The sequence below is a fragment of the Nothoprocta perdicaria genome, unplaced genomic scaffold, assembly GCF_003342845.1.
Source record: "Nothoprocta perdicaria isolate Ctin4 unplaced genomic scaffold, notPer1 scaffold_172, whole genome shotgun sequence".
Taxonomy (NCBI): domain Eukaryota; kingdom Metazoa; phylum Chordata; class Aves; order Tinamiformes; family Tinamidae; genus Nothoprocta; species Nothoprocta perdicaria.
Window position 1 is genome coordinate 1041494 of NW_020454894.1, and position 70519 is coordinate 1112012.

Genomic DNA, 70519 nt, shown 5'->3' on the forward strand with positions numbered 1-70519 from the left:
GCCGGCACACGCAGCTCAGCCCGCGCACCGCGGCCTCCCGCTCGCGGGCAGCCTCTCTGCCCTTCCAACCAGAGCGCTTGGCTTACTTTTAGGAAAAGGAATTTCTGCACAAAATATCTGTGCTCTGCATATTCCCCGTTGTGATCTCTGGTGGCTACAGCAGGTCTAATGAGCCCGCTGCATTCAGCAGTTTTAGAGCTTGTGTAGATATACACGTGCCAACTGCCTCCTTTTGCCTGGCTTGCTCTGTTAAAGGGTGGAAGGCATAAAGGAAAGAGGACACGCTAATTATTTGTTATATACCAGGAAAAAAATGCAAACTAAGGTGTCTAGGGAGGAAAATAAGCCAAGCTATTTTGTCTTATATCATGCCCTATTTGTTTCCCGGGGCCCATGGGAGGAGCTGCAGGCAGGCCGGCCTATGCCCGTGCTCCTCTGCTTGCCAGGCTTTTCTTAACGCAGAACCAAGGTGTGTTCGTGCAGTCCAGCGCGCTCGAGCTGGAGCACGCGCAGCCTCCAGCCCCGTTAGTGCCGTGTGTGCTGCCTGGGGCAGCGCCGCGGAGCAGAGCTCTGGGCCCTTCCAGGGTCACGCCACCCAAACCCCCCTGCTTCACACGAGACCCCTCGTGTCTTCCCACTTGAAAAGCTGCAGATTCCCCTGCTTTCTGCGGGAACTCAGCCCTGCCGCCTGAACATCCAAGCGGGAGAGCCACGATTAATCCAGAGCGATGAGGAAGCAGGAAGCTCCTCCTGCACCCTCCCGCAGCCGGCACGGCGCCCATGGCACGGGCGGGACGGGGCGAGCGCAACACGAGCAGCTCCCTCTTCCCGCAAATCTCAGGCCGATGCCCCGTAGCAGCTCATCAGCTGAGTCCAAGCCAGCTCGGGAAGCTCCGTATTTATTATGGAATTCATGATCTGGGATGGGTTCTTTCAGGGCAGCTCGTTTGCATCTCCTCTGTGCTCTTATTAAGCTGGAGGATTATTTTTCATGCTCTATGCCACTGACAGCACCTCTATCCCTCCTCGTAGTTACATCTACCAAATATTGATTTTTGTCTCCAAAAGAGTAAACAGTGATACTGAAGTGCTTTTGTAGAATGCAAAAGCATGAGGGGAAAACACGCTTCAATATGGCTTGATGGGGATAAATTGTGCAACTTGTGCCAGAGTACAGGGCTGCAAAAGGCACGGGCTTGGAAATGCAGCACCGGGGCACCTGCACCAAGCTGTGCAATTGCCAGGAGCGCATTGTGGGCACGGGCGACGCTCCAGGCCACTCTCTCTGCAGCACGAGAGCCTGCAAACGCTTGCTGAGGGCCCCCTCAGTGGGAGGAAGGATGCAGACCTCCATCCTCGCAGAGCCGTGCTGGCGGCAGGGCGCGTGGCGGCGCTGCCGGGCGGCTCCGGATGGGCTCTGTGCAGCCCGGCAAGGCCGCGCACAGCAGCAGCAGCTCCCCGCGCCGTCACAAGGCTGCGCCCCGCAGCGCTCCGCGGCCGCCCGCTCCTTCCTCCCCATCCCCTCGGCGGCTCCTGCCTGCCCGCGCAGCGGGGACCCTGTCACACCTTGCAGCGCTGCAGCCCCCGAGGAGGCGCCTGGCGCCAGGGCTGCCGTGCCGGGCTCTCGCAGTGTCACCACGTGCGAGGGGACGAGGGGACGCTTCGTGCTTGCTGCACCCTTCTCACGTTTGTCTCCAAGACCTCCCCGCCCGCAGAGGCCGGCGGCGTTGAGGCCGCTCCAAGGCGCCGTGCGCCCCGCAGCCGCGGCAGCGCCCGCTGCAGCCCCGTGCCCCGCGCGGCGGCCTCCTCACGCACAGCGACACGGGAGCCCCGCGGGCGCCGGCAGAGCGGGCAACGCGCCCGGGAAGCCTCCCGGGAAGCCTCCCAACGCAGCTCTCCATGCGCAACGCCAGCAACCCAACCATTCTAGCAAAACACCCAAGTGCAACGCGAGGAAATGTGCTCTGTAAATAAGGAAAGAATCTTTAATTACCGTTGAAATGGCAGATTGCTACATGGCGTGCAGGAACCTTTGATTGCTGAATATATCACTAAATTAACCGCAGTAGGTACAAGGTATTAAATTGCCGTACATGCTCCAACAGAAACCTCCCATTTATCTAGTTCTCCAAGACCAAGGAAATATCAGAACACCAGAACATAAAACAGAGCCGAAAACACCAGCCTCAAGTACTTATGTGAATGCACAAAGAGTGAAAATGCATGAAAAGTGCATGGCTGCCCTCATGCATCTTCACAAGGAGCAATAAACGGGGCAGATTTCGCCCTTTCTACCTGGCTGGTTCAGCAGCTGAAGCCAGAGCAGTGGCTGGAATGTGCCCTGTGTCCCCGCTCCCACCCTGGCCCGGCAGCTGCTCCCGCTCCCGAGGGGCTGACATTGTCCCCACCACCACGGATGTCCCCAAGAGGCAACCGCTGCTTTTCTGTAGGGTCAGCAGCACCTCTGCCGCAGAGCCCCGGGACTCTGTAGGGGCTGCTCACTTCACCAAAGACCCTGTGGCCGCACACTGAAACAAAAAAACTGCTGTGGCAGGAAACACCCCGACTGGAGAACATTGTATGAGGAAAAGAAAAAGCCCTCTGAAATCAAGTACGTATGCAGTGACGTGCAATAAATTACAGAACTGCAAAAGAATAAATCATTCTAGAGAGCCTCCGTTGACTCATCTGACAGCATCACAGAGTTGGAAGAGAAAAAGAGAAAAAATGTAGAGTTGTGTTACAGTAAAGTACTGGTTGGTACGTCTGCCTAAATCATGGCCACTAACTTACCTCAAAGGGCGTGGATATTTTTATCCTAGGCACTCTGGAGCCTGGAGAAGGGCAAAAAGAAAAGCAGGGACAAGGACAGGGAGGAATGTGCAGCTCGGGGCAGTACGGGGCTCAGTGTCCCAAGGGAGCGGACAGGGAGGTGCTGGCACCTCTCCCACGCCGGGGCTGTCCCGCCAGCGCCCGGCCCGCTCCCATCGCCCGCGCGCCCCGCGCTCGCGTCGCGCCCACCCACTGCCCTCCTCCCTCTGCTCCCTATTCTTTCCTAATTCCGCCCAAATCCCGGCCGAGCCCAGCGGGAAACCACCATGGCGAGGAGAGCTGCATTATCACGTGCTCTCTTACAGAGATGGGAGAGAAGAGCCTCCAGTTAACATGTTATCTAGAAGGAGAAAAACTGCTCTAAAAATCCCTATTAAAGCTTTTATCAAATTAATATTTCATTACAGATGCGTGGGGGAGACTAATCATTCCTTGACTGCTTTATTTGAAGTGCTAGAACCAGTTTATTTTTATTTTTTTTTCCTTTCCAAGCTGAAATAACTTTGTAAATTAGTAATTAGAAAAATAATGTAAAGATTTTTTTTTCCTCAACCAGACTGCTCATACTGCTGTTTGCAGCACAATGAGCAAACACTAAAAGCTGCTGCTGCTGCTGCCGAGTGCCACGGGGCCCGTTCGCAGGGGACGCACACAGAGCCGCAGGGGGACGGCTTGCGTTCCAATGCAGCGAGAGGCTGCAGAGGCTGCAGCCTTTGCACGACACCCCGATACGTGGAGGCTGTAGCCTTTGCACAAGACCCTCACATGTGGAGGTTGCAGCCTTTGCACGACACCTCGACACATGCAGGCTGCAGCCTTTCCACGAGACCCCGACACATGGAGGCTGCACACATGGGACCCCAACACATGAGACCTCAACACGCGGGACTCCTCCCGGCAGTGCTGGGCAGAGGGCCCGGGAAGCCAGGACGCGCGCTGAGAACGCAGGCACGTTGGCCCCGGCACGCGCTGGCCACACCGGCAAGGCGGCGGCGAGCGGGCAGATGAGAAGTCGCCGCTAACAGCGCCCCTGGAGCTGCCCTGCGAGCAGCCCGAGCCTGGGCCACGTCCCTGCCTCACTCCGCAGCGTGCTTGCAAAGTTCACTGCCCGTCCTCCAGTTTATTAAACGTGGGCAATTTACTGAATTCTCCCCTTTTTAGGTATAATTAGTCTGGGATTTGATCTTCCCCACAGTGAAAACAAATGGATGTCTCTCATTTAAAGCTGTTGCTAGGTCTAATTAACGGGCCTTGCAAAGTTCAGCTTGTTAGCAGCAGTGCTTGTCAATAGGTAAGCGGGTATTAGCTGACCAATTACAATAACAGTGTACTTGGATTTTTCAGAAATAGATAAAAAAAAAACACTTTGCCATTTTCACTTCATCCAATTTCAATATTTTGACCTTTGTAAAGCTCCTGTAAAGAATGTGGCTAATAAAGACCAAAAAATGCTGCTCATTGATCCGCCGATCCCTGCGTGTGCAGGTAGCTGCTATTTCCTGCGCTGGCTCCCGCTGAGCACGGGAACTCCTCCTGCCTGGAGCTAGGGCAGCTCGGAACGCGGACCCCGAGCGCTGGTGACCGTCACACGGGATAACCGCAGCATGCAGACCGCAAAACATCCCTGCCGCCGTGGAGGTCGCCAGGCGCAGGGCCCTGCGGCCGAGCCGGCGGCGCCGCTCGCAGCCCGCGCTGCAGCGGGGCCGCGAGTGCCACCCGGCGGCCCCGCAGCGCCCCGGCCCGCGGCGCCGAGCAGGGCGAGAGGCGCCGAGCGCCCGGGCCCCGTCCGCGCGGCTCCTGCACCGCACCTGGGCACCCTGCGTCTCAGCAACACGGCTGAGAAGACTGCAAAAGCCAAAGCCTGCCTGACCCCCCCTCGCACTCGGCCCTTTCCAGTTCTCCTCCAGTTAAGGGGCACTGAGCGTCAGGTACTTGAACTCTCCACTACGAGCGCCTTCGCCCTGCTCTTCAGCTGTAGGAGGGAGGAAAGAGTAACCCGCAGCCCAAGGGCAAGGCAAAGCACTGGCCTGCTCCAACCCCAGCCAAAGCACTCGCTGCTCCGCGCCCGGGGAGGCCGGTAGAGGCCAGGGATGGAGGCTGGAGAAGGCCAGGCACGGAGGCCGGTGGAGGCCACAGGATGGAGGCCAGGCACGGAGGCCGGTGGAGGCCACAGGATGGAGGCCAGGCACGGAGGCCGGTGGAGGCCACAGGATGGAGGCTGGCGGAGGCTGGTGACCGGTCGGCGGAGGCTGCAGGACGCAGCCCGGCTCCGCGCCCGCCTCAGAGAGCAGCCGGCTCTGCGCGGCTCAGCAGGCAGCGAGATCCAGCACTGCCAACTCTCGGGCTGCCCTGCTGCATTTTGGGGGGAAGATCTTCAACTTCCACAGGTTTAGAAATGAACAAGTTTAGAAATTAGAGACATCACCAGGATCAAACCACCGACCTGGAAGTGGCTCAGAACGATTCCAGGGCTATAGCGAAACCAAAGCCACCGCTCGTGTCCCTCTGGTTCTTCCACCAACAAACACCTTGAAATGAGTTAATAGCCATGGGACAGACTCATCTCTGCGAGGCCCTGGCAGCCTGGGACATGCCCCATGTGTCCCAGGCAGGACCTTGCTCCGGAGCCAGGTGCGAGGGAAGGACGTCACAGGCTCTGCAGCGACTTCCGTGCGCTGCTCCCCAGGGAACTGTCCTTCCTTGGGAAACGAGGCTCACCAAGCCGTAGCAGCCAGGCAGCCAGGCTCGCCCGAGGCTGCTGCACACAGGGAGGTGCTAGCTGCCCAGGAATGCATGCAGGGACGCCCAGCGCGCTTTCCGCCTGCCTGGAAAATGAAATCCACAGTCTTTCCAGTTAAAGCAGCTCATCACAAATGACCTTTTTATCCCATTGTTTAATGTGCAGCAGCTGGATTCGGCACAGTCCTCCAGCTCTTTAATCCCTCCAAACCTGGTTTCCTCAACAAATGCTAAAAGGAAAGAGCTGGGGGGCTGAGGAGCTCGGGGACACAGGGGGCTGTGCAGGTCAGGGTGCAGCAGGGCTGCTGGTGAGCGCAGTGACACGTGGCCAGGAGCTGCCCCTTTGTGGAGGGCTGTGCTCGCGGGGACGTCTCGTGCGGGGCTGCACTGCAGTGATGTTCTGTAATTCTAGAGACCTCTGCTCTTACTATCTCACCATTTGTTCTGTTGATTCCCGCTTCCCTGCTTCCATCCAAGCTACAGCAAGATCCTGATTCTGCATTTCAAGCACAGGTTCAGACCAGGGGAAGTTCTTTCATCTGAGCTTGCTCCTGCGAGGAGGCCCCAGGAAATGGGAGAGCTCTGTAATAAAAGTGCCCTGTGCCCCACGGGAGGTAACGGTGGAACCCGAGCACGTGGCCGGCTGTGCGTCTCCCGCGCTCCAGGGCGGATGGCGGCGCAGAGGAACCGTCTTCCCGCGCGAAGGCTGCCGGCCCTGGCCTGACTGCGGCTGCCGCCCACGCCGGGGAAACCTCCCGGTGCTGCCCCAGCCAGCGAAGAGCCCCCGACCAGCAGGCTGCTCCCTGGCCCCGGCCCTCGCCTCTCGTGCACCCAGGAACCCCACGGCTTCATTTACGGGTCTGACATGCCCCTGCTTTAAAATTACGTGTTTGCACACCCCGAGCAAACCTCGACGTCTAAGTAACAGGCCTCGCTTCCCCTCAGATTCCAGTCAGCACTGATGGGGCAGCTGGGCTGGTCCCGAGCTGCCGGGGATGGGGACGGGACCGGCACAGTCCCCACAAGCGCCTCCTTCCCGGGAAGGCACCGTCGTGGGACACAGGACCCCAAACTCACTGGCAGTCCCAGCTGCCACTCGCTAAATGGGCAAGGGACACAGGCTGCCGCAGCACGCCTAGCAGTTGAGCAGTTGCATCTGGAATTTTAACTTAAAAAAAAAAGAGAGACAAATTTTACTACTAATAAAGCAGCATTCTTAAATAGCTCGAATACCCCATTTCGACCAGCAATCCCCAGTCAGGACATGTTTGTAAATGTTTATATGTTTGTACTAAGAACACAGGGTTGTTAATAATTTAAACAAATATTTAGCTATAGTCTGCGTTCTTCTTCTTCTTCAGGCTTGTTTGCCTTGGCGCCTTCCCAGCGCAACCCAGTGTCCCCCAGCTCACAGCAGCTCTGCTGAGGACTCGGCCACAGCTTCCTCCAGCGCCGGCACGGGGACCTGTCCCCAGGCGAGCAGCTTGAGCAGAGACATCGGCCGGTGCAGGGGCACACGCCGGCACACACTGAGAGCTGGGAACACGACACCCCCCTGGTTTTCCTTCATATTACCTGCCATGTCACCTGTTCTCTCAGGTCAGCATTTACCTTCTGTCACACACTCAAGAATTTGGGCTGTTTTGAGGGTCGAGCATCATATACTTTTCATATTTCCTCTACGTAGGAAGAAGATTCCGAGTATGTCCATTTGGTAGTTCTGGGGCACTGAAATTATATTTTTTTTCCCCTCCAATTACTGAAATATTTGAAAATCTGGCCTTGAATATACCCACAATGTGTATATGTCTTGTCCATACGACATACCTAGGGCCACCTTTCCGTGGTGGGAACACTGGGCCCGATTACAGGCTTCTAAGTCTCTTTCCGGACAAGCTTTGGGGCTAAGCAACAACAAGCTGTAAGCGACAATATCTCTTACCCTTTTGGCTAAGCACTGGTGTGGAAGCACTGCGGGGCCCGCGGGCAGCAGCGTCGCCGGCAGGGGCACAGTGCAGACCCGCTGGGGCCTGCAGAGTGACTGTGCAGTTATCCCACGTGCCCTCAAGCTGAGCAGGCACTGACATGTACGTAGTCAGCTGCATCCCCAGCACGTCAAGCACCCGCACCGAGCGCTGCCATGCCTCACTGCTTCTTATTCAACACTGAATTTCCTCCACTATGACACTGTGATTTAAGCTTCCTTATGCTATTGCCAGCTTAGTTTTAATTCCTATTGAAAACTCAAACTGAGGTTCAAAGCACAATGAGCGTGTGACCAGCCCAACTCAGGCAGCACTCCGCTGGCCAGGACACCACTCTGGCTCCGACAGGATTCAGCCTTCTGTGCAGCCCCATCGCTCTCCCCAGACAAACTACTCCGGCAGCACTAACCCTGCCGTGGGGCGCTTGCAGGCTTCCCTGCTCCAGAGACACGATCTGCTCCTCGCAGAACGTACGGCCTCTCCCTCGTGCGTTCCCAAAGGAACACACTGCAGTCAGTATAGACAGAAAACAACAACAAAAACAGTCCTTTTCTTCATTCAAACTTCATTTACTTCTAAATAGGAAAGCTGCAGCAAAAGTAAATGCCGCTTCCTACGTTTTTGTATTATCAGCACAAATAAAGTATTTTAAATACTTCTCCTTGCAGCCTGCTCCAAGTGCTAAAATGTTTCTCTAATTTCAGTGTTGACAGCAGAATTCAAATACTTTCTTCAAAACGAGCGCTTTTTTGGCTGTTCATTCCTGCCCTAAAGCATCCACCTTAGATTTAATGATGAGCTGAACAAATGGTGTCGTGCTCCATCGCCACGCTGCCACGTTTCAGGCAATGACCAACTTTGCGCTGTTGCGGTCAACGCAGCGCAGTCGCTGCAGCCCCACCTAGCCGAGGAAGCGACTCAGAATTTGCCGGGACAGGTTTATGGCTCACAATTAAGCTCAGGGTGAGGCCGGGCAAAGCCCGGAGTGCCTGGAATGCAGAGGTTTGAATTGAATTAGTGCAGCAGCTGCAGCTGGGTAGGCATGAGACGCTGACATTTAGCAAGTGTCACAGAACTGAAGTCTTGCTGTCACAGATGTGACTAACTCACTTATGAGTTCGACATGCATCTTCTCAGGGTGGTGAAATCACGATAATTTCTACTTTAGTAGCACAGGAAAGAGCAAATCAAACCAAATAACAAAAGTTCCCTTCTAAGTTATCTTGAAAAGGAGTATTTTAGAAAGATGTTCTTGGTTTATCATCAGCTGCATTGGTCTTAAGAGAGCAAAAATGGCTATTTCCAGACGCAAGGCACATGGCAAATAAGTAAATAACACTCACTCCCCCCAAAACAAAAGTATACTCAGGTAACATGAGGGTGTTTAAGGAAGCTAGGTGCTACACCTCTAGCAGAAAAACAGAATCCAAAACACCACAAGTGACGAGAGATGCAGTTGTTCCAGGTTGCATTAGCAAGGTAACAAATGGAAGGTTTCTGCTTTGAACCTCAACAACACGTGGTCCATTTCAGTCTGTGCTCCGAGCGAGAAAGGGACGGATGGCACCTTTGCAGTGCGAAGGGCCCAGAACCGTGCTGGGAAAAAACCCGGAGCAGAGACAACCACGGGCAGGACAAAACACCACACCACCTACGTCACAGGAAATCACACTTCAGCGTCAAATGGCATTCAGTTTGAAACAAGACTTAATTCCTAGCCTTTATGCAAGTAAAGCACGCAGGGCCAAGAATGCTGAGTAACAAGCAGCTCTCTGTATATAAGGAGCATTTAAGAACAGCCTTTTAAGGACTCAGGGACTTTGGCAGGAGTAAGGGAGGAAATACATACACTGGCAACAGCATTTAGGTTTTGTGGCATTTTCCTACCTTGACTGAAGGAAATGGAAACGCAGAAACAGATTCAGTGTTCAGAGAACAGAGCAGCCGAACTCACGCAGAACTGAACGTTCGGGTGGCTGATGCAAGCGGTTGTGACTGCATCGCACTCAAACAGGGCAAGTCTGCAGCAGCACTTCATGTCCCATATGCTTTAATGTTATTTGTTATGAGTCAAATCAGACACAAGAAAAAATGCAAAACAAAATGAAAAGAAATACCTGGAGCTGCTGTACATGTGCAAAGAGGAAACGACCCAGCTTCAAGGTTGCTCTCCATTGCCATCAAGCGCATGTGGAAAGCGGCGCAGTGAGAGAGCACAGGAGCACAGAGCTGGAGTAAGGGTTTGGATGGAGGGAGGCGGGCGGGTGACCCCGAGGCCAGTGCTCTGCCAGGGCCCCTCGCTGCCCAGCGGGGCCGCGGGTGTGCAGGGAGGGCGGCTTCGCGCACCCGCGCTCAGCAGCCACCGCCAGCAGCCCTGGGAAGGCACAAGCCATTTCTGTGCTTCGGTTCAGAGGACAGAAACAGGCACACAGGAAACAAAGACCAGCCCCCGAAAGAGGTCACAAAGAAACAGGAGGGGTACCTGTGGGAACGGGAGCACGGAGCCCGCAAAGAACCGGGACCGGGACGGCAGGGAGGCGCGTCCGTGTTCGGTGCAGCGCGCGCAGCCAAGGGCGGACGGGCACGGCGTGCAGCGGCGCTGAACAGCACAGCATCGAATTGGACTAACAAGCTGGCCACCTCCAGGGGCCGCGAGGCAGCGCGGGCCGGCCCACGAGCCCACGGCACGGGCGGCACTGCCGCGTGGGCGCCGGGCCGCCCCGCCGCCGGCAAGGCGCTGGCACACGGCACCACAGAGCCACGGCTGCCTGGTTCGGCACGGAGCCGACGGGCTGGCCCCAACCTGCCCCAGCTGCTGCCAGCTGCACGGCTGGTAAGCACCAAAGCCAGGTGGGATCCCTGCCCTGGCACCCAGGAACACGCAGGATCCCACCCCTAGCCTCGCAGTTGGGTATCACGTGTAATCTCCCAACTGATACCACTCGGTGCCCCTCTAAGGCTGACAAAGACTTAACACCCTTGACGATTTATGATCAACTTTATAGAGACAGACTAGTAAAATAAGCTTGTTGAAAGTAGATGGGGAGGCAATGAAGGTAATTAAATCTTTGAGATGGGAAGAAGGCTACTTAACTGAATGCACAATGTTGAGAACCAGCACATATCGCCTCTTAGGAAGGCTTGGAGAAGGGCAGGCGCGAGCCAGCGGAGCTGCACAGCGCGCTGGAAAGGGACATCTTCACACACGAGAAGGTATCTTCTAGAAAGCTCAAGTAATGACCGAACTCTGGAAGATTAAATGTAAAATGTAATATTGAAGAAAAAAAAAAAAGGAAAAAGTGAAAAATGAAAAAGAGTGAGGAGGCAGGAGGAATCCAATTATAGCGTCCAATAATACAATAAGACCTAATAATCTTTTTTCAAACATGTTAAACATGATTATGCTTAGAGTTTCAGTTATGCAGATAACCTGCAATTACTAACAAAACTGTGAGGCACAGTTTATATTTACTGCAGGCAGCAGCAGATCAGTGCCAAAGGGAAGGTGGCACCTCTGTTACGCAGGAGGGGTTGCAGATCCGTGCCAGCGTAATCTGAAGTCTCCTCCCGCAGGCACACAAAGCATTCCCCACCTCCCGCCAGGGAGCAGCCTTTGGGACATTACCCAGGCAATACCATTGTATTAAAGTGTTCAGAGCGCTGAGAAGCAGCCCAAAGTTTCTGTTCACCAAAGGTTTTTCCCTTCAATGCCAGAAAGCAACTACCAGATTGCAGCAGAAAAACACAATGGTGCAGACATCTGCTGTCAGGAGGTGATTCAGCTATCAAAGGTTCTTTTTTTTCCATTTTAGGGGGAAAAAAAAAAAAAAACATTGCTTTTAATAGTCTAAAGCTAAGGCTTCTGAGGCTTCTTCCTGGCTGGCACCTGCAGCTAAGGTGTCTGCAGCTCGAGTCCTTTTTTCTCATGCCCTTCAGCTCCGAGGGCACCACAGTGAGCAGAGCAGCCGGCCCACATCCAGCGCCACTGTCCCCTCCGGGACATCACACTGGGGCTTTTGCGATACCGGCAATAAAGGACCCTTCGCTAATGAAAAACAGCCTAAAATATCCTATGCTGGAGATGCCTGGGTTTGTTGGGCCCCCGGCTTTCGCACAGCTCTCAGATGAGGTGCTCACGGAGCGAGGGCTGCAGGTGAGGAAGCCGAGGGCAGACAACTGCTCTAACTAAAGAAAGCTCCATGTAACGTTTAAGCACTACCAGCCTGAAGTTTGCAATACTTTTATGTGCCACGTTGATAAACACATTTTTAATATTAGGTAATAAGGCTGAATAGAAAGCTAATAAAACTAGTTCACTATCTCAACAAATTCTTTCTTTGAAATTTGGAAAGCAGACAAGATTTCTACAGGAAAACTTCGTGCTTTTGTAGCCTCAGGATAATGGCTGTTTTTATGTCAATCAGTATGTGATATGTGTCTGCTGGTGAGATGTGCTATCTCGCAGCACCCGGCTGTACTTCCCCGCACGACAAATGCTGTTTCTCTGGCTGGCTTTATTTTCAGAGGGGCAGTTCGGAAGGCGCAGCCTGGAGTGCTCCTGGAGCTGGGCCTTTGTTTAACCGTAAACAGATAATGGGAAATCAGAGGAGCAGAACAACTGCGGGGAGCTGGCAAGGACACTTCGCACAGCATATGTCAGGGGGCATCAAGCAACTGGCCGGGCGAGATGCTATTTTGAGCAAACATTTGGAAACGTCGCTGTCAGAAGCTTTTCTTGCTTCGTGCGGCAGGAGCAATGCGTCCCTTTCTCCCAAGTGTAGCTCTTGAACGCATTGCACTGAAGCACGTGTCTAAAAACAGCTAATGCAAACACTCCGTGCCTTAATTCTGGGAATTACATGGAAATATCACACCCTCCTCACCCCACCACTTGGATAACAACCACTCCCACCAGATCCTGTGCCCAGTCCCGCACCAGGACACAGACAGCCGGGCAATGGAAAAAGCCCCAGCTATGCAACAGGAGTGATGAATGTCAGAGTTTGGCAATTCTGGAAAGTTCCCTAGCCTGTGACAGGCCGCCCTCAGCCCTTCACAATGCAACAAAAGAATCTATTTTTGGTGGAAGCAGAAGTGAGCAGAGTAACATTTAAGAAAATCTCCCACAAATGTCAGACAATTTTAATCAGCTTTATAGATTTCAAACCAACCAACAGAAAGCAAGTGGTTCAATCCTTTCTCAATTTGAATTCCAAACTTTACAACATATATAAAATCTAACTTGTTGATCTTATGGAACCTATTCTCTGAATATAATTAAAGAGAACAGGTGTATTCTGCAAATATATTTAACTTTTTTTTTAATCTTCTTAAATTACTGTGAAATCCTTTAAAAAAAAAAAATCTGTTCACAAAACCCACAGATTAGAAATGAACAAATGCATGTATGCATTTCAGGATGCTAGCTTAATTATCAGCTATTTTAATTTCAATCTTCTCATTAGTAGGATACCCTCTAAACAAATTTACCTACATCAACATTTAAATTATCTCTCATATTATGCATACTCATTAATTTACATGAGTTTATGGGCTTCATGGCATCAAGTTCACTCCAAAAACACACCAGCACCCTACCCCCCCCACACACAGGAATACTGAAACACTGAGCTAATTAACACAAAGTGCTACGATAATTAGCACAAAGCCTATCAGCGGGGCCACTTTTGAAGGCAGAGCGAGTTGCTGGGCCCTGTCCTGTCCCGTCATCCCTCAGCTCTGCATCCCAGGAAGTGTCTGATAGGTAATGCCAGACATCCCAAGCACAGGCACAAGAGACGGTCAAACTGTTCCCTTCTTTTTGCAGCTTACCATTAAACAAGCAGCTCTCCATAATGTCAGTATGCCACAAACACAACATGCCACAAACTGTCGCTGTAAAAATACTGAGTTTTCACTCATTTTTGGATTAGCTTTTAAATTGTTCAACAGGTCATGAACCCGAATCGTGACAAGCAGCTGACACCAAGATTTAAGCAGATTCAAGGCAACAGAGGGACATGAAGTTTTTCTTCTTGGTTCAGTAATGGAATGAAGCAAGTGTTAACTTCAAGCTGAAATGGGATTTCAAAGCACAGGGCCTAGCCTGTGATTGAGCTATATCTGTTCAGTTCACAACATACATACATTTCAGCTTTTACTTAAACATGCTTTTATTGCTAATACAAATCAACCCATCAAGATTAAGCTTTAAGATTAAACGAATACCATTTAGATTTACATTAATAATATACCACATTTCATTACCTAAAGAATTTTCATATATCACAGACTATCGTAGTGTTCATTTCTAATACAAAACGTTGGGTACCCATTAAATTATAACACAGATATATTAATTCCATATATGAAAGTATGTGCATAATTATTATGGGCTGAATGCACACGCCAATTGGAAAAGTGTGTGAGCTTTCAACAGGGAAGAAACATTTTAATAGAACAGAGACCTGATAGCAAATAAAAAGCAAATAACTAGTAGCTCCTTGCTGCATAAAAGAGCCATTTCCTACACCACAAAGGAGAAACTCTCAGAACCGTGAGATGAAGAAAAATATATTAATGTATTGCTATCATCCTCCAAACTAGCTAAGGCTTTAAACTCTACTTGATGTCGCCTTCGTAGGGCCTGACACATGAAAAACTTGTCAACATGGGAGGTAAAGGAAATCAATTCATTTCTGTTTCTTTCCACCATTGGGAAGTAGGGGTGAGAGCTGCATCTTCACAGCGCTCCGAGTGACCGCCAGCTTAGGACAAGCAGCCGGAAGGCGAAGCCAAAGGGCCCGGAGCGCCAGCGCTGCAGAGCTCAGCATCCCGGCGCCATTCCCGGCTCGGTGGGGGCCCGGGAGCGGCGGCTGCGCTCAACGCCGGCCCGCGCCGCCCCGCTCAGCCATCCCTGCCTGCCCTATCCGCAGGCTGCTTCCAGCTTCCCTGCCCTGGCCTCTCCCTGTCCCGCTTTCGGGCGCTTACCTTGCTCCTGTTGCTCTTGTCCGGTGCGGACTTATGCAGCCCTCTCCGTCGGGATGGCCAACCCTCTCCACTCGGATAACCAATCCTCTCTTTTGGGATAACCAATTCTCTCCATTAGATGACCAGTCCCTTCCACTGGGAAGACCACTCCTCTCCTTTGGGATAACCAGCCCCCTCCAGGTGAGTAAACAGTCCTCTCTTTTAGGATAACCATCTCTCTCCGTTGGGATAACTGCCCCTCTCTGGTGGTATGACCAGTCAGTCATCTCCACTGAGACAACTCCTCTCTAATTGAGTCCTCTCCAATGGAATGCCTGCTCCTGTCCATTGGGATAACCAGTCCTCTTGCTTAGGATAACCAGTCCTCTCCATTTGGATGACCTGCCCTTTCCATGGGGATAACTGGCCCTCTGCATGGGGATAACCAGTCCTCTCCATTTGGATGACCTGCCCTTTCCATGGGGATAACTGGCCCTCTGCATTGGGATGACCAACCCCTCCATTGAGATAACCAGCCCTCTCCAGTGGGACAACCAGTCCTCTCTGCTAGGTCGAGCGCTCCTCTTCGTTCGGACGGGTAGTTCTCTCCGTTGGGATAACTGCTGCTCTCTGCGGGGATGGCTGTCCCTCCCAGTCCCCTCTCTGGGGCACCCAGTCCTCTCCGCTGGATGCGCGGGCTGTTTCACCTCACGGGGCTCTGCACGTGGCGTTCACTCAGAGCGGAGCGCAAAGAGAGCGTCTGGGGGCTCTTTTGTTTGCAGGTTTTGTTTTTAATGGCAGTTCTCGTTTTAGACTTCAGAAAAAGGACACCAGGGGAGAAAACAGGTCGACAACAAAACTATGTTCCAGACTTGGCAGCTCCGGGCGCTGCGCGGCCGTTCGGCCTCAGCAGGGCCGCGCACCCCGAGCGGACGCAGCAGCGGAGCCCGGCCGGGCCGCGGAGCCGCGCTGCGCCCGCCGGCTCCCGGGCCGCCCGCCTCTGCCGGGCCGCCCGCTCCCGCTCCCGCTCCCGCTCCCGGAGCCGCCGCCGGTCCCGCCCAACGGCCGCGCCGCCCCGCGGGCCGCCGGCGATGACGTCACCGCATCGGGCCGACCGGCAATGGGCGCCATTTTGAAACGCCGAGCCCTGCAGCGGCGGCAGCTCCGTGCGGCGGCCGCGGCCCCCCGCTCCCGGCCGGCCCGCGCCCCCCCGCGCGCCCCGCGGCGCCCGCCGCCCCTCCGGCACCGCGCGACATGGCAGGTGAGCGGGCGGCGCCGGCGGCCGCCCCCGGCACGGGCCGCAGGGGCGCGGCCTGCGCGCCGGGCCGGGCCGGGGGGCGGCGGGGCCGGGCGCTGCCCTCACCGCGCTCCCTTCCCTCCGCAGGGGTGGCAGGCGGCGGCGGCAACGACTTCCAGTGGTGCTTCTCGCAGGTGAAGGGCGCCATCGACGAGGACGTGGCGGAAGGTAGGGGCGGCGCGGGACGCGGGGCGGTCGGAGCGGGCAGAGCGCGGCGGGAGCCGCCCGCGGGCCCCGGCCCGTGCGAACCGCCCGTTTTCAGGCAACAGCGGCCCGCCTGGGCACCGCGGCGGGGCGGCGAGCGGTGGCGTCGGTGGGGCACGGCGGCGGGCGCCCTGGCCGTTAGCAGCGCGCGCGGGAGCCCGCGCCCTGCGGAAAGACCTTCCCTTCTTTCTTACTGTGGTTTTCTTCTTTTTCCCCTCCCCCAAGCCTCTCTGTGTAGGCTCTGCAAGTTGGAAGTGCTGCGTAGACAAGTGTGAATGTGTGTGAAATACGACTGTGCTCTTTATTTTTAGATTGTTTCCTACATTAACCGAAATAACCGTTTGCATTGCACAAAGTGAAAACGTTCGTAGTCCCTGTGTGGGGTCGTCTTGGCTTGTGGATTTTTTTTTTCTGGTTGTAGTAAACGTGTTTTTTTCTGCAGTCTGCTGTGGAGAAATGATGTTGACTGTTTCCATGCTGCTTCTTTGGGCATTCTGTTCAAAATAATAGTGATGGATGGAATAGGCTTCAGAACCGCTTGAGGAACCAGTGCTATTCAGTAGAGGTGGTTGTTTTCTTTCCTTTTGTTTATTTATTTTTCTTTCCTGGCCATTTTTCCCTCTGCGTGTTTCTCAAGGCGCTGCGGCGCGGCCATTCCCGGAGCTCCCGCCGCCTGCTCCGTGCGGGGCAGGTGGGAGGCTCCCCAGGGCGCCTCCCTTCTCCTGCCTCCCACCCGTGTCACTGAGAGTCGCCTCTTGGAGTAAACGCCCTTCTCCGAGCACCATGCTGCTCCTGCTGCTGAGCAGCATGAGTCTGCGGAGCCACAAGGGCCTTCGTTTGGAAATGCTAGTGCGCCTTAAACCTGGCGAACAAGCCAAGTGTTCAACAGCACTGTGCTGAGAAAAGAAACTCGTATATAGGTTTAAAGAGACAAGGCACGGAGGCTGTGTGGAGAGGTGAAAGAGAGGTAAAGGGAAATAGTGTCTCTGTGGTGTTCCGCTTATCCTGTATTTACTCTTGAGTATTTGGACTCTTCCTTGGATGAGAACTGCAGATTGTGTGGCATGACTACCTGTGAATAATTGCACTTCTAGGAATAGGGCAACTAGTGTTGGAAGTAGCCCTGCTGCAAATATTACACAGAATCCCTGGGATTGCTGCTTTTGTAAACTTGTTTTATTTCTCTGATTTGGAAGAAAAATAGCTTTAAAAAGAAAATCTGAAAATGATCAGATAAAACAGCCAATAAATGTGTTAAATAAAGATTCTTTGCTTAATGGTCATATATACAGCTTAGTCACTCAAATTATAAAGTCTGTTCATCAGACAACCCAAAATATATCTTCCTTTTAAACTGTAGTTCTTGAATGCACTTTATGTATCTGAAAGACAATTGTTGAATATTATTTTAATGAAAATATCAATTTGGCATTGCCATGCTAATATTTGTACATTTTCAGCTCACTCTGCATTCCTAGGATTTTTTCTAACAAGGTCATTAGTATAGAAGTTCACTTTTTTGGTTTGTTTGTTTGTTCTGTGTATTGATCCAGTAATCTGTGAAATCAATTCAGTGGTGTGTTTAACTTCTTTAACTAAAAGAACAGTATTTGAAATAGATTGATCACGTAAAAGGCTGAGGAAATGCATCAGTTATTGAAGCTTGGAGTTTTTTGTTTTGTTTTCCCTCCAGACTCTATTTTCTGCTTTAGATTTAAGGAGCAGGACTGGGGGGGAATCAGTTATTGAATGAAATAACTGATATTGAGGAGAGTAACAAATTTCATATAAAAAAGTAAAAATGTGTTGTAATTATTATTTGTATGAAAACATTTGACTGCAAACACAATGCTTCTTGATGGAATTTAGGGTTGTTATTCATGGATTACCTGTTTTAGAAGAAGGGAACATTCTGAATACAGGCCTCACTTATTATACTGCCTGAGACCTAGTTAGTTTAGTGATTTGAATATTTTCTCCAATTTGTTCAACATGTTCAAAAAAGTTCTCTTTTGGGGAGTGGCAGGAGTGCTGGCAAGCAAAACATGAAAGTTAACATTATTTAATGTACAGATATGCACAAGTCCCCTGGGCCAGATGTTCTACATATAATCTGTAATCACTTCTGGAGATAATTAAAAAAATGTGAGTGTGTGAATCTGCCCTGTCTGTGGGTAGGGGTTTGTTTGGTTTTTTGCATGCTACAGGTTTTCCAAATTGACTTCTATTATTGGCAAGTTGGAAATCTTTGTCAGATGTGAAGCTCTGTTGTGAAGAGCTTGGATTTCCCATTATTGATACTGTGGTTTCTTTGGGTTTTGTTTTTAAATAGCTCCCCTGCACCCTCTCTCTCCAAAAACAGTCTCTACGGGTGTTTGGACTGTGAGCTGTTTCCTCTGTAAGTGCTGTTTTAATTCAGTACTGATTAACTATAACTTCCAGTCTGAAATAGAAACAGTTTTAAGAACACGATTACTCCACTAAATGAGACAAGTACTGCTTTCTGCCTGGGCAGCTTCATTAGCTGAAGTATTTACCCGTTTTAACCATAACATTTGAAACCCTCCAGAAGAAGTGCAGTCTGAAGCTTGGTCCTGCGAACAAATGCAGGATGTGGTGCCTTTCCTCTGTTGTAGGGAAGAGATGCTGTGAAATCCCGTTCGCTGGCTGGAGGGTGAACCTTTGTAAGGCGTCTCATAGGAGCAGAACTCTTGTTCTGCCAAGAACGTTGCCTGTAACTGACTTTAAGAGTAGTTGTCCTGTTGTATTGGATTTTCTGCTTGTTGAAAAGGAAAATGCTGCTTTTGAAATCTCCAAACTGTAACTGACACTTACAGCATTGCTAAAGTAAAAGGTACTTTTATTCATAAAATAAAAGGTACTTACTTCATCAGTTCCACAAATTCTGTAGCTCATTTCTTAAGAGTTATAATAATACTGAATCTGTTTATTCAAATGCAAAATATTAGTAGAAAATAATAAAATAAATAAAAGTAGAAAATAGTAAAAACATATTGAACTGTAATTCTGCAGTTTTTTTCAAGTTTAAAAATGCTTCTTGTGTTTAAACCCTTTTTATAAATTAGTTTTGGGGGCTTTATTTCTTGTTAAGAAATGAAAAAAATGCTGAAGGAATTGTTATTAAGCTGTTGTTGTTAATGCAATACAAATCTCTTCAGTCTTGATTGGTTATTTCTGACAATTTCACGCCTTGCTAGAAGGGGCAGAAGGTGAGCTTTAAGCTGTTTGGAGGAGGTAATGATGTGTTACTGTAAACAGCACTTGCCAACACTTTTGTCCTCCCTAAAACTTTCTGCACTTGTCACTGGTTTATACTGACATGTAATACATCCCCTTGCCTTGATCCTTTGACAGTTTTACCACTTTTCTGCCAAGAATTCCCAAAGGACCAGTGTTTCCACTGTGCAAGTGATGGAAAGCCATGGTCAGTTTCAGAGACCACAAATGTCATTAATAAAGGAAGTCTTTGCTGTTTTGTGAGTTATATTTGGTGTTCTGTATAGTGCCTATAATTATGTAAGATGACCTTTAGGAAATCTTACGATATGTTTAAATACAGACAAAAATAAGAATTTGGAAACAGTGGTGGCCTGAGCACATGTTTCAAAGTGGTTTCTAGCTAGAGCAAGTCGCATTAAAGTTCAAATCCTTTAATCCCATTCTCTTTCTTACGACTGAAGGACTGAGGTTTTTTTCTCATCCTGAAATCTACAATGCACAGTTTATAAAAATGTTTTTCTTGGCAATAGCATAATAATACACATTTGTGTCTGATTCCATCACCAAGCACAGAAAAAGGGGGGAATGCTCCAGTAAGACAGAGTGACTTTCTATGCAGCGGATGTTTGGACAAGGTAGTGTAACTTCCAACCTCAGCCGTGGTTCTGGGATATGGCTGGGCAAGGAAGTAACACTGAGGGGCTATAAAGGCAGCATGTGATATGTGAGCAAGGCGGTGGTTGTGAGCTTTGGGGGCTTCCAGGGAATCCAGCCTTTCTCCTGTCTCTCATGGTCATCTATAGTACATGGCTTCTTGTACTGAAAAAGTCCAGACTTGCAAGCGAACAGCTTTCCATTTTATTAATTCTTTTAAAGAAAAGGCAAAAAGGCATTCCAGATGATCTTCAGAAGAAAAGTGCTTGTGTCAAGTGATGTATTCTTGTCTTCTGGAGAAGAATCTGTCTTGCCAACTAATATCTTTACTGTGAATTTAAATAAGCTATCCTTACCGTCATTCTTCCTTGCATCTGTGTGTGACAGGGTAACGCAGGGGTCTTCCTTTTATTTTTGGCGGAAAATTAGGACATAGCAAAGATATTAAACGCAGTCAAAGATGATTCCTAAGTGCTTCATTTCACGATGCAGGTGTTTTATTTAGCTGTTTGTTTTGTGATATATAAAAGGAAGCTATGACAGTTGTGTCAGAGAAGCCCAGGGGTGCAGGTTTATGGGCACAAGAAGAAAATTCTTAAGACCAGTGAAAGATGCCAAGTAGAATATTAAAGAACAAATAAGAAAATTCTGTAAAAGAGTAAGCGACCACTAGGCTACAAGACAAACTAGTATTTATGGCTAGATGCAATGTTGATTAAAATGTGAAACTGCAGGAATGCATATTTCAGCAATGATAGTCAGATTGGGTATATATTGGGTATCAGTTGCAGAATTGTGAGGTGGGAATGCAAAAGAAAACATTCAAAGTAGTGGTAATAGCGAAAACTATACAAGTTTATAGATCTAGGCTTAATTTATGAACAGTGCAAACCGGTGCACTTGGTCTCCATGTGCTATATTCTTTGCTATTAAACAGAACGGTGGTTTGTGCCGACAGTGAGTGGCGCCACTTTCCGAGCCATGGAGAACTTTCATCCATGCTCTCCTTATTGGGTGACGTTTGTTGAGTATCATAACATCTAGGGGAGGCAATACTTCTACTTAAAAAAATAGCAAGCTGGGAAGGTGTGGATGTTGCAACTGGAAAAATTTTACCCATTAAGACTTTAACTTTTGTAACAGAAGTGCAGTGGGGAGAGCATGATTAAGTCCTTCATTTAAAAAAAAAAAAAAAAAATACACATGGACAGCTGCCCTTTCAGTGGGAGGAAGGTCACTGAAATTATTATTTCAGAGGTTAAAAATATCCTGAGGCAACAGACTTACATACAGAATACTGGATTATGTCTTGAATACTATAAATAGCCTCCATAAGTTCTCCCTTCCCTGTAAAAGGCACACAGCGAGCTTTGGCAAGCATGAAGGTAAAGCTTATTTTTGTCTTTCTGAACTTCAGCTGTACTTCATTTTTCTTGCTGATGCTTGACTCTTAATTTGTACTTCTCTGCTGTCACTAGCGTATGTAGGCATCCAGATGTGCTTTGAGGAAAAAAAAAAAAAAAAGCAATTTAACCAAATAATAAATTAGGAAAGTTGCTGGGTTTTTTGTTTTTTTTTTAGGAACTGCTTTACAAGGGCTAAGACCTGACAACAGTAGCAGTTTATGATATGCAACCTCCATCTAGGCTCATTGCATAGAATCTGCATTTGCCTGGAAGCAAGTCAGTGAGAGAAAAATGAGGAGGAGGAAGGGAGATGAAGACTAAAATTCACTGTTGAAGCCAGTCAGTAATAAGCAGACACGCATACCAAGTGACACGCTGCTAGTTCAGCTGCCCTGTGGGTGGCACAAGGGCAGGCCGTGGTGAGCAGCAGTGCCGGCTGCGTGCGGCTGCGTCCGCGCCAGAGCTGCCAGCTGCGGTGCCAGCACTGCCCCGGCCTTCGGTGCCAACACGCCCCATGCTGTTAGTGGTGCTGCCAGGCTTGCTGCGAAATAGGTGCTGTCTAGTAGCAGGTGGTTCTAAGATGCTCTGCATCTTTAACTTGTCATGCTTAGATGTGGCTCTGACTTGAATAATAACTAACGTGGGGGGAGACATTGGTTGCTACCTTTCTTCCTTCTTTGATTTGCACTGTTCACTCCAATGACTATTTTTGTCTTCAGTTACATCACTGTTCTTACTTGCTCTTTTTACATTCTTTTATTTCATTCCATTCAGTCCTTCACTTATTGTTCTGACATGCTGGTTCCTTTCTCTCTTGCGTAGACCCTGTCTAACCATGTCTTAAACCAGTTGTGTCTTGAAGTGCTATATCACCATTGTCTGGTGCAAGGGGGAGTTCTGTGCATTATGTTGGGTTTTGTTCTGGACCATAGGAAATGGCAGATTCCTGCTCCTCAGTGGATTTAGCAGCACGTGATCAGTACTCACCTCCCTTTTTTGCTTTGCTTCGTTCCCATCAGCTGTGGGGGACAGGAGAGTTCCCAGTCCTCATCTCTTCAGCTGTAGATAAAAAGCTCCCTAGAATGCCAGTGGGGAGGAGGGGAAGGTGTGTCACCTTTGGGCTTAATTACAGGCAGAGAAACGTTCCTGCTATGTTTAGTTCCGCTGGCGGCAGCCTCGGCAGTGCGTGCCAGCCATCTGGCTTGGTTCCGGAGCCGCTCGCTTCCTCCTGGAGCAGGAGCCTCTGCAGAAAGTTGCAGAGCCGTTCAAGCAGCTCCCTCCTGGGGCTCCAGGACAGATCATCCAAAAGGTGTTGCAGGTTACAGAGATCCCTCCAGGCAGGGGGAGCAGAAAGAAGGTCTGCAGGCTTGCAGTTTTCTTAGGTGTTTGAACTAAATGTGAACCTGTGTGCTCTTCAATTTCCAAAAACATAAAAGGTGAGACTCCTTAGGAGCTAAAGCAGCCTCCCTTTCAGATGGTCCTCTAATACAGCATCTTCAGAGTCTTTGTTGTTAAATGTCTGAGGAGAGGCCTCCTGACAAAGGCATCTGTGAGCAGCTTGAAAGAATGAGCAAAGAGTTGGTGCTGCTTGGGTCTGCTTAGTGCTAAAGCACGGTCTGCAGTCCCAAATGCATGAACCAACTGGGTCAGGTAAAACATGATTACATTTTTCTCAGTTTTTAGATTTTTAACAGCATAGTCATGTGCAGCCAGCTTCAGAAGAAGTATTAATGGTAACTAAGTTTAGGTGTCTAATTTAGATTTTCCGGATGTGTTGCTTTCTCTGGAAGCATAGAGACCAGGTCCTGAAATCTATCAGCTAGGAAAACCTAACGTCTATTCTCTGTGGCCTTAGGTTAGTTTGGAAGTCTAGGCTTGTTTGTTTGATTTTTAATCTAAGTATCTTTTCCTTCCTGACCCCTTTGCTTGGAATAGGAGACCTAAATTACAGATCTTTGACAGGATAAAGGCAGGAGTTTAGTGATATGGGGAGATTAAGTTTAAAAAAATCTTTTTAAAAGACTTGAAGTACTTTTAACACCTAATTTTGAAATTAGGGTTTAATACAGTTACTAGGTGACATTGCTTTTAATTGTTTAATAATTTATGTGACAACCTTTGAAAATGTCTGCTTTGGGGTTTCCTACCCTATATGCAGAATGTAAGTTAAAGCTGCTTTCTGAAAGTGAAGCTAAAATTTAATTTGTCGTGGCAAGGAAGAAACAAATATCTCCTTCAAGCTGCTAGTCTCTTGTTCTGCTGTTCCCCGGGACGTGCGGTTCCCGTGCGCACCTGCGGAGCAGAGGCCGCTGGCCACGCGGGAGCAGCGAGCAGGGCAACGGGTCGGAGGGAGCTGGGCGCCCGCGCGCTGCGAGGCCGGGGCCCCAGGCGACAGCCTCGGCCAGTGTGCACCAAATCTGCTGTTCTTGTTCTTCATTCGTCAGTATTTTGCTGTTACTGAGAAAAGATGGAGTATTTCGTCAGGAAATAAGATTGGTGATTGTATACAGAATAAGAAAAAGGTTTAGACATATAATAAAAATACTTGAAAAATTCCAAAGTTAATGTGATTTTTCAGAAGCTACAGAGACTTGCTTTGTTCTCTCTGAAAGTTTTAAGCTGCTGGAGAAAGGAAGAGTGGGTGTCAATGGGTGAAGTATGCTGAGCAGTACATGGAGATTGGAGTGAATTTTGCAGTTTTGGATTTGGGGGATTTTTGAAGTAATACAGTGCTGAGAATGCTGTGAAATTGTTCCAGGTTCATCATGCTTCAGTGAAACCTTCCTGGATGGAAAAGTAGTGGGGTGTTTTGTTTGTTTTTAGTTGATTTATTGTATTCTAAATTTTTCTTAGTGGCTTAAGAGTACACCCATACCGCTGTAACAGTTTTTTCCAGTCTTGTAGCCAGCACATATTTGTATTTTACTTTGAAACAAAGTATGCTGCTAAAGATTTTTGTAAACTTTAAATAAAAATGGTCTAAAATTTAAGCAAAAAATTAGAGTGTTCTTGAGAGGAAAAAAAAATCTTCAAACATTAGGTAGGAGGCAAGTATTCAGTAGGATTTATTTCCTTCAGAGGGAGCTCTCAGTAGCTTGTCGATTTGTCAGCTCCATGACAACAGCAGCCATGTGCTGCCTCCTCTAACTTCTTTTTTCAAAACTCCTTTTTTCTTTTTCTCTCGTGTCCTTGTCTGGAGCTGAGCTCTCGCTGCTGCCGCACGTGGAGCACATTTCTCTTGTGCAGCGCTGCCACGCTAAGGAGTGCTGCTGCGGGAGGTGCCTGCCGCCGAGCAGGAGAGGCCGGGGACGGCTCTGCCGAACGGGCTGCGCGCCTGCCTGTCCCGCAGGCGAGCTCTTCCCAGCCTCGCTCCCCCGCGTGTTGCCCGGCTCTGTGCCCGTGCGCCGCCTCGGCTTGCCTGTCCCCACCAGCCTGTCTGTGGTGCATTTTCGTGCATCGTTACTGTGACATTTAAAATTCCAGACAGCGTTTTCCAGTAGGTAGTCAGCAGGGAGGGAGAGATGCTCTGCAGTGGCAGGCTCTGCATTTCTCATGCACATTAAAGCAAAATTGATATTTAGTGTATTTTGAGCAAATAAATCAGTACTTGTATAGTATACACAGGAGAAACTATGTATCTTTTTTATTTCCGAAGTTGTAAGAAAATGTTCTTTAGAAACATTCCTATGAAATAATTGTATGTGTTAAGGAATGATTTATTCTTACAGGACGGTTTGGTGTTTCAGAGTAGAACTGATCTGTATTTAAATGGCTTTCAGATTTCTTGGTGCTGCAGTAGTGTTTTTGCTACTTGTAGGCCTTTGTAACTTAAGGGCTACTAAATGTTTGAGAGGAATACCAAAAATACCATAAACTTCATCTGTCAAGTTATGCACCTTGGACTGAGTGCCCTATCTGTTCATTTGTTTTCCTTGTTTTTCTGCTTTCCCGTGGTGTCTCCTGAAATGCTTGTTTTTGTGTTTATAACTGAGTAATGCAGGGATGGAAGATGAATGAAGATGGCACTTTCAGCCAGTTCAGCACATGCCAGCTTCATCATTTTGCTGATAAAACTCTTTGCTCATAACAAGATAATTGGTATTTTTAACTCTAAGACCTCTTAGCCAGCCAACAATTTGCAGTGAGCTATAATTTCCATGTTCACACAATTTCAGCATGTATTGGGCACAAAGCAAATGTATAATTGTGGAAAAGCTTACCATGGGTCAGTACTGAAGCCAGCAGCTCTATTAGCCACATCCAGAGGTGGGTTTAGGTTGATTCTGAATTGTTTGACCTCTAGCTCTTCCCATGGTTACCATGGAGGAAATGTTTGCTTTAAAACATTTCCAGGATTACTGTAAATCTTTATTATGCAAATTGTGTAGGGGCTTTGTTTAAAATGCTCAGAACACCATAATCAACCTGCTTCTAAGTGTGGATAATGGTTTGGGGAAAAAGGGAAGAACATGTGTCAAAAGGAAACAGAAATAAAGAGTTTTTAGGCTAAAAATTCCAGGATAGTGTGAGGAAAATATGCAACCTATCTGCAGGTATTCTAAAGTTTTGGGGGTTTGCTTTTTTCAGTGGGTTCAGTTTTCCTATAGAGATTTCCATCCACTCCATCTTCCCACTGTTCCTGGGAATTCAGCAGGTCCTGTTCTCCCACAGGATGGCACCAGCTCAAATCTACCATTTTAGGGATGGGAAGATGTCCTGGCCCCATTCAGGGCAGCTACCTGGGTGGCTCACACTGAAGGCGTGGGATGTGTCTACCGATGGCAGCACTGCTGCACACACGGCATGTGCACACCTCCTCACCGCGGGCACTGCCCTGTGGAGGCTCAGCTACTGGCTTCCTCCTGCAAAACTGAGGTTTGCTTTTGCTCTTGGCGGGGGGAACAATCCAGTTGGCAGAAAACATCGCGTGGACCAGTCCAAACCCTCTTCGTGTATGTGAGACCCCTTTGTCTTTGAGTATCTTGGGTAAGACTAGAAAAATGTGACAAGTTTTGCAAAAGTAAAATAGCGTTATCAGCTTTTGGGGTGGACAGAATTGTTCTGTTTTGGGGGTAGAAGGCATATGTAAGAAATGCTTTGGATCACATACACTAGCCTGTATATTCTTGCAGCTTAACTGGAGCAAAAAGTGTGAACAGAATTCACTGGGCAATCAGTGTGCTGGCAATCCCAGTCTCTCTGTAGCCGTTTGCAGCTCTGTTTGTCTGTCAGCTCCTTGCCTTGCTCGCTTGCTGCGTGGGTGTTAATGCACCAGTGACCTGCGATGTCCTTAACCTTCCGGAGCCAGGGACACGGCTCCACTTGCATGCGGGCTGGCAGAGCTTGTTTCTCTGCTTAAATTTCTTGTAGGCCTTTTAACTTTTAATGCAGAGGTTCAGTGAGGAAAAGTGCTATTGCTCTGCATAATTTATAGGTAAGTGGACTAGGTAGCTTTTTTATATCTGAACTGAGTAAACAACATGCTACTTTATATAGTGTCACGTCTATTTTTAATGTATGATATATATGTAGATATGCGTGTACTGTTATGTCTTAAGGTTTTGTTAGTCGAGTGTTACAAGGAGCTTGTAATACTATGGCAAGTCTAAAGTATGTGATCGTTTATTTAGTGTTAGTGAAATCTTTATGTCATCTTCAGTAATTGCCATTTTAGCAATTTGGAGAGGATTGTCCTGGGTTTTGTGTGTGTGTATGTGTTTCAAATACTACCATGTTCAGCCTCGTGCCGAAGTGAAATGATCATGTAGCGGAAATGTAACACTGGGGAATAAATCCTTAATCTGACAATGCTTTTGGTGAAAATCCCCCAAAGATGATTTCTGGTAGCTTGGGGAGAGGTCCTCAGCAAAGGCACAGCCTCACACAGAAGTCTGGTTGAAGCTTGGAGCCCCTTCAGGAGCTGCAGGGCTGGTGGTTGCTGTCGCTGGGCATCCTGAGGCCACTGAGCCGGGGGGCCCTGGGGAGGGCCCTTAACTTGAAAAACTGCTTAGGGAAGGACCTGATTTCTCACTACAGAGTATGTGCAGCAGTAGCAGAGCTTTTGTTCATGTTTTTCCTCCTGCTTTGGGTGAGCTGAAGATTCTGGATTGGCCATTATCCTGCTTTTTTATTTTTTTTTTTCCACCCCCCCAACCCCTAAATCTTTTCACAACCTTTTAAACATTAATATAGGAATGGAAGTATCTAGAAGCAGATTAGTAGTATATTTTTGAAGGCTGGGTTAAATCTGTTTGTTTTTTGTTCCCCCATCGAAAATCCCTATGCACTTGGAAGCAACTCTGTGAAGGGGCCCTGCTGACAATTTGGCTGTGATGTACTGGGGAAGCTGCCGAGTGCCAAAGCTCTATCTGCTGGGGGGTTACTCGCAGGGGTTTAAGGTTTGGATTGAAACAGCTGATGGAAAGTGACATGTCAAAATCAATTTAGGAAAGTAACTTTTAATCTAGTTTCCAATTACAGGCTCTGAAACCTATCTGATGCGGAATACTTCAATTCTGTAAATTGTTTTGTACCTGCATAATATAGTGAAATATTTCCATGGCTAACCACTGACACTGTGGATAAAATGTTTGCTGAAAGCTGTATGCTGTCAAAAATGAGCTTTTGTTTTGTCTGATTGTTCGTTTTTATGGTTAAAACCTGCCTCGTTTATAGCCTTTAACGCACCCTCGTTCTGATGGGAGATTGTTTGCTGGCAGTTACAGGGTCCTTGCCGCCTCGAAAGGCCTCTTGTGTGCGCAGTAGAGCACCACGGTGCTGAGCGAACACCGGCCGTTCCCAGGCTCTGGCTTCAAGGGCTTAACTCGGCCTGAGGTGGAGCTCCTCCAGCCTCCTCTTTGGTGCTCCACTTCCTTCACCTGCCATCACCCCTGCCCCTGATCTCTTGTATAAATGCTGGTAATTCTGCACTGAGTTGGTTCAGGAAATTTAAGTGACCAACTTTTATTATTTATTATTTTGGGGCCACCTTGGTTTCCTGAACTAGCTGCATAAATAATCAGCTCAGGGAAAGGCAGATACATGCCAGCCTTACTGTAATCAGTTTAAGGTGCAGAGATGCTCCGAAATAATACACCAAATGAACCCTTCTGATATGATCCCTACTTTTGGAAACTCTTTCCAGGCTCAACTCATACACACATCAGTATTTACTGTCAACAGGTAATCCCAGAAAACAGTGTGCTTTCTTTTATGATTGAACTTCAAAAACATTTCACCAAGAAAATGTTTTACACTGGAAAAATAACAATTGACCGGCTTTGAAATAAGACGTAATTTTTTTTAGTTACAATGATGTCATAGTTCTGTTGTATTAATACAAGTTGCTTCATTTTGTGTTCAAGTCTTGAAACATCTTGATTTGCTTTCCAAACTACAGTGCTATTTTTTTCTGTTCTGTTTACAGCTGATATTATTTCGACAGTTGAATTTAATTACTCTGGCGATCTTCTTGCAACAGGAGACAAAGGTGGCAGAGTGGTTATATTTCAAAGGGAACAAGAGGTCAGTGCCATGAAAATAACAGTGCTGTTACACTGCTCTTGTGTTGCACGGTCTCACTTTACCTTTTCATGCTGCAAATGCTTGGATAGTTTTCCTGGAAAACACTAAATGAAGTTTCTAAGTGAACTACTACTTGTTCTGAGCTCGGTAGGTTGGTTTGATGCTCCTTCTTCTGAACTCAGTAGGTTGGTTTGATGGTAATGCCCCACATGCACACACAAAGGGAACAGATGACCACTTCCTATATGTACTTAGTATGCTCAGTATCATCTTGCAGAATGGCAGCTGTCAGCTTTATTTAAGGGAAAAAAATGATGTTTTTGGAAACAGTCGAAGGAAAGAAGCTTATAAAGGAGAGCACATTGTAAGCTGCCAGGAGAACAGGAGAAGCTGGTTCAGGAATTGCAGCCTTACCCCTGTGGTGCTGTAGGAGCTGGGGCCCTAATGCAGTGGGAGCACTGGCTCTCCCGAGCCATTGGACATCCTGGACACGGAGCGAGGGCGCGCGCCGTCCCCCCAGCTGCGCGGCTCCAGCCGCCGCGTGGTGCTGATGCTGTGTGCCGAGGCCGCTCCGGGGCCACCTGCATCCATCCTAGTGTGCGCCCACAGATGAGCCAAGTGCTCTTATTGCCCGGGCCTTAGGCACGCAGTGGCTTGTGGTCACGTTTAGCTGGCAGAAACGATTGAACTTTCCATGCGACATTTCTTTTCCTGCCACTGAGCAGCATGCTTATGTCTTCCTATGAAGAGCTGGTGAGAATTTTGAGCTTTTTTTCATAAAAATGTCCAATTGAGCATGGAATTTTAATTGGTCTTTTTTGTGTCTGAAGCATACTAGTCTGCTTCTCAATACTTTGGATTTTATCTTTGCTATAGTACCATTTATAAGATATTTTACCATGGGTTATTTGTCAATTTTCAAAAGAAGATTTTTAAGGGAGGATGTCAAGAGTGGGACCAGACTATTTTCAGTGCTGCTCTGTAATAGAATGAGGAGCAGCAGGCACAAAGGGAAACACAAATGTGAAAGTGAGGAAAAACTTTAGTGTGAAGTTAGCCGAGCACTAGAACAGGTTGTCTAGAGAGGTTGTGGAGTTTCCCTCTCTGGAGATGCTCAAAACCCACCTGGAATGATCCTGTGCAATGTGCCATTTTGCAGAGCTGTTGGACTAGAAACTGACTAGAGGTCCCTTTCAACCTCACTCATTCTGCGATTTTTGAAAGGTAGTAAAATGAAAATGCTGGTGCTGGAAAAGCTGCAGAAAGGTTATGGTGCTACAGCTAGAGAGCTCGTAGCCCATTAATCACTTAATCTGCTGTGTAGACCTAACTCAAAGCGAGCTGGAAGTTGAACGAGTCTGCCTGCTTCACGTCCCTAGCTTGCTGGTGCTTGGCCAGAGCAGCGCTGCTATCCGTTGTCATTCAGATGCTTAGTGCTCACTTGGTCTCTAAGTCTAAACCCCCTTGTCACTGTCAAGTCACCTCCTCTCAGTTTAGAGCCAAACTGAGAGGCAGTGGCTTGCACCTGGGCTGCAGGGGTGGTGGGCATGAGAGCAGAACTCTCCTGTCCTCCCTGCAGGTGAGGGCTTCATTTCTGTTCCTGACTCGATCGCTACAGACTTTCCAAGGCTCCCCTGCAGGTTACCAGCTGGTAACTCGATGTGTTTAGTTCACCACCACCCCGAGTTAGTATTCTTCCCACCATGTCCTGCTCGGGAGTTACAGAACTCAGTTCTTTATTGAATGAAGAGACCACTGGGGTCAATTGACTGCAGAAACCAAGCTGCTCAGGGTCTTGAGACAAGTTGAGCACATCCGTTTCATAGTTTTTGATATTTTTTACCCATGGAATTAGCATGCTTCAGCTGATCTAACACAGCACAAGACAAAGATGTGTGTCTTAGAGCAAAAGTACTCATGTCATACAGAATGTCTGCAGAGGAGGGAGAAAATAATGAAATGATACTGAAAAGATGATGAAGTAGGGTCTTGGAGCTAGCTGAATTTTAGATTAGGTAGAGCATAGCTGTAAATTTTCACATAGAATCAACTAAAACTCGAGACTGTGGGAAACAGCAGCAATAACCTGACCAGAGTAACCCCATTGAGGGCTGCGCAGTGGAGCCTGGAGGCGTGAGGAGGTCTGAGCGCCACGCGCGAGCGTCCGCTGTCCGCCTGCCGCAGCGCGCCCTGCTCGGGGTGCAGCCCGGGCAGCTGCGTCCTGCCCGCTGCCGCGGGGCACTCTGCCTCTCCAGTGGCTCCCACCTGTATTTCAGAGGAGTTCCTTTTTTCCAAGTTGTGGCCCTGCACAGCTCTACGAGGCAGGGGTAATTCCCCACTCACATGAACTTGTTTGAAAAGCCCCATAACTAGATACCTCAAGTCTGACCCTGCAAAGCAGTGGATGTTTGGGACTGTGATGTGTTCCTTGGTACAAGGACTACAGAATCTCAGATTCTACCAAATAATAATAATACAATAATAATAATTCTACCAAATAATAATAATTTCTGTATTAGGGAAAAAGTTGTTTGACTCTTTCTAGTAATCCTTGATATATCATGATAAATGCCATAGAAAGGCTCAAATGAAAATGTGCTAGTTCCTTGTCTCAAAATTTGTATAAAGAAAAACTTTGTCAGAGCTTAAATATAAGTCTTGATGCTGCATCTGTGTCCTGTATTTCCTAAAGAGTGGAGGAAAAGAGGCCAGCTGTAATGCTTGATCTTTCTGACCTTTCAGTCGTGATTCCTTATAGTTCTGTTTTTATAGAAAAAAAAAACGGACATAAGACACAGAGTAATTAAATGTTTGATGGTCTGGAATCCCAGTGTTATGTCCATTCCTTGGTGAATGGAGGAGTGAGTTTGGGTTATGGAGATAAGTGGAGTAGGAAAACATATTCCTTGAAGTTGAAGGTTTAGACTTCGGGATGTAGCTGATCTCACTGCTCAGATTTTGTTGAAACTGGTTGGTAGCTGTAGGACAGGCTACACTCTTCTAAACAAACACAGCAAATCCTTTGCAATAAATGTGCCTCTTTAAAATACTTTTTTTGTCTAGTCACAAAACCTATCCTATTATAATATATATCTATAAATGTGTGTATATATATAAAGCTACTTTGAAGAAATGTAAGTCTATGTGCATTATAGTGATGCTAAACTGGATACTGTCATAGAGTAAAAATATCAAATTAATCAAGATGTGTTGTAATAAGTTTACTTTCTAGTTGACACTTTACAGTTTCTAGTCATTAGTTTGTGTGTGCCATTACTAATGAACTAAGTTTCAAGAAATTTCTAATGAACATCAGTTTCAAGAAATATTATGTTTCCTTTCAGAATAAAAGCCGTCCTCATTCTAGGGGAGAATATAATGTTTACAGTACCTTTCAGAGTCATGAACCCGAGTTTGACTACTTGAAAAGTCTAGAAATTGAGGAAAAAATTAATAAAATTAGGTGGTTACCACAACAGAATGCTGCTCACTTCCTGCTGTCTACAAATGGTAAGGACACTTTATTTTTGCAAAAAGAACTTTCTACCTCATTTAGATACTATCTTACCCTTGATCCATTTGCACTTTGGGGGGTTATTTTGGATGTTTTAATCTCTTGTTTCTAATCATATGTCCAATGTTTTGATTGTATTGCTGTAGATAACTGATTTACCCTAACTATGCAGTGAAGCAGCGACCTACCAGGCGCGGGCCGTTGTGTGGATGCACCAGCCTCACTCCCCAGTCACCCCCACTGATACTCAGCCTGTGTTTGGGGCCCTGTATAAAGGGCTTCTCCCTGTGCTACCTGCTAACAGAAGTCTTGGAAAGCATGGCTGATGCTTCAAAATTAGGATGACTGAAGATTTTCTGATCCCAGATGTCTTTTAAGATAACCATTTGAATTTGGAACACTGTGATTACAATTCTCTTGCTTTCCTAATCCACAGATAGATGCATCTGTGCGTCTTCAGAAGAGCCCAAGGCTTAAAAGGCAAAAGTCACATTAAAAGTAGTAACTTGAGGCATATTCATTGTAGACCTTGTAATGTTTGCATTATATCTACATATTCTAAGTTGGAAAGGTAGCAATACCACCTTTTCTGACCTATTTTTTTTTTTCTTCTGGTATGAAGAAGCACTGGTGTAATCAGTGTGATGGTTAGTAGGGCTGTTGAATTTTATTGTGCCATGGAGCAGGCTTTAACATGTAGAACTGCATGGAGAAACTTGCTTTTCTTGTCAGAGGGACAGGTGTTGCCCATGAGAGTTAACATCACTCCTTTGCTTGTGCTTAACGTATCAGCACTTCTATAAGGTCATTTCCTACTATGCGAAACTTTAAAAGCCAAAATGACTTCTGTCTGTAGTACTCTGAATTCTTTGATCTAATTCATATGAAATTGAAAGCAGTCTTAAACTTCAGTTTAAGCAGTCTTAAACTCTTCCATGCTTTAAAATTTTTGGAGGAGGTGCTTGTTTCCCAATACCTATACATCTCATGCCTGGTTTACGTGCTTCCACTGCATTTTTGGTGAGGTCTCGTCTCAAAATACTGGCACAGGCCCCTGCTCTGCTGCTTTTGGCCCTTAGCAGATGCTTGGGACAAGTGTGGTTTTCCTCAATTTAAGGTAGTTATATGTAATTCATTTTTTCCTGTTCCCCCCCTAGTATTTCTGTTGTTACTGGGCACAGGTTAGGTAGTGAGTGCAGGGCTCTCCAGTGACCCGCAGCTTGGGCTGGGTGAGTGACCAGTTAGTGCCCTGCTGCTCGGGGGAGGCTTCTGTTCTAGTGCAGCTGAGCCCTGCAGCAGGAACGCAGAACCTGCTTTTCCCCTCCTGGGGCTTGCCCAGCTTTCCCCTTCCCGCCCTTGCAGTGGGTGTAAATGGGTGTATTTGGGCTTTTTTGCATGTACCGGTTCTGTTGAGCGGTACAGCACGAGCACTGTTACCTTATAGCCCGTGGTGTGGAATGGGAGGGTTGTCTCTTGTATCATATTGTTGCTTGAAGGACTCCAGCGAGATTCTTTGTGGCAAGCAGTGGACACCTAGATGCACAAATAACACCTACTCTACTGACTTTGTTATTTAGTGACTTATTTTAAACTTAATTCATTTCAAGGATGTGAATTTTTATTGGTTTTAGATAAAACTATTAAATTATGGAAAATAAGTGAAAGGGATAAAAGAGCCGAAGGTTATAATTTAAAAGATGAAGATGGAAGACTTAGGGATCCTTTCAGAATCACAGCGCTACGGGTACGTTTCTGCTCTTTGACTTTATTTTTTATTTTTATTATTTTTCTGCATTTACTTCATTACCTTTGTACTATGAAAGTTGTCATCTGAAATGTGTAGACTAGAAATGCAATTTTGGTGAGGGACAGTGAAAGCATTCATAAAACTGAGATAATTATAAGAACATACCTGTAAGAAAATCTTGACTTGGAAAACTTAAAATACTACATGGAAATCTGTCTTATTAGTTTTGCAGTATGCTTTTCTTGGAATATTTTAGCATATTTATAGTGGATTTGATTTTTTCCCTTTTTTTAAATTAAAATACTTCGTTACAGACAGCATTAATCCCTCTGAGTATATTCAAATTAATTGTAAATAGATTCTGATTTGTTGAGACAAGAGCTGTAGAAACATAGCAGACTAGAAAGATTCTAGACTAAAATTACAGCAGTTCCAGAAGTTACCAGCTGAGACTGCTGTGCTCTGGTCTTGGCTTTCCAAAAGTCTGAATTCATATTTTGTTCTTAAAACAGCCAAAAGTTTTGCTGCAATATTAAGAATAGCAGTGAAACGTTCAGCCTGCACTTTGTAGTTAATCTGAACCTTTACACCTTGTTATTCTGGCTTAGTTACTCCTGGGGAATGCCATGTGCTGCAGCCATATTTATTTTAAAATAAAGAACTATATTTCAGGAAAAAATACTATTTTTTATTATGAAACTCCTTAATGTGTCTAGAAAATAATATTTTTTCTTTACTTTGCGTTATATGAATTATCTGTGTCTAAGGGCAGCTTCTATTTCTTGTTTTGTCCAAAAAGAAAATATGCAGATTGTTACAAGATGAGAGGTTCTAGGTGATAAGCCATGATAAATTTATTTATTCCAGCTAAAAGTAGAATGAAATAACTGCTTGAAGCATTTAACAAAGTAATAGAAGGCATTTGCTGCATTTCAGTCCTCTCCTCTTCGCACCTGGGGCTTTAAGAATGCTCTCGGCTGCCTGGAGAGGGTTGCTGGCTGCTTGGGGGGATTCAGCGATAGCGTTCGCTTGTGCTGCTGCCAAAAGCTTCCAAACTTGCTCAGCGCTCAAGCACAACTTTATCCATTTCTGCTGAAGGCCGTTTGCCCAACAAAACTAACGGGGACACACGTAGGGAGCCCTGCTCTTGCAGCGCGCAGAGGCCCTTTGCACGAGATGCCCATGCAGAGCGGGTGTCCCCTTAGGCAGGGTCCCGCGCGAGCCTGGGGACAGGCGGCTTGTGTGCTGCTGAGAACCCCTTGCTGCTGAGTATTCCTTGACTTTGTATTATACGTTTTTCCTGGGAATAATGTTTGAATGCCTGAATTGAGTGTCAGGAATCCTGCAGCTAAGTGGGGAGTGTTTGTGTCAGAGGCCAGTCCTGAGCATTTGGGAAACTTGATGTTTGCTAAAGGCAAAGTTAGCTTTGCCTTTGGAGTTAGCTTTGGGGTATTTCCGTTTGTGTGTTTGTTTCACCCTTGAAATGATCTGCGAGGATAGCGCTAGTGCTCCAAACCTGGGACCATTTAAAACATGAGATGTTCCTGAAATGGAATAATGATTTTTACCGTAAATAGGAAGTAAACCAGGATCCTCGCTGCTTTCAGAGCTTGTCATTATTGACATTGCCTGGGATTATGCAGTTTATTCTTTCTTTAAAACAAATATTGAACTGAAGCTTTAGATATACATTTAGGTATACATGCAGGGTCGTCTTGGGAAAGGGCATCCCTCTGGAAGGTGTCTTTCTGTTCAAGTATGTGGGAGCCAAGAAGTGATAGGAGCTTCAGATTAAAAGAGCTAAAAGCAAGGAAACTTGATAAATTAGATACAGGACCTTCCCCCCCAGTGCAGTGGCCGAAATGACAGAAAGGAGGTACAGATTAGAGTTTGGCTTCTACAACCTTGTAGGAGCAGACAACCCATCTAGAAACGTTGAGGCCATTTTCAGAAATGTGTGAACATATTTTAAGCACTTGACTATATTTAGGAAGCAGAGTGGGAGGAAGGCATCAAAAAGCAAGAACCTCCCTCTTACAAATTAGTCTTCTGAATGTGCAGCTTTTTTAGGAAAGGAAGGCTGGGGTGAGCTGCCAACACGTCTCCTGCAGGAGGAGGCTGGGGAGAGGAGGGAGCTCTGCCTCCCTCGCGGTACCCAGCCGGGGGCCTGGCCCGTGTTTAGCCGCCCCCGTGGCCGCTCTTGGGGGTTCAGGCACCGCAGGCAGCAGAGGGGCTCGGAGGAGAAGCAGCTCTTCAGAGTTGCACCCTTTACGTGCAGACCAGCCTGCACCACAGCACCGTTGCTGGCGATTGGCACTGACGTATGTCTGGTTTCCCATCTGAGCAGGAACCAAGAGTTACGAGCAGTCATGGTCACGCAGGGAGATTGCCTAGCAAACAGTAACAGGTTGAAATTAATCATTACCGTTTATGATACAAATGCCCTGTAAGATAGACACGGTGAAGACAATTACAGGGCTCTTTGATAATGGCTTTTGTGTTCCAGGAAGATCTTGGGCATGCGTGATGTTGCTTTTCTTGCTCTGTTGAGCAGCACGTACTGGGAGAGCATAGGTGGCCATGGGCCATCTTCAACCATTCCTCTGTTCTTCAGTGCGAAACCTTGGCAGGGAGCTAGGGGGAGGCTTCATCTGCCTGCCTCTGAGGAACTGCCTTCCTACCAAGTCGTTGTGTGAGAAGTGGCCATGTGTTCATAAAATCGAACTATTCAGATAAAACAATTGTGATTTTTTTTGGCCAACTTTTCTTTCCTAAGCCTCCCTCTAATCTGAGGGCAGGGGAGAAGAGCTAGTTCAATCCATGTCTTCCTGGATGTGCAGAACTTCTGCACTTCACAAGTAACTCTTGCAGAAGTCCACATCAGAGGCTTTGTGGTGCTAGAACAGTAAGGATTTGAGAAGTACTGAGAACTAGAAAAAAAGAAAAAAAATTGTAAATTCTGTTTTTAGTATCTGCCATTAGGTAAAGTATAATATATTTCTTGAGGTTTGCAGCTCTGCTCATTATCTTCTGCAATTCTTTGAAAAATTAAGACAAACGTACATTCCTGATGGGAAAATTGGGGGATGGTAGGGAATCCAGCAGGCTGCAACTGGAGCCCATGGAGTGTGTTAAATTAAGTCTTCTGAAACCAATGCTGCTTTTAAGCCACATCTGACTGCTCTTTTTTTGTGTTTTAGGTGCCAATATTGAAACCCATGGACCTAATGGTAGAAGCAAGCCCCAGAAGGATATTTGCAAATGCACATACTTATCACATAAATTCTATTTCAGTAAATAGTGATCATGAAACATACCTTTCTGCAGATGATCTAAGAATTAATCTGTGGCATTTAGAAATCACAGATAGAAGTTTTAGTATCCTTTTTTTGTCCTTTATGAACCACAGAGCACGTGTAATCTGTATGTTTAACAGAACCACTTGAATTTTACTGATCAGAATAAGTGTTTTACTCTGGATTATTCTAATCTGTGGAGGTTTAATACAAGGAAAGGAGGCCTTTGGATGCTCTCATTCATTCATGAGTTTGGGCATTCTCTTACTGGGAAACTTGGTAAAAATACTGCAGGTAGTTTCTATGTAAAGAGCAGCTGAGGGCCTTTGGGATCATCCTTTATTTATGAAGTTCAGAGTTTATTTAAAATAAGAGCAGAAAGATGAAAACTAGATCATGTGTTACTGCAAATTCTTTTTTGCGGAGTTTAAGGTCTTTTAGCTGTCTGAAAGAAATAAAAAATGTATAGTTTGAGTTTTCCATGGCACATATGATTATCAATAGAAAATATTGGAAAATCTTTTATTTTTCCAGTCCTGAAAATCTAAAAATGTACAGTATGTTCTGTATTGGTAAATTTGCAGTAAAATAGCAGCTGCAGAAATGCAAACAAAGCGTGCTTAGGTTTTCTAAGGCTTTAGGTAAATAAAGAGAGAATGTATTTTCCTCATTCAGCAGGAAGGCATTGTGAAGAGAGGTTTGAGAGGGCCTATGAGATGTCTGCGTAAGAGTGTTAACTCACTGGAGGCTTATTTGGCACTGTGGAGGCTAAATCCATTCTAAGGACAATCTTGGGTTATTTTTATGTTACTACTATGAAAATAAAGAGCTTATAAGAAAAATATAAATTCTTGGCTCTTTGTGCTTCTGTGGTTAGGTCTAACTTAGGTTTTTGAGATCCATTCTGTAACTGCTCTTTCTCAGTTATTTCCAGCATGTATTAAAATTGATTTGTAAAATCTAGATTTTTACCTACTCATGTCATTTTTACTTTATGTAAATTGCACATAGTAGAAATAAAGATCTTGCCCTAATTCTCTAAAATAGGTATGCATCTTTTTTAATGTTATTTTTATTTTTTTAAATAGCTGTCTATTAGAAATGATTTGAATATAAAATATTTGCCTTTACCAAAGCCTTCCAGATATTGTAGATATCAAGCCTGCTAACATGGAGGAGCTGACGGAGGTGATCACTGCTGCAGAGTTCCACCCTCATCACTGTAATGTGTTTGTCTACAGCAGTAGCAAAGGAACTATTCGACTCTGTGATATGCGTTCTTCAGCTCTCTGTGATAGGCATTCAAAATGTGAGTTACTTTTCACGGCTTTGTTCTCTTTTCTGGTGCAAGATAGACTGCATAGGTATTCTTTTTATAAATAAAAATACCAAGTTCTGCTTCTTGGTAAAGAATTTACAAGGTAAGGGGTGGTAGTTTTGTAGAATGGAACATTTTAATTGTCTTGTTCTAGGCCATCAGCAAGCAGAAGTGTAGCATGAGACATTTGACCATCTGACTCTGCTCCTGTTTACCCATTTATGCATCATAAACTGATGGGACAAGTACTTTTGGCACCAGTGAGACCTGTCTTCTGTCCAGACTCAGTCTTGGTGCTTCTCAAAGGTATCTGCTTAACAAATGCCAGTTCAGGGCAGTTTATTCGACTTTGCACATAGGAACTGGTCTGAGGTTCCCAGAATAAATTTAATTTGTGACCATTTGCACCTGCTGGGATAGAATATGATCTTTGTGTCATGTTTGAAGCTGGCTTGCAGGGGTGAAACACGAGCGTGTTCACCCTGAGCCACGAGCGCTGCTCCAGGTGAGGAGAGCGCCCAGGGCAGTGATAAGGACACCTGGCCTTGCCTTGCACGCGGCCTCGTGTGTCTTGTTCACTGCTGCAGGTGTGGTGGCTTTTGTATCATCATGCCTGTGGGGTTACCTACCATACTGAGGTTTGCAGGTAAGCTTTCTGTAGTGAAGATATGGGTGTCATGTTGCTGGAAAGAAATATCTGTACAGTGCAAGATATGGAATGCTGAGATATGGAAAGCTGGTTTCACTTATTAACTAATCATGATATTTTTATTAGTTGTAAAACTTGGTTCTTAAATCATTTAAAATGTTTCTTACTGAGTAACTTCTGTTTAAAAGAGTCTGTTTAAAAACAAAGCCAGATAGCTTTTATTGGAAAATACTGACTCAGAGATGGATGCACAAACAATACTATTTTATGCTCTTTCTAAAATCATGCCAATTTCTTATCAAGTTTTGATACTAGTACTTCATTTCAGTAGATGGTAGAACTTTTGAAAGTGAAAACATATCTCCCTCCCAAAATACCTTGGTCATGCAGTAATATCTTGCATCAAGGTCGCTCTGCATTTTCTTAGTGCTGTTCAACAGTAGATCAGTGATGTTTATCATATCCACATACAGTCTTTCAACTTCTCTCATTCATCCCTAAAATCTCTGAACTGTAGCTTGCTGATGCTGTGCTCTATTTGAGAGTATGTTGGAGCTTGGCATCTAGCAAACTGATGACTAAGGCCTAACACTGTTAAACAGTCTTCTAAAACTGTCTTTTTGAACAGCAACCTTATTTTAAAAGAAACTGAGATTGCAACTTGAAGTTGTTTCAGTACAGATAAATATTGGAAGACGTAGAACCTGGTGGTGGCTTCATTTGTAACTATCTTTTATCTGCAGTTTTTGAAGAACCTGAAGATCCTAGCAGCAGATCATTTTTTTCAGAAATAATATCGTCAATATCTGATGTGAAATTCAGTCACAGCGGTCGATACATGATGACGAGAGACTACCTTTCGGTTAAAGTATGGGATCTCAATATGGAAAACAGGCCTGTAGAGACATATCAAGTATGGTGGTCACATTTTCTTGCATGTTTTTTTCCCCTTTCTTCTTTTTCTTTAAAGCTGTCTAACATAATTTTAAATGTTTCAAAAAGGTTCATGAGTATCTTCGAAGCAAGCTTTGTTCCCTTTATGAAAATGACTGCATCTTTGACAAGTTTGAATGCTGCTGGAACGGTTCTGATAGGTAAAGTATTTACAGAATTTTGGTTTTGGTTTTGTCCAGCCTCCTGCCCTCTCCAACTTCTGAAACTTTTTATCTAGTTTTGAAGCACATAGACAGTCCTTAACTTTACTGCTTCAAATAAATTGACTTTGCAAGAAGACTTCAGTTGTCAGCCTTCCACCCTCAAGTTACAGGAGTAGAATAAACTTTTGCTTGTGAGTTTTTCTCACCTGAGTCATCAAAGCTTTAAAGAATCTGGACTTTCTGTTTTAAGTCTTCACCTGTGAACATGGGACTTGGGTTTTGTTTTCAGCAGGTATGTAAGAGTGCACATGCAATCCGCATTAAAGTCCGTTGGATTTAGTATGTTAGCACAGTTTAATACATTTCATCTTTTGGGCTTTCTTTAGGCTAGGGAGAATAAAACTACATTAGATAATGATTTATTCAGAGTAGTGGGAATGCTTGTCTTGCCTGCCAATAAATGGTGGGAGCGTTGTGATCGGATAGCAAAGTCACTTTTATTGACCCAAATGGGGCATGTTTCCTGTCAGTAGATATAGTAATATCGAGTATTAAATGCTTCTAAAATGCACTTACAACCCCTGGATGAAATCATGGCAGATCTGGCTCTCATACTTCATATGAATGTATCCTGCAAATATATCAAATATATATTTTCTACAAAAAAAAAAAAAAAATCCGAAATACTTAGAACAGTGACTTGCCTGTCACCAAATAGTTCTGAGCTGTTCGTTGAAAAGGCACTAGTTTTGATTTGATGGTAGCAGGGTCAGCCTGTGAAACCAGCTTTGGCCTCAAGTTGCTGTACTTTGGAGGCCAGCAGCTCCACTCCAGGGTTTGGAGGCGCTGGAGAACCCTGCTGCGAGGCCAGGGCAGCCCCTGCCGGGCTGGGAAAGCTGACTGGTGGACGGGGCAGAGAATGTGTCCCAGGGTGAGCAAACGCCTAGAGCACGCGTCCCTGCAAAACAGGACACGTAGAAGAGGAAGAGGCTGCCGGGATCAATAAGCTACGTCAAGCAGCCTGTTAACTTGAAAAGATGTCATTCAGCAGTTACTAGCACTGCTCTTCTTTCACAGGAAAGCAGTTGTACTGTATCACTCCTATTTTAAAACATTTGCAATGTCTAATAGAAAACATATAAAAGATGTTGTGTACATTCTTCAACTCTGCTAAAGTTGCAGTAAAACCCTTGGTCTTAGAATTGCTTGAAAAAGAAATCTAGTCAACCTTATATTAAAAAATGTGTGTATCATTAAGTTCAGGCTTATCTGTTATGTAACATGTAATAACATATTTTGTCATAGGTTGTGATGTTGTCCACTCTTTGTTAAAGAAAAAAATTCTTTGCCTTGGTAGGTTCCCTAATCCAGCCTGAGCAATATATTTTGTGCTGATACTAGCTCAGTTGGGTCCTAGCCTTGAGGTTCATAGGGTTTTTCTTGTTTTTGTTTTTTTCTTTAAGAAAGAAAATGCTTTACAAAATACTGTTAAAAGGCTGAGGTAGTTAAGATGTTAACAACCAGTGGAGTTTCTACCTCTTGGAAATGGCTTTTTTTTGATTTCAGGTGGTAGAGATAAGTGCTTATATACAACACACATGAAAACTGAAGCTTGAATTTCAAGCAAAGTGCTTTGTGAAAGCTGCAAGGAAGCTATTCCTTGGAAGTTAGTTTTTGAGAGTATTTTCAGAAGCCTTTTGTTCCTGCCGTATTCAGAAGCACGTTAGTTTCTGTGTGCAAAGAGGGTCAGAAATGTTTGAGGGGCTGCCTCGTGTCTTCGCATAATGGGTTTCCCTTAGTGACTCGGGGACTTGTGAGTGGCAGCGGGTGTGTGTGAGCGAGGCCGGCGTGCCCTGTGCGAGGGAGGGACTCGCCCCGGCCGCACTGCCCTTCAGCGGAGCCGTTTGCCGGGGCCTTTGCTCGCTGCGCCGTGCCGCGGGGAGCTGTGAAGCGGCAATAGCAATGCCTGCTTTTGTCATGTTAAGGGTAGGGCTGCTGCTGCATGCTGCTGGAAGGAGGTGCTCCCCAGGGCCAGAGCTTGGAGCACAAGTGGTGGAGCTGGAGGCAGTGCTGATGTCGGAAGGGAGCTGAGGAAGGGGATGTACTGGGAGGAGAGCGGGGCCAAACGCGCCCCACTTGCTCTGCCGGTCACCCTGGGCGTGAGAGAAGGTCGGGGTGCAGCATCACTTCTGGAAACCTCACTACAACAGAGTCCTCTTCTGTTTTAAACAGTGCTATCATGACGGGATCTTACAACAACTTCTTCAGAATGTTTGACCGGAACACGCGGCGGGACATCACCCTGGAGGCATCCAGGGAGAGCAGCAAACCTCGTGCCATCCTGAAGCCGCGCAAAGTGTGTACGGGGGGCAAACGAAAGAAAGACGAGATAAGCGTTGACAGTCTGGACTTCAACAAGAAGATTCTTCACACAGCGTGGCATCCCATGGAGAACATCATCGCTGTCGCGGCCACCAATAATTTGTATATATTCCAGGACAAAATTAACTAGAGATGACTTACCTGCGGACAGAGTCTTCGTCTTGCATAGTTAAGCTCAGTTGTTTATCTGTAAAAGAGAAGGCCTTGTTGTCCTACCAGTGAAGAACATTGATGCACTTACTTCCCTTTAGATAAAGGAGAGAATCTGACCTGGGTTTTGAGCACGTGGGGTGGTTCTGCCTTCAGTGAGGGTAGGGGCTGAGAGTTGCAGTTTTCTGAGAAACCCTCTAGAAGCAGAACTGATGGACACTGCTCAAAAAGGCCAATACTCAAAGCAAATGTATTTATTTAAGTCTCAGCCTTCCTTTCCAGTTTATAGACCAAAAATTTAACACCCAAGAAGAAAAATTGTCATAAAAATGTAATTTCTATCTCTTGCGCTCTTTCTCTGCTGTAATATTTGGGCCTTTTGAAACATATATTGTGCTTAATGCCTGTAAACATTCCTCCTCTGGCCTGTATCTAGGCTTAGGTGTTTTTACCTTTGAGCACTTAAGTAGGTCTTGAGTTGGGTTCGTAGACAGGTTTCCATGACTATTTACTCACCGACTGTATCTATAACCACACCTTCTGGTGTAAACCACTTAATAAAATTACAAGTTATAAAAAGTGTTTTTAAATCTGAAGGTATGTATTCAGTCTTTTTATTTTTTTATTGCATGTACTGAAATTGTGCAGAATAATTCTCATGGGAAGATTTGACAATATTTGTCCCAAAACACTGATTTTTGGCAGACTAATTGAACTTTTTTGTGTAGTATTTCAAATTCTAAATTTAGTTTCCATAAAATTGTTGCGTAGTTTAAGTTGCACGGTCTTTGTAAAATGCCATGTGCATACCAAATAGGAGTTTGAAAAGGTTAGTCTAAAGATGTGCACAGCCTTAATAGACGGTAATCGCCTTGCACAGAAGGAATAAATTAACAATTTCTTCTTTGAAGAGAAAAAACTCAGTTTCTGCTGCCTCTCAGTGGTAGAGCCATACCTTACGTGCATTATGTTTTTTAAACCTTTTTAGTGTTTGTCTTGGTGTACTTTATTTTAAATTTTTGGCATAATATATTGTATTTAACATTGCAGTTCAATCCAGCAAAAAAGCCCTATTTTGATTATGCCAAGCAGCAACACAGATTAATACATTTTAGCCTGTTCTAACTTTAGGGGTCCCTGACCAAGGGGTTGGAAAATACCGAGACTACAAGCTCTTGTTTCCTGCCTTTGTTACTGTATCTTTGTTATTGCTAACTTTTTTTTTAAAGCCTTAGGTACTTTTTTTTTAATTTATTTATTTTCTTCCTCCAAAGGGGCCTAAAATTCATCAGCCTTCTCTCCCCCCTAGACTGGCCTAGGTGTAAAGTTGTTACTGAAATGATCGCAGCACGTTCTGGTAGCATCAGGTCGCTTGAAGTTACAGCCTAAAATGTGCCTGCAAGTTAGGCACTCGTCATGGAAAGACAGACCCTTGAGCTTGCCAGTGGAAACTCAGAAGTGTGGTTTACACTCCGTTTTCAAGAAATGAAGGTGTATTATGATTTCCGAATCAGATATGCATATGCAAGAGCAAAATGTCTCTTACTACCCTCTCAATTAATGTCCATAGAGTGCCACTCTTGTTCACAGTAAGCTAGTGAGTACAACTAATGTTGAGGTTCTACAAATAAAGTTTAAATTAAAAAGAAAAACTTATACTGTATATTGGTTGTGACACTATTTGCAAATCTTGAAATGTGGAACTTCTGGGTCATTAAAGCATTAGATTTGACCTTGTTCCTAAAATACATAATAGAGCTAATACAGTGGGATTGTACATACTTGTTCAATTATTTTGACCAAAAAGTTTAATAAATTTTAAATGTTTACCTGGACTTGCTCTGTGTATTCTGACAGTTTCTTATTTTTCCTTTTTTTTTTTTTTTGAGATAATTGGCTAGATGAGCCAACCTGAAGATTATTTGTATTTCCCTTTTGAATGGCTGAGTTTGGAATGGTCGCAGCTCTGACTCAGAAACCCGTCTGTTCATATTCAGTGAATAGATCAGTGCTGTCGATTTTTTTTTCAGCAAATGTAAGTGGAATATGAAGGAAATAGAAGATTTAATGTCCTATTACTTAAAAAAAAAAAAAAAACATGATTTGCCTGTAACTGTTTCAATTAAATAGTTTGTTTCATGAGTTTTTCATTTTGTTATTTACATAATAACTATATTGGGTCAAACTAAAATTATCTCATAAACCCACCAGTAAGAGATCAGTGAAATACAGGTAACACAAATCACTTGCAACTACCTCAGTGTAAGTTCCTTCCAGTTGAAATAGGCCTGATTTTGTTTTAAAGAGCACGCTTGGAGTACTTAAAATACTTTGACCGTGAAATATCCATCAAATAGTGTATTTTATCAATGAAGAATCTGTGACCTCAGCAGTAGGACTGTTGCATTAGATGAGCAGCATTTGTTACTAAAGCATTCAAGTCCCTACCCATTCTGGCAGCTGTGTAAATGTGGAACTCCCACTTTGCAGATGTGTCCTACAGGTGGGAACTTCCAGCGAGAGAAGAAAGGTCGAGAGCACAAGAGGCACAGGCTTGGACACCGAGTTAACCGTGTGCAGCAGTGCCCCCATGGCCAAGGAGGCCAAGGGGCTCCTGGCTGCATCAGGAGGACGTTGCCAGCAGGGCAGGGAGGGGATCCTGCCCCTCTGCTCAGCTCTGGGGAGGCCAAACCTGGAGCACTGGGGGCAGCTCTGGGCTCCCCAGGACAACAGGAATATGAAGCTTCAAGAGAGAGTCCAGTGGAGAGGGACAAAAATGATGACGGATCTGGAGCATCTCTGGTATGAGGAGAAACTGAGTGAGTTGTGGAGTCTCCTTCTCTGGAGATCTTTAAAACCCGCTTGGATGCAGCCCTGTGCCACGTGCTCTGGGTGACCCTGCGTGAGCAGGGGGTTGGACTAGATGACCTCTGAGGTCCCTTCCAACCTTCGGCATTCTGTGATTCTATGAGTCTATGAGTTGGGCCTGTTTAGCCTGGAGAAGGCTGAGGGGGATCTGATTAGCATGTATAAGTTCCTGAAGGGAGAATGTAGGGAGGAAGGGGCCAGGCTCTTCTCAGTGGTGGCCAGTGACAGGATAAGGGGCAATGGGTGCAAACTTCAACATGGGCAGCTCCATTTTCATGTGAGGAGGAACTTAACTGCGAGGATGTCCAAGCCCTGGGAACAGGCTTCCCAGAGAGGCTGGGGAGTCTCCTTCTCTGGAGGTCTTCCAAACCCGTCTGGATGCCACCCTGTGCCCCGTGCTCTGGGTATTCCTGCTGGAGCAGGAAGGTTGGACTAGATGATCTCTAGAGGTCCCTTCCAACCTCAACCATTCTGTCATTCTGTGAGATGGAACTTGCCTGTACTAGGATTTGCAGGTAAGCTCCTGAAACTCCTAACCAGTGTTAGTGCCAGGGTGGTAGCACTGATTAATACCCAGTTGTTCAGGGTTTCTGCAAGCCTGAGGAGTAGTTTAATGTTTTACGGAGTTTTGCAGGGTCCTTGCTTAGCTTGTGTGTAAGACCATTTAAAACACAAGTGTAGCTGGAGTTTACCTGGAGTACTGTGTTCAGTTCTGGGCACCCCAGTATAGGAAGGACGTGGAGCTTCTGGAGAGGGTCCAGAGGAGGGCAACCAGGATGATTAAGGGAATGGAACATCTCTCGTATGAAGAGAGGCTGAGTGAGCTGGGCCTGTTTTCTCTGGAGAAGAGACGGCTCAGAGGGGATATGATTAATATGTATAAGTTCAGGAAGGGAGAATGCAGGGAGGAAGGGGACAAGCTGTTTTCACTGGTGGCCAGCGATAGGACGAGGGGTAATGGCCACAAGCTGAAGCACAAGAAGTTCCGTCTCCAGGTGAGGAGCAACTTCTTTACTGTTAGGGTGACAGAGCAGTGGAACAGGCTGCCCAGGGAGGTTGTGGAGTCTCCTACTCTGGAGGTCTTCAAAACCCGCCTGGATGCCACCCTGTGCCACATGCTCTAGGTGTGCCTGCTTGAGCAGGAAGGTTGGACTAGATGATCTGTAGAGGTCCCTTCCAACCTTAAATATTCTGAAATATTCTGAAATAGTAGCTGGTCTGCCCGACCAGGCCCCCGTGCGCTGCCTGCGCTGGGGCCTCCCATCCTGGTGCCACGCAGCTGGGTTGGGGGTCTGTCCCCAGCCCCACACTGGGCTCCCCTGCCGTGGGGAGGAGGACGTAGCTGCCCCCGCCCTTCTGTCCGGCCTTTAGCCCAGCTCCAATCAGCCCTGTCGCAAGGCCTGTGGGCGCTCGGTGCCAGCAGCCCCCCTGCACCTGCCTGGGATTTGCAGGGCGACACTGAGCAACATTTTCCTACGTGCAAAATCGCTCCTGCGTCACTGGGAAAGCTGACGTGGGGGGCTGTGATCCACATGCTCCTTCAAATGCCCCACATGCCGGCCTGGGGTGGCCAGGGATTGGTAACAGGGCTCATATGAGCATTTTTAAGTGTTATACAGCATTGTTCTGAAATGAGCAATAGTCATAGCCACCTTTGGCATGCCATATAAATAGAGCAGATAATATATTGACTGCTAGGTTGTCTGAATGACATATCTAAAAATGGGGGTAAATGAAGTGATTGTGTCTCACACACGGATTGTAAGGACCAAGAGCTCCAGGTATGAGCTCCATCATTAGCACCTCTGCCTTCTTGCTGCCGCCGGCTTTCTGTTCTTTGGGTAGACGAAGTTTAAATGCACAACTACCTCTGCAGGCCTGGCTTGGTGTGCGGCACCTGAAAAGAGTTCAACATCTGCAAACGCCTCTTACTGCAAGCAGACAAGAAGCTCCAGCTGAGGCAATTTAGTCCTCACCTAGAAGAAGGTTGGTCACAATAGCAGGATTTAAACAAACACACACACACACACACACCCTTTTATCAATGGGGAGGAAGAAGCTGATCTAACTCCACTCATATATCAATATGTATTTAGTATTACTTTGAAGGAACATGGACTATTTTTTTTAAATGACTCACTTCTACTGCAGTTTTGGTTAAGACCACTTAGAAATCAAGTAAATGGAGCAGTTAAGACACCCGCGGCCCTAGAGCCCGCGCAGGGATCGGCTCCGGGGGCGCCGCCCGTGTCGGGGCGCGGGGCCCGGATGGCTCCGGCCAGGCCCCGCGCGCCCGGTGCCCGCGGCCTCGGCTCCAACCAGGCGCCCTCAGCCCTGCCCACGGCCGCAGCGGCCGCAGCCAAGAAACCGGCCTTGAACGGACGCCGCGGTGCTGTTCCGAGCACAGAGCAAAACTCGGGGCTTGCCGTAACAAACAAATAAAAATAAATATTTTATTTATTTAAATGATGACACTGGTACAAAGTAAATATCTATCTCAAAGCTCACTGAAATCTATTTACCTTCAATTGATTGCTTTATTCCAGTTTAAGAATTAGCAATCAAAATTGTTTCCTGTAAAAACGTCTTACTGATTTGCAGTCATGCAGATAAACTCGGTGTGCAACTGTCCCCGTGCTGGAGGGCTACAGCTGTCACACAGTGAGCCCTGACCAATGCTGCTCTTGGCCAGTATTTTTAAACGCTTAGAGAAAAGGAAGCAGAAAAGTCCGAATCCATGAGGAACCTTTTTATTTAAACATATAAAACTTATTCGGCAAACATCCATTTTTCATTAAACAAGATAAAATTATTGAATGAAAATGCATTCTTTAATGCAACCAAATAAGCAAGCAAACCTTTTCAAATCTATACAGCAATGAGGCAAGTTAAGATGCAAAGTTATTATTTTACAGGTAAAAGGACTGAGAAGCAGTGGGCTGCAAGAAGAAACAACAGAAACTTAGAGCTCTAAGTTGGGAGTTAAATAACAGCCTTTGCCAACAAAGAACACCACTGGATGCTAAGGTTCAGATTTTAGCTTAGGCTGTTGTGGATCATATCCTGAACTAAATAGAAATTGATGACAATGTACTGATAGGCTGATTTCTTCAAGCTGATCATGTCTTTTAACATTTAATATCTTGCATAAAATGAAAAAAAACAAACAGCTAAGTGAGTTGCCTCAAATGAGGTAAAAGCTTTCTCTGAATTACTGTCTATATTACATAAGGCCACACATTCTTTTGGACTAGTCCCTTATTGTCATGATTACATTAGCAGTGAAGAATATTCACACCTATGTAGTAGAAAGAAACAGCAGTTCAGGTAAGATCTAGCCGGGTAACGATTGCTGTATGAGCGCTAGGGTGTCGTTTTTAAACACGGAGCTTTTTGAGGATATTTCACTACAAAGCTATGTCACAGCTGTCAGTTGTCTGAAACATGCTCTACGAATTGATCTGTGCGTGACACGGTAGCTTTAGCACCTCCGCTTGCTAACCTGGGAACGCAGCATTTACAGAGCAGCCGCCCGCGTTGCTCGCAGCCCTGCGGGCCCCGGCGCTCTGCGGCTCCTCCCGCAGCCTCGGTGAGCGCTGCCGCCGCAGGAAGCCGCTGTCGCCTCCCCTCAGAAGGTGCTGCTGGAAGCTGTGGTTGTCAGCCGCCTCCCTATGTAAATCCTGTGGGTCAAGAACGTGTGCTCGGTGAGGGCCGCATTTCACGTGCAAAGGGATGCACAGCGCATAAGGAACACTTTTTCCCTCTCATCATGTTACCAGTTATGCAATTTGCAGTAGAAGCAGCAAACCAAGTGTGTATCAAAGCGCTGTTCCAGAGGCTTACGCCATGGTGCGTATCCCTGGGCCGCTCCGCTCCGTGTGTGCTGGGAGAGACCGGCCGGGGGAGAGCTGGGCCGCCCCGCGCGCCCGGCTGCGGGAACGCGCGAGCCACCACCAAGGGCCCCTGCCTCCACACTGCCTTGCTCAGTGCTCTTCGCTAACACTAACACTTTGAAACACCTCACTTCACTGTCACCTGCAGTATCAGCTGATACTGATGGCAGAAAAGTGTCATCTTTTTTATTTCTTCAGTTACTTCCATCTTGGTATGCTTTTACCTCTATTTTACCCTCTATTTAAAGTCTTATATTCATTTACTTCCTGCAGAAATCACTATTTTGAAGCATAGCTACTTAAATTGCTCTTACATTAAGCACTATATGAAGAAATTGTTAGCTATTCTGCACTGAATTGTAATGGAGCAGGCATGCAGCCGTGGTGAAAGACACCAGAAAGTAATTAAGTGCTTATGTCTCAAAATGTGCTTCATTGTGAAAGACTGAAAACATTCTGGAACTTTTCTATGTCATGCAGTTGCTCGTCTTCATTTCGAAAGGAGGTAAAGTGGAATTTCATGCTGCTCTTATGGAATTATGCAGATGCTTTTTGCACAGGCAGATCACCTGCCTTCATGCCCCCCCGTTCTGCATCCTAAGCGATGAGAACGGGGCTGTCCCTCTTTCCAGTCCCTGTAGCTGCACAGTCCTGTCTACTCTTTCAAAGCCGTGTCCATGATAACAAAAACACAAACAACAATAACATGTTCTTTAGAAGTGATTTTTCTGCACATTGTTTCGCCCTACCAGCCTACCAAACTATGTATGGAAAGAAAAAGCATGAGAAAACTATAGTTAAGAAACAATACTGAAAAGCTCGGACTGAGAGTCATGCAAAATTGGCATGCCTGCGTTGCATCTGATCCCAGTCTTTACCAAACTTCCAAGAACACAACGATTTTTCATTTTGTGCGTCAAACTGGAATTAGCTTGTGTGCCTTAACTAATAAACAACTTCATTTATTTTCCAAAAAGACAAAGAAAATTGCACAGATTTGCCTGGGCACAAAGCACTGTGCTTTGTGGGTACCTAGGAATCTGCCATGCTTACATACTGGCAATCTCTTCACAGTGTGTCCTGTAAATATTTTTAAAGGAGAAGGATAATCTGAACCCTTAATCATCTAAGGGAAATCATTTCCTGTTTTGCTTGTGAGTTCCCCCTCTGCATGAGGAATTTTAAAGCAATAATCATTTCTTCCTTTTTTTGAGAAATAAAATCAATCCTCCCATACAGCCAAATATTATGTGTGTGTAATTATTGTTCTGAAGTATATAATTACATACATACATTGTAAATTGTCTTTTGAGAAGTTCTCAACTAGCAAGAAAAGCAGGGAAGAAAGACTTCCTGTTCAGTTTCCTGAGCTATGTAACACTTATCTCTTAGACAAAAAGGAAAGCTGGAGTGGAAATTAGGTCTCAGAGTGAAAAAATGCTTCTGTTTTAAGTATAAACTTACCCTAGTCCAATGGCAAGCAAATGGGAAAGTAGCAGAGATGGAAGGACAACTTTCAAGAATTCTGCTGAAAATATGCCCCCTTTCTTCATCACGCTTGTGTTTCTCATGCTGAGAGTGGCTGTGCGCCTGGGATGTTTAAAGAGGAATTCCCTAGTTTCAAGGAAGAAAATATAAGCAGAGCATTTAATGAAAGTGTCCTGAAACCACTGAAGAGCCAGAGCCAAGTTCATTGGGACACAGTGGCAGCACTCACTTTGGTGGGATGTTCTCAGGCCTGCTGGACCAGTCCCATATCCAATCTGCATTTTTCTTCAGGAGCCTTTCGACTTCCCTCCGCCTTTCAAGAAAATCTTCCTCAGACTAAACCAAAGAAACATTATCACACACCGCACCATAAACTCTTATGGCTAGCAGTTATTATGCAAAATAAGACAAGGAAGCTTGTATGACAACTGAAGACAGTCCAGGTCTGTCTGTAATACAGCAGTGGCTTCATTTTCAAGGGAGTACAGCAGTACAAGTACCAAATGAGAGCAAACTGCAGCTTCCTACATGTGCTTTACATTGAGTCAAAGCTTTGCGATAAAAATAATATATGGATGTGAGATTTAAATAATTACATATACACAGGTACGCTTAAGAATGGAAGTAAAATTGCCCAAACAATGCTAACACTTTTCTGGCATTTTTCTTACTTTTAATTATTTGATCCCACATTCTAAGTAATGATCTTTAGTACATGACAGGTTTTCCGTTAACATAAAATATAACAGTGTAACATAACATAAAAACAATTAATTCACAGTGTATGTATTTAGTTACAGCTAATAATTCATTCAGTTAAGATTCCTATAGGAGCTGCTGATGAGTTTTAGATAGGAAAGGAAGAAGTTGGTGGACCAAGAATGTTATATGTAACTATGGAGAACTAAATAAACTATGGATTATCTGTCTTATTTATCTACACAGGATAATCAGAAACTCTAATTAGAACACTGGGAACCCCAGCACTGGTGAAATGCTGCTGAACATGAAGACCTTTCTTTAAGAAAGCTGGTAATGCTGGGAAGAGAAGGAATCCACAAGCAGAGAGAGCCCGCGCGGGAGGTGGCCGGGAGCGCTGGCCCCGCAGCCCGCACAGACCCAGGGCGCTGCCGCGGGAAACGGCCCTTGAGAAACAAGGCCGGAAGGCGCCCGCTTCTTACAAGAGCCAAAGGGACAACGCTGCACACCAGAGCACAACCATCGCCCGGCATCTCTGCTGTTATGTCATACTTTTCTCTTTGAGATGGAGGCTGCAAGTAAATATGATCTGATTGCTATTTGCTAACCTTGCAATAAGCGCTCACAGCTGCAGAATACATTTCCATTTATAGACAAAATAATCTCTTTGTACAGAAACAGCACAGGGAGAGCATTTTATCTAATACAGGAAGTCATCAGAAGAGGGAGATTTATCTAAAGCCATTCTAATACTCCTGTCCTCAAAATGCAAAATGTTTTGTAATTAAAAAAATTTAACATTAAAGCTGGTATCTAATACTGCGTAAACTTAAGAATTTAGCCGCTTGCAATTCAATAAGCTATATATTTATGAAATGTGGTTAATAGGCACTTTTGTTAATGTGCAATTAACTAGTTTTCTTTGCAAGGGTTTGAATGAAAGTTGTACAGAATTAAACTGAAAATAATTATGAATTTTCAAAGCAGATGTAGAAATGTCTTGTTAGGTACTAGTTAATAAAATGAACTGGAATTATAAAGCTACTGTGCTGCTTTGAAAACATATTTTATTGGCTGTTATGTTTAAGTGACTAGAAATTCTTGCTGCTGTCAACTTTATTTTTTAATTCATGATCAACCTATGGCAGCAAATTTAAAGCAAGTAAAGTTTCCTTGTGGAAACTACCTCAAGCAGACAGACACAGGAGGAAGAGGACACTTCTGCAGAGCAGGTTATCTGCAGAACATGAGTGTTCATGTAGCCATGCGTGTACATGCCTCATTGACAGGCTCTCTGTATGGCCCCATGTAAAATCTGACTCACATTTGACCTCTTCAGAAGGAAGAAAACACCCATTTCACAGGGCAATGGTGATACACAACAGGATTCAAAAATCACAGAAAGATGGATTCTCAGCTGAAGTCCTGCTGAGTCCTGCTTCTTCAATTCTAGCTTAGTGGTTATCTTCTGACTTACCTTTCTCCTAAATCTATTATAGGTTCTGAAGATGAACATTTTGATTTATTGCTGGAAAGAGGCACTGAGAACCAGGATTCAAAAACAAGCAATAGGTTAGGGCATCTAAATCCCTTTGAAAACCTCAAGTTACATATTAAAGGCAAAAAAAAAAAAGCCCATGCAAGCCACAATCTTAAAAATTCCCATAAAACCTGAACGTGCTGAGCTTATTCGAGGTTACTAAAGTTACTCACTTGCTTGAGTTTTTGCATTATCAACCTCATCCTTTAGTTTCCAATAGTAGTTTTTGAACTACAGTAGTAACAGATTCATTCTCAAAAGCATGGTGAGCTTCTTACCTGAAAGCTGTTCTTTTCTCCACTGCTATGACTCTCTATTTCCAAAGCTCTGTTACTGTCTTGAGGCGTCTGTGAACGAGGAGGGCTTGATAAAGAGAAGCAGAAATACGAGAGTTTATTATATTTTTCATGACGATATGCTTTATGGGATGAAATAAAAGCTAGTGGATGACGTTGAAGTGCTGCCCTCCTGAAGGAGCTATTGTGCCCTGACCTATAATCCCTAAGAGGATCATATCTGGCACTATGATTCATCCATCATATGCAGTTAATCTTTGATTTCCTAACTGGATCTGCCGAGAACCTCCCTGCACAGAGCTGGTTTCCAGTAGTGCAAAGACAGACCTATGAGACTGTTAGTTGGGCATGACCGAGTAATAAACAGAATAGCCTAAACCTTATTTAGGCACAGAAACCACAAGATACATGGAAAGCACACTAGGATGCAGAAACTCCATATTTCATCCAGCTACTTCAATTCAAAACCCACTATTATCCATCATTTAAATGGGAATTTTTCCTGTCTCCTCCCCTGTGCATGTGTATGCATTTGCATACTCACATACTCAGATGTGTGCATACATCTCTGTATTTTTCTTTGCTTCTTGTGCACAAAAAAATCGCTTTGTGTAATAGTGAGCTCTGCATTGCTTTTCACAAAGCATTTCAAGTCTACCTGTCACAGTGTGAACTTTCCCTGGAGCTGCTTCGCCCAGATTCGTGTTGAGCATCCAGGAGGATTTTCTCCATGTCGCCATTGTGAATGGAAAGAGAGGCCGGCACCTGCTCCTGGCTTGTCGACGTCGCGGCGCTGCCGCTACCGCTGCCGTTACTGCTGAAGTGGAGCTCTACCCAGGAACCTGCGCGTCACCATTGAAAAGAGAACTGCAGTAAAGCAAGTGCTGCTACATAAAAGGCATCCAGAACACGAGACTCCTGATCCTCCCCCGGGTGATATTACGGTACCATGTCCAGAAGCACTGGCTCTGATATCTTGGCTAACGAACATGCTGCATTGCCAAAGTGTGGGGGTGCATTTGTCAGCAAGCTGGGAAGTCTCGCAGGACTGAAAAGAAGCTGGTCATATGCTGTGTCTGTTTCTGAAACTACAAATCTTTTATTTTAACTCATAAAGATATACATAATTGTTATTGTTCAGCACAGGTGCTAGGCCAAGAATCTAATCTCAAGGACTGACGTACTCTGCCAAAGTTGAGTGATTAATTTACTCAAAACATTTTCAGATCAAGACTCCAGTCTAACTGTGTTTTGTTTAGCCTCTTCACCAAGCATATTTTTAGGTGTTATTGTTAGGCAATAGAGGGTATGTGGCAATGACTGGATCATGTGTTGCTCTTTGCAGTATATTTAACACTGACAGTCACGTGTTGCTTTGTTGTCTTAAAGCATTCTGAATAACAACCCTGCAGGGCTAGCAGTTACCAACGCACAGAAGAACCCATATCTGTCTTAGCATTTCTAAAATTAGCTCACAGGTATTATTTACACTACTATATAAACAGCAATAGAATTTACCTATACAAAAGTTAGCACATGTGAGATCTAACAGACATAGGCAGAAGCAGGTACAAGTATCATTCCCATTGTATGACATGTTTCAAAGCTCAAAAATCTGAATAGAAATACAGCACTAAACACCAGGAGAAGGAAGGCGGGTGGAATGATCTGAATTTTGTTAATGCAGCAGCAGGGCTGTCTAGAACATAAACAGGAAGGGGAGGAGAGAGACCTTCGTGTTGGGAATGTTTCTGCTCCCGTGTTGGAAGGAATTAGACTTGAAACACCAACTAGGGCAGACCTCGAAAAGCAAGTTAAGTTCCATAAAACAAGGAATAAAGGAGAGACGCTAATGAGCAGATTTACTGCCACATAAAACCTTAAAAGCAGAAAGGTTCTCTGGTTGTGAATAGATTTAAGATTTGAAAATACAACTAGAAGAGCAAGAATCAAGTTACTCAATTTCCATTAAGTTTTTTTTTCATCTTCAGAAGTTATCACAGTCTTCTGTTTTTTAGTGGAAACATTTCCAGCTTACTAACTTCTGATAAAACATTTTTCTGCATAATCCCTCTTCCACTTAACAGCTTTTTAAATGCCTGATTATCTGTTTGTTTACATACATCTAGACAAGCTGTTCCCCACCGCAAATCCGGAGCTGGCAGAAGCGGATGGAAAATCCCGTTTCCCTCAGGGAAGTGGCTGGAGCCTGAGCGGCAGCCACTGGAGAGCCCCTCCGCGCCGGCCCTGCGGATCCCCCCATCCTACCCCTGCTTCTGCTCCTCCACATGCTGTCGGGCTACCCGCGCTGCCCTACGGTGATTTCTGTACAGGGCTATAAGCTATTTTTCCTGCAGAGAGGCCTATGATCCAAGGTGCACTTCGCACATCACTTTGCAACAAGTATCGTCACTACCGGCATACATAACAGCCTCGTACAGCAAATCCACGCTACTGAACTCTGTCGGGATACAGCACAGTTAATAAAAGAGGGAGAAAAGAAACTTTAGAACAGAAGAACCATAAAGTACCTGCAGGTTTAACATGTTTCCATTTTTTTCTTTTCTTTCAGACACTCTTGTGACTGCAGTTGTGCTGCTGTACTGGGCGGCTGTTTATGCTATGACTTAAAGATAGCCTATGCTCTCATAAAGTCAGAAATATAAACCAGTACGAGCACGGCTAATGTGGCAACGCAAACTAAACACAGCGAGTCGCGGGGAGGGCCCGCGGGCCAGGATGACGTTACTGGATGTGCTCGCGTGGCGTACGTGCCGAGCGAGGACACAGCAGCATACAAAATGACCCTGGGTGACTTCTGGAAACCCTTCCCCCTTAGTGGGCAGCTTTCAAAAATGGAGACTTGGGTGTCAGAAACAACAAAGACACGCACCCCGCAGAGCCGAGCGGCAGCCAGACCCGCCTCCGACCCGCTGAGCCGCGAGCAAAGCCTGGCTCAGCAGGCAGCCGCACCGGCCCTTTCCTCCCCTGCTGTAAATTGGCTTGCGGAGCACGGGAGACACGCAGAGCGCCCAGGGCTTCCTTCCACACACATCCCAAACTGTCAAGAGAGGCTTTTCTCTTGGAAACAAGGAAGTTCTGCACCGGTGTGCACAGATAGATGCACAAAAATACATATCTGGGGGGAAAGGGAGGGGAAGAGGGGGATGTGCTGACACTTGATGAGGACTTAGGCTAACCTGGCCGCAATCTAATCTGCAGGACGGACACCACGGCGCTCTGCAGGCCTGACGGGCTCCCCCTTCGCCCCGCTCTGCTCCGGGAGCTCCGTGGCAGCTCCCCGGGCGGGCCCGCGGCCAAGCCCCGCGCCGAGGCCGGGCAGCAGGCCGGGCCTGGGCCGCGGCTTCGGATCAGCGCCGGCCCCGGGGGCAACGACCGCCCCTCAGGGAGCGCCCGCGGGGCCTCGCAGCCCCGCCGGAGGCCGCCCCGCGCCGGCCGCTACTCACCCTGCAGGTTCTCCTCCTGCGGGCTGAGGCGCGACATGGCCCGGCCTGCCCGCGCCGGAGCCGGAGGCCGAACGGGACCGGAGGCCGGAGCGCGAGGCGGGCCGGAGGCCGAACGGAGCCGGAGGCCGAACGGGGCCGGAGGCCGAACGGGGCCGGAGGCCGAACGGGGCCGGAGGCCGGAGCGCGGGACGGGGCCGGAGCGCGGGACGGCCCGAACGGCGACGCCTGCAGACGCGCTAACCGCCCTGCGCGGCGCCGCCGGGGCCGCCCGGCCCTGACGTCAGGGGCCGCGCGCGCCTCATTGGCCGCCGCTCCGCTCCGCCCCGCCCCGCCCCGCCCCGCCCGGCGCGCGGCCGTTGCGGCCGTTGCGGCCGTTGCCCTGTGAGGGGCGGCGGGAGCGCGGCGGCCAGGGCGGCCGGAGGGGCTGGCACGTTGGTCACTGCCCCTGCCGTGTGCGCGGCTCGTGGCCGGCCCTGCACTAAAGCCTGGGTGGCTGCGCTGCCTGCCGCCTGCGGAGACGTTAACTCGGCACCGGCAGGCCGCGGGTGTCAGGAACAGCGGGGCGCGACCGTGGGGAAAGGGGGGCAGGGAAGTGACGTGGGGGGCTCAGCGTGCGCCCTCGGCCACAGAAGGGTGCTTCCCAGCGCAGAGCCCCCCCAGACCTCTGCGAGCAGGGTTGGAGCCTCGCGGTGGAAACGAACACGGAAAACAGGGAGGGAGGCGAGGAGGGGCCGGCTGCTGCTCGCTGCGGTCACCCCGCGCCCTGTGGCACCAGCTCTGTGCTGTGACCTGCACTGCGCTGCGCGTGTGGCAACTGAACACCGTGTTCTGGCGTTTGATTGCGACGATTCTTGCACAAAACTATGCAAAGCAGATAAACGCTGGGCTTGGGTTTCAAACGCGGGCATATCTGATTGCGAAAGCACAAGCTGTGGCCTTGACGGTGCCAAAATTAATGGCACAGAGCCTTAAAATAGATAATAATTAATTATTTTTAAAAATATTGACTGGGATTGTAATGTCACCAGAGCAGACAGCAGGGGTTCTGTAAATATAAAAGTTGCCATTTGAAAGCAGATACTGACCTTCTGCTGGGAATTAATCTAATGAAGACAAATAAATTAACAATTTGTTTAGCCAGGGGATGGCTAATGTTTTGTTTACTTAACCGCAGGATGCAGGTGCCTTCTGCAGGTTGAAATGTGTTTCATTTGTGCCTTTCTGTAGCAGGCACGTTACAGTCAGGGAAGGAGGAGCGCTGGCAGCTTTGCAGGGAGGCATCCTGGTGGCAAGGAGGATCTGTCTGTGATCCAACTCGTTCTGCTCACGGCATCAACTCAAGGCAGTTTGTCTTCCAGAAAACTTCCTGGAAGAAAGTTTCTTTCCAGGAAACTAAGGAAGTTTCCTCTTAGTATATTCTGAAACTTACATGATATAAACAGGATTTATGTGTTCATTCACATGAGCAAAACTACTTGCATGGTCAGTGGAAAAGAACTCAAAATCAAATCAAATCCTCTTAATTCAGGAAAACCACAAAGACAACATCAGTTCGGGCCTTTGCAGGCTGAAAGAGAGGTGCTGTTGTGCAGCTGGTAGGAGCAGCGTGCTAGGCACAGATTGTTTCCCTTTCAGACATAATCTCTTCCAATCTCAACTCAGTTCGTATGGCTTCCCAGCTGCCTTGTTCTTTATATGTTGTTTTCTCTTCATGCATTAGGCGCAGGAGGCTGGAGGCTGCTGCGGCTGCAGCCTGTGCAGGTCTGTAGCTCTCTGCTGCTCTCTGCTGTCCCGCAAACCTTTGCACCCACCTCTGGAGTTGGATCCGCAGCAATGGGGGAGCCTTGAACGCGAAAGGCAACCTGCCTGGGCCACTGCCCGGCAGAGGTGGGTGCTTCTGCACGTGAGTAGGATACCCGCGAGCCCTGCAGGGACCCTGCCAGCATCCTAGGGACGGGGGGACAAACACTGCGGGTGAGAACACCAGCCGCTGGCTCAGGAGGAGAGGAAGGGTCACTGGTTTCACCATTGTCTTCTCCCATGGCAAGAAATCTGCAGGGGAAAGATTGACTGTCTGGATATGCCCCAGTCAACGGTCATGAGCAAGCTTTTCCTCCACTCTGGGAACCAGGAATAATACCAGGAACCAGGATAATGGTATTCATGACAGGTGGAAATCTGCTCTGAAAATGTCTCCTAATAGGACAAAGAACAGACAAATATTTTATCTATTAGTGCTAAACTCTGAACATATCCAATGTGAAGCAATACCTCTACCGTGCACGAATAATACATTGTCTTAGAACTGTCTTTGTTTTTTTCAGTGGCAGCAAGCACTTCCCTGGGAGGAATTTGAGCAAATACAAGTCTGTGTTGGATTTCCTGGTGGAATTTCTCTTCTGTTGCCCTGCCGGGAGGAGGAGAGGAAAGGAGAGCTTTTCCCCTTTGCAAGAGATGCTTCATAATTGGGCAACTATGGGAATATAAGGCAAGAACTCAGATTTTCAGGCCTTTTTTTTTCCCAGCCTGATGGAAGCACCGAGCTTGCACCAGTCTATTCAATATGTGTTTTGTTAGATTCCTCAGTTGTCCTGGAGTGCTGAACTGAGTAAAAGGTTAAGGTTTTAAATGCAAGCTAACAAGGAGCAATGCTCTATTTATGTATCTGCTACCATTAATGCATACAGATTTATTACAAGTATTCTAGAAATATTCTGAAGTGGAATTCTTCAGTTTGGAGGCCAGCTCTTCAAATGTGAGAACCTTATTCATCCATTCTAAAAGCATGTTTGCTGTTTCTGCCAATACATAGCACCTCTACCTTGTTCTCTACATCACTGCAAGAATCCCAGGCAGGACACTGGCCGCCCTCATCTTCCTGCCTGAATGCTGGTCAGACTTTTGGACACGCATGTGTTGCTGCTTGTGAGATTCTGGATGTCAGAGTGTGACCGAGTCCAATGGGTAGTTTTTCAAAATAAGATCGTTTCTCTTCCCTGGCTCTGCTCAGCAGCTCTTTTGGGTCTTCTGCTGTCACTGTCACTACCATGTCCCTACTGCTCGTCCCCTTTTCTTTATGTCCTGTTTTCTGTTGACTGGCCCTTTTTTCCAGGAAATCAATTTACTAGAAGTCTTTTCTGCTTTAAGACAGATTTGAGGCAGGGTCAAGTTAATCTTCGGGCACGCTACTGAGTGTCGCAGGCCCCCAGTGACAGCTCATCTCCAGGATCTTTTCTTAGTAATTGCTTTTCATGCTAATCTTCACGGTAAGTGATTTTCCATCATTGCCAGAAGAGCACTCTGCTGTGATCACTGAAAAATTGTAAATTATATTCAACTAAATCTTTAAAAGCTTACTGATCTGTTAACCTGTGATCCTGTTTCAGGATGGAAACCATAGTAAATTTGTGTGCTTGCATGTCCGAAAAATCATGTTACTTCCTTTGAAATCAGAGGCAACAGTGAACTTCCTCTATTGACTAGAAAACTGCACTATTTTAAACAGTTAGGAAGTTACCCTTGTTGTTGAGACTCTCTTAACTTTGCAGTTATTTTGAACATGTCCTTCTGTACTGTGTCAGCCTGCAGGATCTTTGTTCCTGCAGGAAAATTGTTTCAGGCAAAATCTGTTTATCGTCGTATTTCACTGAGTTTCAAAGAGCTGATTAAACTTTTTTTGTTTTTTATTCTTATAGAAGTTAAATAAGAGGGGAGTCATTTTTACCTGCTTTATAATGGCTAGGAGGTAATGAAAAGCACAGACTCGGTGCCGCCTTGGAGGAATGAGACTGCGTGGGAAAGCGCCCGCATCACTCGGAACAGGCCACGGCTCCGCAGCACGCACAGGGCGGAGACTGTGGAGCTCCGTGCCTCCTGCCGCTCCGGGAGCTGTGCAGGGCAGATCCTGCGCGCCTGGGCGGGATGGAGCTCCTCTAAAGCTTCCAAATCCAGGAGCCCTCTATTGCCTTGAGTTCCCCTCGCCACTGCTAAGGGCTTAGTTATTAACTTTATCAGCTGCCTCTGTAAGTCAAGTCAGCGTGTGTATTTTCATACCAGGCATTTCTTGGAATATTGTTCATCATTAACCACCAGGCTGTTCTGAGTTACTCATTTCTGAGCTAGACATTCTTACCCAGACTGTTGAGGCTGGGAGGTGTAATACACATAGTCTATTGATTTAACTGTTTTAAAAACCAAAACAGTCTTACCAATAAGATGAGAGTTTTAATGTATACGCTAAAGATGATAACAAATTCAGGGTTAGGTCTGTATGGGATAATCTTACCAATCTAACCAAATCTATTTTCAAAGTGATATAAATTGGGACTTTTTAAGACACTCTTAAATTGGTTTAAATTAGTTTAGAAGTGGATAATGATGATCAAAGTCTCTTTGGTTTCTTAATGATATAAGATAAATCCAGTTACATAATTTATAGGTGTTTATCCAACAGTTCTTTGCTGGAGCTGCACGATGGTATCGTGGAGTGCGCGAGGCTGCGTGTGAGTTGCTTTAGCCCAGCATGCCCAGCTGCCGGGGCACGCGTGGCTGTCACTGCCTGGCTGCTCAGCCCTGCTCTGCTCCTCGCCTCTCCAGAACACCCAGCACAGCAGCCCCAGGCGGCGTGGCCCTGAAAGCTGCTGCTGCCACCCTGGCCTCAGGCATTTGCTCCGGTAACCCCAAGGCACTGATTCAAAGCTCAGGAATAAGGCATGCATTTTACAAGGGGAAGCAAAAGGAAATATTAGCTCCCCAGCACATTACGTTTTTGAAGAAACTAAATGAACACAGAACTTTGGTTTTGTATCCTTTTATAAGCTTTTAAAAGGCAGCAACACTATAGGAGTGAGGGAAGGAGACCAATCTCCTAAGTTATTTCTGCAATTTATTTTCTTCTTTTTGTTTTATGAACTTGCATCTCCATTTCTTGCATTTTTCTTTCTCTTTCTTAGTTGCAACAATTCTGATGCCCAAATGACAAAAAAAAATCTGTTCATTGTTATCTGTCATGCCTTATAGCACCACTGTTTCCCACACTAGGGATGCACCAGAAACAAGACTCATTAACTCTAAGTAAGAGTAAACTGATTTAGGGTATGTAAACAGATACAACACCTGTAAGACTTAGAAACAACTCTTTCCTTACTTCTATTGGGTACGTATAGAATCTTGTTTGACATCAGAAATGCAGAATAGAGCTTATCTGAGAAGCAGATAAATAAGATTTCCCTTATTCTTTTAACTTGTTACAGTTGCTACAGACCAGAGGGTCCTTATACCCCTCCCTGGGAGGAAGGGCAAGGTGAGAGGACCATCTGTTGCTCCTGCCCTGTTTGGATTCTCCAGCCAAGCAGCTGCCCTGGTTATAAAAGTATAAAAGCATCATTTAATGCTGTTTACCTCAAGATCCCACCACATAATCACATTTTCTTGACTAACAAGACATAATTTTGTTTCACTGATCTTTTTTTTTTTTTTTTTCATTTAACTGCTCCTGACATAGCTGCTGCAATGCAAGGGCCATCCTGTGCCTTTCATAGAGTGTGTTATACACGTCTCTGGAAATTACTGAGGAAGAGACTGAGAAAAAGGTTCCTACTCAGGTTCCTCAGACAGCTGCACAGTGTTACATGACAAATCACCTGCTGACTTGCTCATCTTTTTTATGGCAAAATAACGAATGTTGTGCTGAGGCAGCTGAAATAAGGAGGTAAATCGGAAGATTAAAACGGGAATAGACTTCTGCTAGTAATTTATTGCTGGTATATTATATACACCTCCAAAATGTAAGAAGTCCTAACCACTTCTACACTGAATCAGAAAAGTGGGGCATGGAAATTTCTCCAGATCTTCTCTTGTTGCTGGTTCAAATCATGAAAGATTGTTAACTTTTATGTTCTGATTGAGGAACCATTGTCTAGTGGAATGCTTTGGCCAGATTCGTAATGGATACGGTTCAGTAAATGCAAATTGCCCAAACAGTGTCCTTTTATTAGCACTTTCCAGCTGAAAAATGAAAACAATTCTTTGAGTCATGTAAACTCATAATGACCTCTTGATTTATGTCATTTATAACACTGTTTTCTCTTTTATTTCTTTACCCACGAATTTCCACATAATGTTCCAGCTGAACACTAAAAATAGAAAACTGCTTTTAGGACAGCAACTCAAAATCTCTTATTCCGACAGCTTTAGTCAGGGGTCACAGGCATAGAATCAGTCAACCCTTACATCTTATGAAAATGCCTCTTTGGTTAAATAGGGCAGCTGGATGGAATGCGTGATCTGGTGATCTGCTCGCTGCAGAATGGGCTGACCTAGAGACGTGCACCTGTAGTGAGATGGTCTAGTTCTTGGGAAATATTTGTGTCAAAAAGAAGGTGCAGGGAAAACCACTGAGCTTTTGTCGAAGCTAGAAAATGAGATATCCGCAGCCTGTAGTGTATCTTTGCTTATATTTGAAATGAAATCCAGTAACTTTGTATATGTGCATTGAAGCACTGATGCTACAGTGTTTTTGCAGGCAAACTTTATACTTCTATGAGGGTTTATAGAGTTCAACATTATGCCAGGTGAGTATCGAGTCCCATCTAAATAGTCAGGATTGTGGTTAATGAAGAAATGCCTCTCTAATGAGGAGTATATGTCTGGGAATAATCATTATTTTTTTTCCTTCAGGAATGCACAGAGAAAAGGAAAATTCTGAGTCTAAAACTTTTCACAGCAAAGCATAAATAGATTCTGTTCTTGTATCTTCCTATTGTTAGAATTTTGATATAATTTTGTCTTTCAGGTATTCCTATGAAGTCATCTTAAATTTCATTCTAAAGATTTTATCAGACTGTCACTGCATGTACCCTTGTCAAAGGTAAGCAAAGGGCAGAGCAGTGAGAGAGGGTATGAGAAATAGAGCGGTGGTTAACCACAAAAATAAGAACACATTTCTGGGAAGCTGGTTAGAGCAGTCATACAGCACACGTTTCTTTCATATGTAAACACATGCGGCACAGAGTCTGTGGTTTTGACTCAGGAAAACCAGAAGCTTTTTAGATAGAAAGTTCTAGATACTTAGATATTGCTTTCTAGGAAAAAAAAAAGAAAAAAAAGGTACAGAAAAACCCACCAATCTTTCTGAAAGCTGACAATATGCTTTAGGATATAAGCGGAGCCACTTTGCCGCAGCGGACCCTAATCATTGTGTCATGCCTGAAGCAACATGGTGAGTTTATTCTAAGTGGTACCTAATCTTCACCATCAATAAGAAATTGAAAAGGAAACAAGTAGACCCAGTATCCTACTGACTTCTAGTGAATTTTGCAGTGTATAGGGCAGTTCTGAGTATCTTGTAACCAATTATCATCCATTTCCTTTCTGTCTGTATTTGTTTCCATGTACTGAAGTGAAGCAGATTTAGCATTTTGAGTTTGAATACTGCCTATGCTCTTTTTGAATTCAGAGTAGTAGTGAGAGACAGTGAGCTAGGGGTTAATGATAAGCTAGGCTTTTCATATCTGCAGCGCTTTAATTCTCAAATTGTGCCCTACAGGAGCTTATAAGGACACCTGCCTCTTTGCCATCATATTTCCATTTCCACATAATTGCAGAACAGAGGATTATTCAGTAATAATACTCATATGAAGGATAATCTCTAATGCCTAGCCCTGAGCTTGTGTATATTTAAGGATTTCCATGTAACTTCGAATGTCTCCTTTGCGAGGAACAAGTGCAAAGGCTCTAACTATTTTTAAACCCAGATATCCTTCAATCTTAGCTACCCTGTTTGGTGATGTAGCTGCTGCTTCAGGAGGAATTCATTTCCAATTCCTGCGGTGCTGGATGCAACCTTTGCCTGAAGAGAAGCTGCCAATGAGTCCCTGTGGCAGAAGGCAGGCTGCAGATGACTCGGGCTGCGAGGAGGCGAGGCGTTCTGTGCTGGCGCTCGCCCGGCTTCGCGGCGGGGAGGGCTCTGTGCCTGCGGCTCTGTGCTGGGCGCTGACGTGCCCAGCCGCTCCTGCAGTGCCACTGCAATGGCTGCGCGCGCTGGGGCTTCGCCGTGAGCTCCTGCTCCCGGGAGGGAGCCGCGCTCACAGGCCATCGCCCGCAGCTGCGCCGCTCGCCTGACAGCCGCCTCCAGCTTCTCCTCGCTTGGGAGGCTGCTCTGCTTCTCCACTTTGGGGGTGTGTACATGGTGAGCAGATTTTACTGTACGCTTGATTCTTTTTTATTTTTTTTTCCTCTCTCCTCTAAATGCGTCCCTGGACTGATGAATCATTTCTCATCTGGTTCCACTATTCAGAGGACAGAGATGGAAAATACAGCCTTACACAGCAGGGATGGATTTTTTTTTTTTTTTTAGCATTTTGCAGTGTGAATCATAAAAATCCTTTTCAATCTGTCTGCTAGGAACAGCCTACAGGTTTTAAAATGAAGTGCACTTCATGCCAGGAATGGTGCTGTCCTCAGGTAAAGCAGAAAAGCAGGGTGCATCATGATGGAGCATGCCTGTAAGGTTAGTTCCTATACATGTTTATTCATATATAAATATGTATATAACAAATGTGTTTTGTATATGTATAAATATATATATAGGCTATATGTGAGTGATATATACTATATATAATTTTTGTTTAATTCATTTTCAGATGCCCTGTTTTTTGGCATGTTGTGTTTGAAATATTTCCCCTTGATATCTTGTTTCTCCCTGCTGTGGTTAATAAGCACAGCTCTGGTTTTACAGCAGCTGTGCTTTAGGATGCATGCAAGCCCTTCCAAGATAATGTCTCTGCATTCCATTGGTTAAATGGGCTGCACCTTCTTGCTACATTTATGCAGACCAGATCTCGGTAGTCTCCATCACATATGATGGAGAAGTTGCAATGTCAGAGCCTTAATTATACATAAACCCCCTCCACAACTGTGAGTTTTGGTGTTGCAGGATAAAATAATTTAGGATAAATTACTGTAGCAAAGTTATCTGGTTTCCGTGCTCCCTGAATAATTGATTTGGGTATTTCCTATTTTGTGAACTCTGATGCATATACTGTGCTGCTTGAGAAATGTATCCTGTTCTTTCTGTTTAATTTGTTAGATTAAAAAAAAAAAAAAGTGTTTTTTTTTTCCAGCTGCCTGCTCCCTTAATGGCTTTAAATGTCACTTATTAAGATTCCTTTTCCTTTCAGTGAATGTTTCTGCCTCTGTAGTGAAACTGTTTAAAATGCACACAGAGTCTATAGGATGTACACACTGGACTGGAGTCAGATTGGCTTTGGCTGGTTATTTCTCACACTGCAATGCTTTCAGTAAAGCCAGTGTACTGTACAACAGTAATTTATAAGCCAGAACATTATTCATTGCTGTCATTCTAGGCCCACAGCTCTTGGTCTTCATATAGCATTTTTAACATATTAACTATTCTAAGATTTTACTTTTCTCTGTAATTTAAGTGCATTATGTTTAAATTATGCTCAGAAAAGTTTGGCAAAGGGACTGTCTTAATACTTAATTTTTGCAGCAGAATATCTGTTTATTTTATATTTGCTCCACCAGTTTTCTGAATAGTGACTTCTCTTTCTTTACCTGGAAATAAAGTGATAGAAAGATTGTGGTGGTGGTGGAATAAAAGGTACTTGAAAGTGGTATGAGGATGAAGGAAACCTTTGACTAGAAGAAATTGTTTTTGTCATTAGGGCTGCGATTGAAAAAAAACAGCATCCTAATTTAGGATGACTTTTAAGAATGTGCTTAAGGACTACTTAACTTTAATTGTCCCAAAGAACACAAGCATTAAATATATTCGTGGAAGAGTGGGTCTATAAAGCTTTTCCATACTATATACCCTAAAGATGACAGTTGTCAATACCTCCTAGCTTGTGAAGCTTAAAACTTTCCAAGTTCATTGTCAATTTATGTGTAATAAAAGAAAAAAACTTTCCATTTTCAAAATAGATCTCTGGAATATTACCCTTTATTGCAGATAGTTCACATTGGCAATCAAATAGTGTCAACAAACCAATACTAACAGAGGAAGGCTATAAATGGTGACCTCTTTTTCACACTTTCTATTAAAACATCTTTACCTGTGTCTTTACCTGTGGGTAAACCTTCTAAGTTTGTTAACTTCCTACATTCCCTTCATGTATAATCAATAACAGGCTTCAATTCAATGGAGGAATACAAAAGAATGTTCCAAAATTTGTATATAAACTAATTATTTTGAACTTTTGATTTGAACACAAAATTTTCACCAAACCGTTGTGGTTGTTAGAATAGGGCTGAATAACTTTAAGACCAATAGTAGTATTTGTTGACATGTTATGGTAAAAGCAGCCAAATAATAGTTAACACTTCAAGCTGCCTTTAACCTTAACTTTATTTCTGCACAACTGGCTAATAAATACCATTTGTCTGTATGCTAAGGAAAACAGGAGAGCTTATTCATTTCTGGAGCATCAAATTTTGGCAATTAGTGGAGGCAGAATGCTTAGCAAATTCTATCTGTGGTCTAACTTGGAATGGTAATTCTCTGTTTCTCCTTTGTCACTTGAAATCAGGACTTCGAAATCAGGTAGGCATAAAACCAAAAATATCATAGGAATTTAATAGAGTTCTGTGGGAATTACCTAATAGGGAGTAATATAATTGGAGTTTATTTAAAAACACTTAAGTTCTATAGGATGTCTACATACCGTTTTTTCAGGAGCACCTAAGAGTTCAGTATCCGTGATTAGCCTACAGCAAGATACCGGCTCAACGCGCTCCCGCTGTGCAGCTTCCTGTGGTCTCTGGTGTGAACCTCCTTAGTATTCTACCCAAACAGGGAGGGAGCTGAAGCAAAGCAGTTAACGAAGACTTGAGAGAATATCCGGAGGACAAAATTTATTCCCAGAACACATGCGTAAACTACAGATCTTGGAGCGTTGGCTTATTTTAAGCCAAGTGGATATTCCTTTGTGTTTGTTTTTCAAGCTATTCTGCCTGTGCTGTGATTGTTTGACCTTGCCAAGGTCATATGCAAAGAGGAGACTTTATTTTTCATAGAGCTGAGGTGAACGGAAATCAGTTTAAGATACAGAATGTGAATTTTCTATGCATTTAACTAATGTTCCTGGATTGTTATTTTTCTCATTTTGCTGGTTCCAGGGTCAATTCTTATTTTGTGGCAAGCTGTGAGGCCTAACTGTTTGGTGAGAATAGTTTCTGATTCAGTTATATGCAAACTATCTGGCTGTGTGACTCTCCTAAACTTGTCCAGACATTTCTGGGAAGTCTCATTTTGTCTAAAAGCTGCTATCAAAATGGCCCTGCATATTCCATAAGACTTATTTTATCATAATTCATAGTTAGAATTTGTGCCGATTGAATTAGTCTGACATTAATTGGAGGGCAAATAGCTGTGCAAGACTGCTGTGATACAAGATGCTCTTTAGACCTGTCACCAGTCTGTGGCAACCCTGAGTTCTGTCCCAACCCTGAGAAAATCTGTACAGTTGTAGTTAATTGACTCAACCTTAGCTTTTGATACACAAAAAGTCCTTTCATCGTTTTACTGACTGCTCAGTTTTGTCTTCCCTGTCCCTTGGTTGCATGTTATGTGTATCCTCTAGCCCATACTGTAAGTATAGCAGAGAGTAAGGAGCTCTTGGCGTATACTATATTTTAGTGAGCTGTAAATCTGAAATTCTGAATTAATGTTGTTTTTAATCAAAAGAGAAATTACAAAGAAAAGGCCTCAGTCTGATCCAAGTGAGGCAATGTCATAACTGTTACTGACTTCGAGGCACTTAGGCTATACCCAGAAGGAGAATTTTGCCAAGTGCCTGAAAGATTTACAGAGTCACACTGGCTCCTAACAGGAGACTTGCTCTAAAATCCCTGACACTCTTTTGAAATATTCTTGCTACATTTTAGTTTAACTAATTTAACATTAAGATACACTGATAAATTTGATCTTGAATTAGTTCTCTAGGTGTTTCTGTGATAAATGAATTCTAGGTAAGGTTTATAGGGGTATGTTTAGTTTGGATGAGGATTGTGCTTTTGAAGGAGAACTGATGATCCCCATTTGCATTACTTCAGTTTGCATCCTCAAACTGCAAATCCTCTGTATGGTCTCAGATGCTCATTCAGGATTCCTTTTGGATAAAACCAAATCAAAATATGTTCTTCAACCGATAACCAGTGCTCACACTGCAGGACAGCACGAGTGTTTGAAGTCCCTTCAAAGTGTGCATGGTGTGAACATGTTCAGTATCAACCATTTTGCTTCTAATGCAGCGTGTAGGACCTGCATACAGCCCCGGGCGGTCTGCGAGAGCATCAGTGGCCATCACTGGGTTAGGACCTGCAGGAGGAGGAAACCTGCCAGCTCAGCAGTCACATACTAGTTTGTAGGGTGATATGAGGTGTTGTGTTGGCCCATGAGGACTGGGCCAGGTCATCAGCAACAGAGTCTTTGTAGTTCATGGCAAAGAACTGCAGTTAGTGTGGAAGGATATAATCCCTGGAAGGTGGACAGGACCTCAAAGTATGTTAGACATTTAGGTAGGACATTTACATTTGGGGGAGCTATGCACTTAATTTATTGTTGCTGTTAGTGTGCCTGTTAACTTGTGTAGTAGCTGAATGTTTTTAAAATAAAGGAGGATGCAGATATGATAGATATAAAAGATATTTCTTCTCTTGAAAGATTCACAGTCCAATACTCCCATAGAACACAACCACAGTGTAAGACACCAGGTACATCTATTAGATTCTTTCCCAAGAAGGATGACAGTCTTGAGGGGAAAATAAATTCTGTATCTTAGTTTTGTTAACATTGTCCTTAACTCACTGGTATTTTTGGTAATGGTACTTTTAATTACTGTCCTTGCAATTAATGTACAGTGAATTTTTTTTTGCTACATATAAAAATTAGTGGTATTTAAATCAGCTTTTCCCATTTCATTCTGCAGAGAAGGCACAGGTTTCCAGATTTCTCAGATAACATGATAGACAGCAGAGGATGCAGATCTAATTATTATGCAAAGAGGAATCCATAGCCTGGTCCAGCGGCAGCGGTGTTTGATGGGATGTCTGGCAGAGAGACTCCAGCAGGGAACCCTGGGGTTCAGCTCATTCACCTTAAATACACTAGGCAGAACATACACATTCATTCCATTCGGACTGTCAGTGAACAGTGTTAGGTCAGTGTCCTCTCTCTTTCTTTGAGAAATGCAGTTTTGAGATGGAAAAATGGAAAATTTTCCAGCTTTTACTTCTCTTGTGAG

At 45.4% G+C, this 70519-nt stretch overlaps 3 protein-coding genes across 5 annotated transcripts in view; 2 read left to right on the forward strand and 1 right to left on the reverse strand.

Moving 5' to 3' along the window:
- Positions 1-15758: 15758 nt before the first annotated feature.
- PPP2R2D (protein phosphatase 2 regulatory subunit Bdelta) lies at positions 15759-44786 on the forward strand. Its single transcript, XM_026036216.1, has 10 exons — positions 15759-15786; positions 15910-15990; positions 28753-28850; positions 32195-32360; positions 33996-34108; positions 37312-37489; positions 38552-38716; positions 40118-40287; positions 40377-40468; positions 42704-44786. The coding sequence occupies exons 1-10, from the start codon at positions 15780-15782 to the stop codon at positions 42981-42983; spliced, it is 1350 nt and encodes a 449-aa protein (XP_025892001.1). The 5' UTR covers positions 15759-15779; the 3' UTR covers positions 42984-44786.
- A 3914-nt stretch (positions 44787-48700) lies between these two features.
- Positions 48701-57359, reverse strand: BNIP3 (BCL2 interacting protein 3). 3 transcript variants are annotated; one of them, XM_026036222.1, is made up of 6 exons: positions 57255-57359; positions 54446-54629; positions 53770-53854; positions 51482-51588; positions 51229-51378; positions 48701-49551 (listed from the first exon to the last, which is right to left on the reverse strand). In XM_026036222.1, the coding sequence occupies exons 1-6, from the start codon at positions 57289-57291 to the stop codon at positions 49500-49502; spliced, it is 615 nt and encodes a 204-aa protein (XP_025892007.1). In that variant the 5' UTR covers positions 57292-57359; the 3' UTR covers positions 48701-49499. The 3 variants fall into 3 exon arrangements, with proteins under 3 accessions (XP_025892007.1, XP_025892006.1, XP_025892008.1); XM_026036221.1 differs by lacking the exon at positions 57255-57359 and adding an exon at positions 54736-55496; XM_026036223.1 differs by lacking the exons at positions 48701-49551; positions 57255-57359 and adding exons at positions 50240-50444; positions 54736-55498.
- Positions 57360-65666: 8307 nt separating this feature from the next.
- The window catches only part of JAKMIP3 (Janus kinase and microtubule interacting protein 3), a 62561-nt gene continuing 57708 nt past the window's right edge, over positions 65667-70519 (forward strand). The window contains exon 1 of the mRNA XM_026036225.1: positions 65667-65763. The gene's annotated coding sequence lies outside the window, so the exon portion shown is untranslated. The remainder of the gene's footprint in view (positions 65764-70519) is intronic.

What these genes read in the sequence shown, in the direction of transcription:
- PPP2R2D (XM_026036216.1), top strand. An exon ending in AATCACAGATAGAAGTTTTA is followed by an intron (nt 37,490 to 38,551) that starts GTATCCTTTTTT and finishes AAAGCCTTCCAG; the next exon opens with ATATTGTAGATATCAAGCCT. An exon ending in GGCCTGTAGAGACATATCAA is followed by an intron (nt 40,288 to 40,376) that starts GTATGGTGGTCA and finishes TGTTTCAAAAAG; the next exon opens with GTTCATGAGTATCTTCGAAG.
- BNIP3 (XM_026036221.1), bottom strand. Translation starts at nt 54,778, where the DNA reads ATGTTCGTTAGCCAAGATATCAGAGCCAGTGCTTCTGGACATG. An exon ending in AGCCAGTGCTTCTGGACATG is followed by an intron (nt 54,630 to 54,735) that starts GTACCGTAATAT and finishes GGTGACGCGCAG; the next exon opens with GTTCCTGGGTAGAGCTCCAC. An exon ending in TTGCTTGCCATTGGACTAGG is followed by an intron (nt 49,552 to 51,228) that starts GTAAGTTTATAC and finishes CTTGACCCACAG; the next exon opens with GATTTACATAGGGAGGCGGC.